The sequence below is a fragment of the Haematobia irritans genome, chromosome 5 (genome assembly GCF_050003625.1).
Source record: "Haematobia irritans isolate KBUSLIRL chromosome 5, ASM5000362v1, whole genome shotgun sequence".
Classification (NCBI taxonomy): Eukaryota; Metazoa; Arthropoda; class Insecta; order Diptera; family Muscidae; genus Haematobia; species Haematobia irritans.
In genome coordinates this window covers 82,395,206-82,467,294 of record NC_134401.1, presented here as the reverse complement: position 1 = coordinate 82,467,294, position 72,089 = coordinate 82,395,206, and the positions used below count along the sequence as shown (strand labels likewise).

Genomic DNA, 72,089 nt, shown 5'->3' with positions numbered 1-72,089 from the left:
TTCCAAACATATTATATGTTCATATAATAACATATTGTTTTTTGGAAGACAACATTATTGAATTTGGATGCAAAAATACAAAATGTTTGGAACTTAGACTACCCAAACATATATTGTTTAGACCAATATGCTTTCAAACATATTATATATTGGAAGAGATCAAACATATAAATGTTTGGGCAATACCCGAAAATATATATGCTTGAAGCAAAATATGTTTGGGAGTATATGTTACAGAAGCGATTTTTTGTGAGCGTGTAAGTCCCCGGTCTAACAAAGAAAAACACATTTTTTTTGTCAAAATTCGTTTTTATTATTCAACATAGTTCCCTTCAAGAGCGATACAACGATTATAACGACCTTCCAATTTTTTGATACCATTTTGGTAGAACTCCTTCGGTTTTGCCTCAAAATAGGCCTCAGTTTCGGCGGTAACCTTTTCATTGCAGCCAAATTTTTTCCCTGCGAGCATCCTTTTGAGGTCTGAGAACAAGAAAAAGGCGCTGGGGGGCAGATATGGAGAATACGGTGGGTGGGGAAGCAATTCGAAGCCCAATTCATGAATTTTTGCCATCGTCAATGACTTGTGGCACGGTGCGTTGTCTTGGTGGAACAACACTTTTTTCTTCTTCATATGGGGACGATTTGCCGTGATTTCGACCTTCAAGCGCTCCAATAACGCCATATAATAGTCACTGTTGATTGTTTTTCCCTTCTCAAGATAGTCGATAAAAATTATTCCATGCGCATCCCAAAAAAAAGAGGCAATTACTTTGCCAGCGGACTTTTGAGTCTTTCCACGCTTCGGAGACGGTTCACCGGTCGCTGTCCACTCAGCCGACTGTCGATTGGACTCAGGTGTGTAGTGATGGATCCATGTTTCATCCGTTGTCATATATCGACGGAAAAACGCGGGTGTATTACGAGTTAACAGCTGCAAACACCGCTCAGAATCATCAACACGTTGTTGTTTTTGGTCAAATGTGAGCTTGCGCGGCACCCATTTTGCACAGAGCTTCCGCATATCCAAATATTGATGAATGATATGACGAACACGTTCCTTTGAATCTTTAAGGCCTCTGCTATCTCGATCAACTTCATTTTACGGTCATTCAAAATCATTTTGTGGATTTTTTTAATGTTTTCGTCGGTAACCACCTCTTTCGGGCGTCCACTGCGTTCACCGTCCTCCGTGCTCATTTCACCACGCTTGAATTTTGCATACCAATCAATTATTGTTGATTTCCCTGGGCCAGAGTCCGAAAACTCACTATCAAGCCAAGTTTTTGCTTCCGCCGTTTGTTTCCCTTCAGAAAACAGTATCTTTTCAAAACACGAAATTCCTTTTTTCCATTTTTTTCACAATAACAAAAGTTGCTTCACAAAACACGCTCTATCTCACAAACTAATTGACTTACAGACGTCAAATTTTGACACGAATCATTTGAAGGTTCGTACTATATAAAAATAATATGCATTTAATACTAGCGACGCCATCTATGCGTCAGACCGGGGACTTATCAGCCAACCTGTTACGTTCTATGTAAATGAAAATTGAGTTGAAATTGGTACTATAAATGCCTATAAATTTTGAACAAATGAAAGCTACTACATACACCCAGAAAAAAGTGTATTCGAAACTAAAGGAAAAAATGTTCATCAATTTAGTTTAGCCATTTTATTTCCATTAACATAAGTTAAATTTTTGTGTGAATATAAATTTATTTATAAATTTATAAATTTTCTTCGAAATTTTCCTTAGCCGAAATATGTCTCAGAGATTTTATGAAACAATAGTGGGTCTGCAAAGTAAATACTGCATAATGTTATAATTTTCAATAAGCAAATTTTTATACAGAGGTGGCTGCATGTTATTCGATATGGACCAACATAATCTACAACGGCATCGTCTCGCCGACTTCATTTCCAGACCAGTGATTATGAATATGTGATGATAAATCTCCTAGTGCGCACATTATCGACAGATTGGTCATGTTAATATTTTCAAGAACTTTTTCCCACAAAGTGTTAAATAAATTTATGTATCTAAAACATTTCCATAACAGTACATTATGCGGTCACAAGCAAGGCATATCCGTATATCGCCCCAGACAACCAGCCTTTAATGGATTCTGAGTTTCGTATGGGTGCGCAGGGTCAGTGAGCTGACTGTGTTCTATACTGTAGAGGGATCGAGAGCAGGTTCAATTCCATCAACACTCTATTAAACGAGGTTGCCAGTTAATCAAAGCATCCAACCCAATATCGATTGCTTAAACCTAAACATGCATTTAATTAAAATAAATTGTTAAACATTAAGCAGCGAGTGTAAATATTGTGATATGGGAAATATTACTATGCAGTGCTGGTGAATTTTTGATTTATTGCTGCAATTATTGTTGGTCATTAGTATGGACGGTAAAGTAGACGACTGCATGAGAGATAAGTAAAGCAAAATTGCTTGCAAACGAAATCTGAAAAAAAAAAACAATCAATGAGAATGACCGGCCTTACGATCGGGTGGCTATTGGTACTGGCACAGCAGTGCAAAATGCACGAAAGACAAAATAGAAACGACAACGTGTAATTTAATGCATTTTTGTTGTCCACAACGCCTTTCATGGAAGAAATATAGCCAAGAAGTTGTTTGGTTTCTTCGTACCTTTGTCATGCATTTGCTCAAATACAAACACACACGCACACGTTGTTAGACTCTCATCAGCAATGTTCTCAAAATTAAATTGCACGCTTGCGCAAAAGAATTACAGACCCCCCCACTCTACTACATCTCTACGCTCCAATCATCAGTGTGGCTGCCTACCATACTCGTGTATAATTTAAATTAAATCTCTTTAACAAAAGTGTTGTTACTTTAATTATGCGTAAATATTGGCTTCATTGTGTTAAATACAGGAACGACCACTGCATGTGTCCGTCCTTTGTCAGTCAGACGTCATTCAATTCAAAATTCACTGCTCGATTTGCTTATGTGTGATTGTCTGCTTGTTAGCTGAGAGTTTGTTTGGAAATTCAAGTAGCGCGATTAAATTTTCGTTGTGTTTCGACGAGCTTAAATGAATGTTGTTGGCAACATGTTGACAGGCCTGTCTGAATGTATGTGCATGGGCTTATGGTGCAATGCAATTTGACTTAAGCATACTAATGCATGAAAAAGTCATATTTTCGTCTTAAGAAGCCTATGTAAAACTTATGGGTTCATTTGAATGGAGAGATTTAGAAAACTGAAAGAAAACAAGTTATACGGCCGTAAGTTCGGCCAGGCCGAAGCTTATGTACCCCCTTCATGGATTGCGTAGAAACTTCATCTAAACACTGCCATCCACAATCTAATTACTTAAGTTGCGGTAACGCTTGCCGATGGCAAGGTATCTTAAAACCTCCTAACACCATCTTCTAAATTGTATGTAAGTCCATACGTGAAATATATTAAATCAAAAAAGACAAAATTTTCTATAGAAATAAAATTTTGACAAAATTTTCTATAGAAATAAAATTTTGGTAGATTATTTTTGGCTCTAGTGGCAACCATGATTATGAACCGATGTGGACCAATTTTTGTGTGATTGGACCAATTTTGGTATGGTTGTTAGCGACCATATACTAACACCACGTTCCTAATTTGAACCGGATCGGATGAATTTTGCTCCTCCAAGAGGCTCCGGAGGTCAAATGTGGAGAATGTTTTATATGGGGGCTATATAATTATGGACCGATATGGACCAATTCTGGCACGGTTGTTAAAGATCATATACTAACACCATGTTCCAAATTACAACCGGATTGGATGAAATATGCTTCTCTTAGAGGCTCCACAAGCCAAATCTGGGGATCGGTTTATATGGGGGCTATATATAATTATGGACCGATGTGAACCAATTTTTGCATGGTTGTTAGAGATCATATACCAACATCATGTACCAAATTTCAGCCGGATCGTATGCAATTTGCTCCTCTTTGAGGCTTCGCAAGCCAAATCTGGAGATCGGTTTATATGGGGTCTATATATAATTATGGACCGATGTGGACCAATTTTTGCATGGTTGTTAGAGACCATATACCAACATCATGTACCAAATTTCAGCCGAATCGGATGAAATTTGCTTCTCTTTGAGGCTCCTCAAACCAAATCTGGGGATCGGTTTATATGGGGGCTATATATAATTATGGACCGATGTGGACCAATTTTTGCATGATTGTTAGAGACCATATACCAATACCATGTACCAAATTTCAGCCGGATTGGATGAAATATGCTTCTCTTAGAGGCTCCACAAGCCAAATCTGGGTATCAGTTTATATGGGGGCTATATATAATTATGGACCGATGTGAACCAATTTTTGCATGGTTGTTAGAGACCATATACCAACAATATATACCAAATTTCAGCCGTATCTGATGAAATATGCTTCTGTTAGAGGCTCCACAAGCCAAATCTGAGGGTCCCTTTATATGGGGGCTATACGTAAAAGTGGACCGATATGGCCCATTTTCAATACCATCCGACCTACATCAATGACAACTATTTTTGCCAAGTTTCAAGTCGATAGCTTGTTTCGTTCGGAAGATAGCGTGATTTCAACGGACGGACGGACATGCTTAGATCGACTCAAAATTTCACCACGACCCAGAATATATATACTTTATGGGGTCTTAGAGCAATATTTCGATGTGTTACAAACGGAATGACAAAGTTAATATACCCCCATCCTATGATGGAGGGTATAAAAATTCAGCAATTTTACTTTTATGTTCATTAATCTTTTTTATACCCTCCACCATAGAATGTGGGATACTAACTTCAAAATATTGGTCTCAGACCCCATAAAGTATATATTCTGGGTAGTGGTGAAATTCGGAGTCGATCTAACGATGTCCGCCCCTCTGATGAAATGACGCTAGCTTTTTGGCACAAATAGTTAACATTGATGTAGGTCGGATTTGGGGTTTTCTATTTTTGAAAGTTCGATTCGTTTGTATGAGAATGCATCGATTATTAAAAATGAGTATTTTTAAATTTTTGGCCTGAGAATTCATTGAAATGTTAACAATGCTTTTACTTTTTTCTTGACACTTATTGTATATGTTCGTTTATTAATTGACAACAAAATATGAAGTGACTTGCCTTTCGAAATAAAAGAACAAAAATCAATTTTCTTTCGTTTGGAATACGAAAGAAAGCTTTCGTTCGATATACAGGAACAGGCCATAAGTCTATCAATGGTCGTGTATAAAGAAAGAAAACACCAACAGCCCTTTCATTCGTCTTCATTTTGGAATCTTCAGTTATCAGGTAACATTTAGTGATGCTAACCTTTTTGAAAAAAAAGGTTTATGATTTTTTACATTTGTAGGTATTGAAATTGTAAAAGGAGGATAAAATCGTTAGGCAGCAAACTGGAAGGTAGAAGTTTCAAAAAATGACGTTTTTAAGTTGATAACAATACATGGAAATTGGAAATAGTGGAATAATAAACTAATCTTTCAAGGCCAGTCGATGCTGTTGATTCTTAATAAATATATTTAATATATTAATGAAACATGCCTTTTATTGAAGAAAAGTGCACCTATATGAATAAATAAAATTGTATTTAAAAACGTAAGTAGGCAGTTTCAATTTTGAAATCAAAGGTTTACTACAAATATATAAGATTTGTTCAAATGGGTGGAAATTTTTAATAAAATAATTCCATATATGAATTCATTTCAATTCATTTTTTTATTCTGTAGTATAGTGGTACATAAATATAGGAAAATATTATCTAAAATATTGAATGCGTTCTTCCTAATTTCTACGAAAATGTCTTTGGCGCTATGCGAAGTTCAACTTTCTTCAAAATTAGTTCATTTTAACTTAAAGAAGAGGTAACTTTTTTCTGGGTGCAGACTCCATATTTTATCATATATAATTTCACCATCCAAAAATAACATTTAGCTTTCGAAACCTGTTTAGGTGATCATTGATTCCAGGATTGAGATGCCACTTCTTTAAAACAAAGTCACTTTTGGGAAGCTATCTACATTTAAATCAAGGCTCTATAACATTTAAAGAAAGGATACAGACCTCATATATCGTTTTTTCGTTATCTTTTTGTGATATATATGAATAAGGATATTTACATACAAATCAATACCAGTTTAAAAATCCAAATTATAGCAGATACTTTCAATTATAATATGATGTTGGTTGGGATAACAAAGTTATTGCATAGCTTAGTTTAACCCTTTCACTGCCGAAGTAAAAGTAGCGATTGAAAATTTTTTTTTTTCTTCAAAACTAGTTTATTCTAGTGTTAAATAGTACAAAACGACAATTTTTGGGTGTGTACTTACGTTAGTGTGTGTGTAGTAAGATGTCCACCTAAGTGGACATTGGTAGTCAACGGAGTCAATTCACTTGTAATTAAATTTATTAATGTAATTAATTTTATTTAATATGTATCTTTCTACTAAGTTTAAAAATAATCTATTCTTTCTTATTTTTAGTAGGTTTATAGTATGAAATTAGTCGTTAAGTAAGAAAAATATTCACATTTTCATTTTATGCTATTAAATTAACTATATTCATTTCATTATTCCTATTCAAAAGATAATGTTATTCATTTTTCTATTCATTTCGAAAACATAAAAAATTTGTTTTGCTACCACTAGATATATCTTATTTATATAGTATATACATGTATTAGAATGTAGTATTATTTCATATGATAGGTGTAAAACATGGATTTCGAAATTTTGGGTATCTCTCCCAAAAAAATCTGTCCACCGTGCTTACAAGGGTAATGCATAGACAATAGATTTTACATAGATGAGCCATGGGTGTCAAACTATGTTTGCCAGTTCGGAAGATTAAGAATAAACGAAAAAATAAGAGCACGCTTACATTCTCTTTCGTTTCCTTTTTTCAAATTTTACACAAAATTAGAACGTTTATGATGCACCAGTGGATTTATAAATAAATTAATATATTAAAAGTTCATATTTGAGCAAAGAATTGTGACCAAAACCGCGAAAATACAAAATTTAATTTTGATCAGCATTTCTGTTTACGACCAACACAAAAGCAAATGCTGGAAAATTAATGTTTGGAACTGACTCTTAACGAAAAAATCAAAACGAAATGTCAGAAAATTAATTTTTGGAACTGGCACATTTTTTTAAAGAGAATAGTGGATCATCTATGTAAAATCTATTGTCTATGTGCAGTAGACCATCTCAAAGTCGTGCACATTACTCTTATAAGATTTGTTGGAGTATGTTAACGGTATTGTTTTATTTTTACACTACAAATATTATATAAAATGTTTTTTGTTCTGCGACCATGAAACTGAGATTTTTGAGTGCTTGATGCTTACTTCCTTAAATTGGGTCGAATTCTATGAAATCTCAAACTCGTCGAAATAGTTTTACAATACACATGGAATTTGAAGTACCCTATATAAACTCTGTTTTACAATAAATTCGAATTTTGCCATTTCATGTTACATATTTTTGTCTAATACTATTTAAATGGCTGTATGAACTTTGCAACCTTTGACTACCGATGTCCACTATAGAGGACATGACTTAATCGACTTACCCTGTATATACCGTACACCCAATTTTCAATTTTTTATGTCCTTTTTTGTTAAACAACACTTCCTATCATACAGAAAAAATCAACAATTGTATACTATAAATAGGTCACCATAACTGCTCAAGGGCAATATCAGAAATTACAAAAAATTGGGATTTCACGTTTTTCATAGAAAAAAACTTGCATAAAATTGACGAAACACATATTCGACTATATATAAAACTGGCAAGTTAATATTAGAAGGACCCCCTTAACATACTCCAACAAAAATGTTTAATAAAACTTACAAGGATAACGAATAATCAACGCTCAAAGTCATGTCCTTCCAGGTGGACATCAGTAGTGAAAGGGTTAAGCAACGTACTAAAAAATTAAAAACACAAAGATAGCATTTTTATACCCTCCATCATAGGATGGGGGTATATTAACTTTGTCATTCCGTTTGTAACACATCGAAATATTGCTCTAAGACCCCATAAAGTATATATATTCTGGGTCGTGGTGAAATTCTGAGTCGATCTAAGCATGTCCGTCCGTCCGTCCGTCCGTCTGTTGAAATCACGCTAACTTCCGAACGAAACAAGCTATCGACTTGAAACTTGGCACAAGTAGTTCTTATCGATGTAGGCCGGATGGTATTGAAAATGGGCCATATCGGTCCACTTTTACGTATAGCCCCCATATAAAGGACCCTCAGATTTGGCTTGTGGAGCCTCTAACAGAAGCATATTTCATCCGATCCGGCTGAAATTTGGTACATGGTGTTGGTATATGGTCTCTAACAACCATGCAAAAATTGGTCCATATCGGTCCATAATTATACATAGCCCCCATATAAACCTATCCCCAGATTTGGCTTGTGGAGCCTCTAAGAGAAGCATATTTAATCCGATCCGGCTGAAATTTGGTACATGGTGTTAGTATATGGTCTCTAACATTCGTGCAAAAATTGGTCCACATCGGTCCATAATTATATATAGCCCCCATATAAACCGATCCCCAGATTTGGTTTGTGAAGCCTCTAAGAGAAGCATATTTCATCCGATCCTGCTGAAATTTGGTACATGGTGTTGGTATATGGTCTCTAACAATCGTGCAAAAATTGGTCCACATCGGTCCATAATTATATATAGCCCCCATATAAACCGATCTCCAGATTTGGCTTGCGAAGCCTCAAAGATAAGCAAATTGCATCCGATCCGGCTGAAATTTGGTACATGGTATTGGTATATGGTCTCTAGCAACCGTGCAAAAATTGGTCCACATCGGTCCATACTTATATATAGCGCACATATAAACCGATCCCCAGATTTGGGTTGCGGAGCCTCTAAGAGAAGCAAATTTCATCCGATCCGGCTGAAATTTGGTACATGGTATTGGTATATGGTCTTTAGCAACCGTGCAAAAATTGGTCCATATCGGTCCATAATTATATATAGCCCCCATATAAAACGTTCTTCAGATTTGACCTCCGGAGCCTCTTGGAGGAGCAAAATTCATCCGATCCGGTTCAAATTAGGAACGTGGTGTTAGTATATGGTCGCTAACAACCATACCAAAATTAGTCCAATCACACAAAAATTGGTCCATATTGGTTCATAATCATGGTTGCCACTAGAGCCAAAAATAATCTACCAAAATTTTATTTCTATAGAAAATTTTGTCAAAATTTTATTTCTATATAAAATTTTGTTAAAATTTTATTCGGTTCATAATAAAATTTTCATCATTGTCAAAATTTTATTTCTATAGAAAATTTTGTTCAAATTTTATTCGGTTCATAATCATGGTTGCCACTCGAGCCAAAAATAATCTACCAAGATTTTATTTCTATAGAAAATTTTGTCAAAAGTTTATTTCTATAGAAAATTTTGTTAAAATTTTATTTCTGTAGACATTTTTGTCAAAATTTTCTTTCTGTAGAAAATTTTGTGAAAATTTTTATTTCTATAGAAAATTTTGTTAAAATTTTATTTCTGTAGAAAATTTTGTCAAAATGTTATGTCTACTTTGTCAAACTGTATTATATACGTATTGGATCGATCTTTTTTGATTTAGTATATACCACGTATGGACTTACATATAATTTAGAGGATGGTGTTAGGAGGTTTTAAGATACCTTGCCATCGGCAAGCGTTACCGCAACTTAAGTAATTCGATTGTGGGTGGCAGTGATTAGAAGAAGTTTCTACGCAATCCATGATGGAGGGTACATAAGCTTCGGCCTGGCCGAACTTACGGCCGTATATACTTGTTATTATGTTCACTAAGGCAATCGGTAATAAATTTAGTGTCAACATTCCCAGCTTTTATTGTCGAACCAATTAAACAAAGTTTTTTCAATATTTTTGAAAACACTTGGGTGAATATTTTGCACCGAAAAAAAGGAAGAATAAACTAACTCGTACGAAAATTGAAATAATTTTACTCCACATTTTGAGATTTCCACAAAGCGTTGTTAAAACCAGGAAAATGTAATGCCCCGTTGTACTCTTTAACTGCAGTTCTCGAAATTACACCCTCTCATAGAAGAAGAAATTAACTAAAATTAAAGAAGAAAATCATTGGCGCCAAATCATGACCATTTTAACTATACAGTAGTTCATTCTTACTATTTTTGGGAATCGTACGAAAATTTTCTTTTGCTTTAGTTCATTTTGAATTTATGTGTACGATCATTGATCTTTATACTCACGTTTAGTTCTTAAAATGTTTGAGACATACTTAAAAAAAACGAAGTTTTCATTGGGCTGTGGAAAATTACGCAAAAAATAATAAAATTCAACTACAAACAAATATTTTTTTGCAATAAAAATAAGTTTAATTTAGCGTTAGTTTAACTACGGAAATTTTTTTCTTTGTGATTATTCTCAGTTATTCCTCATGGCTTTTTATCAGTGGCTCGAATTGTAAATGAACATAATAATCAAGAGAAACAAAACAATTACGAAAGACGTTACATTTAATGAACAGATTAAAATTAATTATATATTTGTTTTAAGATACCTTATTATCTTTGATTATACTAAATATGAAACTTCAAGCAACATCATTAATAACATTTAATATTTTTATGCATTTATGAAATCTTAATTAAAAGAAGAGAATATGTAATAGCAGATTTTTATATCCTAATCTACTGTTCGAACAACTTACAATAAATGGGGATGCCAAATTTAGTGCTTTTTGAATTCCAAATAGCACCAAATTGCCTTTTTAGTGTCTTTTCGAAAAAAAGCACTAACTTGGTGCTTTCTGGCGTTTACATTTAGTGCTTTTGGTGCTTTTTTCAATTTGAACCGTACTGACTGAAACAAGTATATACGGCCGTAATTTCGGTCAGGCCGAATCTTATGTACCCTCCACCATGCATTGCGTAGAAACTTCCACTAAAGACTGTCGCCAACAATTGAATTACTTGGGTTGTGGTAATACTTGCCGATAGCAAGGGTTAGTCCATACGTGGTATATATTAGACAAAAAAAGCAGATTCAATACCTATATAATTCAATTCTTGACCGGTATATATAGGGAAGTCTACAAATAATTACAATCCGATATGAACTTTTGCACGGTACACAAAAAAAAAGCATGCCCAGTTCCAAAGATTTTGTCTTTACTTTAAAAAATTTGGTATTGATTCCGAGCCAAAGAAGCGGAGAATACAAGTAAGGATACTTTTAAGACACATTCCTCTTTTAAATTTGGGTTTTGTGTACTTGCTTATAGGAAGCAAATTTTAATTTTTCGCTTTTTCAGCTTTTTTTCTTCATATGCTATCAAAGTCCTTTTAAAACGAGTTAACGACAACTTTATTTTCCAAATTCATTTTTTGCTTTGTAGTCAAGATGCAAAAAGGCAACATATTTAAAGACAATTTCATTAAATTTAAAGAATTTTTCTGAATTATTAAAGTCAAGTTGACCTTAGCCCAAAAATTTTTTCTTTCGTGTTAGATACCCATTTTTAAGTCAAATCAAATGCAAATTTTGCTTAGCATAGAAGACGCATTTCTCTAATATAAAGTTTTTTTCCTTGTCCAAAAGTCGATAAACTTTTCAATGAAGTCGTATTGTCCTTATAATTAAGTGATTTTACTTAGAAATGGGTATCATAACACGAAAGAAAATTTTTTTGCGGTGAGGTCAACTTGACTTTAATAATTCAGAAAAAATCTTTAAAATTAATGAAATCGAACTTGACTTTAATAATTAAGAAAAAATCTTTAAAATTAATGAAATTGTCTTTAAATTTGTTTTCCTTTTGCATCATGATTACAAAGCTAATAATCGTTCACATATACCCAGAAAAAATTTCCGTAGTTAAACTAACGCTAAATGTAACTTATTTTTATTGGAAAAAAATTATTTGCTTGTAGTTAAATTTTATTATTTTTATCGAAATGTTCAACAGCTTAATGAAATCTTACTTTTTTAAGTATGTCTCAAAAATTTTATGAACTAAACGTGAGTATAAAGTTCAATGACCGTACACATAAGTTCAATATGAACTAAAGCAAAAGAAGATTTTCGTACGATTCCCCAAAAATAGTAAGAATGAACTACTGTATAGTTAAAATGGTCATGATTTGGCGCCAATGATTTTTTTCTTTACTTTTTTCTTCTATGAGATGATGATGTAATTTCGTGAACTGCAGTTAAAAAGTACAACAGGACATTAAAATTTCCTGGTTTTAACAACGCTTTGTGGAAATCTCAAAATGTGGAGTAAAATTTAGTTCAATTTTCTTGCGTGGTAGTTTATTCTTTCTATAAAACAGTTCACTTTTTTTCGGTGTAGGACATGTTTTTAAACACTTTATTTTAAAAACGTTTTTTTACTTGATACATAGCATAATTTCTACTGGAAGTCAAGTCTTAATTTGGAAAATAAAGTTGTCGTCAACTCGTTTTTAAAGGACTTTGATAGCATATCAAGAAAAAAAGCTGAAAAAACGAAAAATTAAAATTTGCTTCCTAGAAACAAGTACACAAAAACCCAATTTAAAAGAGAATTGTGTCTTAAAAGTATCCTTACTTGTATTCTCCGCTTCTTTGGCTAGGACTCAATACCAATTTTAATTTTAAATTTTAATTTTAAAGAAAGACCAAATTTTTGATTTTTTTCAGTGCGCTAAATTAAAATCTGTTTTAATTCCTTGGCAGAAAATGGTATTGTGTTGCCATCAAATATCTCAACGAAAAACAAGCTATTGAAAAATCATGCTATATTAAAAAAAATAAGAAAAGAGTATTTTTTTCGAGAAGTTTATTGTATTTGTCGGCGTAAATGTTTCGCCTACCGCCTCTCGCTATGGTTATATTTACACTTATATTTGTTTTTTTCTGCTATTTTCCTCATATATTCGTATATTCCAAATGCAAACTTGAATCTAAGTAGAAATTATACTATGTTTCAAGTAAAAACGTCTTAAAAATAAAGTATTCGAAGACACCTTTGTTGAATGTTTTTTAGCTTTGTAGAGATACAACAGGTCAACAAATCTAAAAAGATTTTAATAATGAAAATTTTCAGAATTGACCTTAGGAAAAAATAATATCTTAGGAATGCGTCTTCTACACTCAAAAAAAAAAATACTTAAGGATTTTGATATTGATTCCGAAACAAAGATGCTGTTTCTTTAAAATAAAGACATTTTAGAGACCTATTTGGCTTTAAATCTAGGATCACTAAAACTAAAATTAGGATACATATTTCATTTATCGAATTTTCATTATCTATCGGTATATCAATAAATCTATTCACGTACAATTTCCAGTTTAAAAATTCAAATTATAACAGATACTTCAATGTAAAAAATATACTTAATCCCAAAAATAAGCTTTAAACCAAAGATGGTAAATCCTCAATATAAGTCATAGCCTATATTAAGGACGATTTCTTTTAATAAAAAAATGTGTTTCTTTACTTTAAGGAAATTTTGCTTTATGTCAAAGACATGCGTCTTTAACGTAGGAACACAAATTTCCAAGAATTTGTGTCCTAAATTTAATGAAAAAAACTTTTGATGCAATGATTATAAACATTATTTTTATTATTATTTTAATTAAAATTTCATTATTTTAAAGAAATTTGACCTTAATATTGTGTAAATTACGCATACTAAAATTTAGGTTGCGTAATCTTCAATATCACTTAAAATATTCTTTCAGTGTATATTAAGCAAAATTCGGGTGGTGGGAATGGTAGAATTATGGAAGAGTAATTCTCGTATTAGTCATCTCCCCCCATCCAGATCTATACTGATGGCTTTGAAGTTTAGCTCTACACTAAAAAAATCAAAACGTTCATGATGTGAAAACGTAATGGTTACGAATTTATAAACAAAATTAAAAAAGATTACAGCTGCCGTGTCTTGAACCTGTGTTGTCTGCACCATACGGGTTAACAGTCGCCTTAGCACATTGCACCACCGGCGGAGTTTCCATAACAACGTCTAAGGATTATTTTAAGACTTTTCATGGCCAAATCGTGAACGCCCGTAGACGAAATCGTGAACATTCCGTTTTTATTTTATTATTTTCGACATATGTTTTTATGTATTTTTTTTTCATTAAAAATCAACAAAAAATTAAAAATTATCGTAACCAAGCAAAAAAAAACGTCGCCAAATAAGTAGTGAAAATGTTCTTTTTGGATCCGGAAGTGGTGCAAAATTGTCGCAGAAGCGATGATTTTAACATGGGCTTGTCATAGGACGGATATCCACTATTTCAATCTCCATTGCACTGAATTTGCATTACTTCTTAAGGTGTGTTGCGAATCCAGTGATTTTGATGTGAATAAAGAAATTTTGTGATATTTTGACAAATAAATAATTTGTAAAATTTTTTATGATTTTTAATGCATTATAACGCTTGCCTGGAACGTTTGACATCAAATATTTTCAAAAATTTGCAATTTTTCTAGAAAGGATTTAGTATTTTTTTCGGCAACACTTAAATAATTTGAACTATATTATTATTTTTTATACACAGAAAAAAAGGTGTCTTGTTAATTTTAGGACCAGTTTAACTTCCACATAGTTCAAAAAATTTACTGTAATATAGTTCATTTTTCGTAACCACTGCGAAAATTAACTTAGCTAAAGGAAAACTTATAAAAATTCAGTAAATGTTTTTTAGTTCACTAACTACGAAATGGGACGGATTTTTCCTTAAATAAATTTCCAATATAATAGTAAATGCATCGTTGATTGTATTATAAAAAGACATAGGCAATATAAAAATCTTACTACGAAATGTGGACAATTTACTAAGAAAAATTTTTGTATGGAAAAAAATTTTTGTAGTAAAAATTAACTTAACCACAGTACCGATTCGTATGGCGGCTTCCTACAGCTTATTTCGGTTTTTACTATAAGTTGGAGTATATTTCCTCACATTGAAAATTTTAGATAAAGTAGAATAAAAAGTAGTTAATTTAATCCTTGACGGGTGTATATATTTTTTTATGGATTCCTCGTAAATTTTGAATATATTTTACCTTATCCTATAGATACACACAAAAAAAAAATTTTTGATTTCAATCACGAAAATCGCGGATTCAATAATTTTTTTAATTGAAATGTCTTCAATCACGAAAATGATAGTATCAATCACCCATTATGATTGAAAACCAACACGATTTTCAATTAAAAATTTAATTGACTTTTGTCACGGAATCAATTAATTGTGTGATTGAATCAATTAAAAACGTGATTGATTTTTAACATAAAATTCAATCACAGTTTTAATTGAATCAATTAAAATTTTAATTAATTTCGCGACAAAAATCAATCAACTATTTGATTCATTCAATTAAATAATTAATTGAAATTGGCTATAAATTTCTGTTAAAAAATTTATATATTGCGACCCCAAAATCGTATTTAGTTTTTTTCTTTTGAAATAAAAGAAAATATGTGTTTCTTATAAAACATATTTAATATTTTATTATTTTTTGAATTATGCAATAGACAAATAAATTTGGTTCTTGTCATTTGTGTTTTGTTCTAACATAACTTACAAATACAACTACTATCAATAACAACTATAGGGTGAAAAAATAAATTATATAAATCATTATCTTCCTTATAATAATAACCATGTTAGTATGTTGCTTCTAATATGTAGATGCGCCTAGATTTCCAATAAATCAGCAGCCTGTAAACTAAATTAGTTTGTCTGAAAGTAAACAGAATAATTCGAATTTAATTTTGTTCAATTAAAAGTTAATTTTGTTAAACATTACCTGCATAGAATATCAAGTTCAATTCTTAGTTCCAGATTTATGATCTTCTTTTGCAGTTGTAGTCTTTTAGCATAAAAAGGTGTATTAAGGAGCTCGGTAATTTATTTTTAGTAACAATTCCTTTCCAAAATTTCCCCATATTGAAATCGTCTATTAAGATTTGAACCAATCAAAGACAAAAATAATGGGAAAGCAATGTAAATGTAATTTGGTATTATATTGATGATACTTTGCAAATTCTGGAAATAGAAAAAAATATAAATGAAAAATACCTATTTTTATTATTTTCGGATATTTTTCATATTTTTAAATCCAAAAGAAAGAACTTTTTTACCATTACATAATTCAGCTCATTAGTTTATATACCAGATATACTGCTCTCTACTTGGGTTCAAACTGAAAAAGGCAGGTAAAACAAAAATGCAATTAAATGCCAACGCTACTTCGCAACTTCAAGGTGAATCTTCCAACAAACCCATACCGCTCTTGGTTTTAAGAAAACTAGGAGTGAAAAAAATTTATAATTTTAAAAGATCAATACGGTACCCACTTTTTTATTGCAAACATATTATTATATATTTGATAAAATGATGGAGTTGATGGGATTGATTGGTCAATTTCACGAAATAAAATTGGTCACTAAAAGAAATGAATAAAAAATATATTATTCTAGTCCGTTTAAGGTAAACAGGCTTCAATGGAAAACGCTATTCACATTTCACAATTCCTTACCTTCAATAAGCGTAGATTGTTTTCCATTTTTACAATACCACAAAACACAAACACAGGTAATTTCAAATGCGTTCTCTCATATATTTTTTCAAACCTTTACCACGTGGCCATTTGTTGTTGCACACTTTATTTATTTCAACCCTTTGCTATGATTTGTTGTTGCGTTCAAAATATTTATGCACACATTTTGAATGCAGCAGACAGAATGTCGCCAATCATGTTTTTCAATTTACGCGAAAAACAAAAACCCAACCGTTCGTTACGAGTTACTTCCACAGACTGATCTCTCCATCATACATTGAATAAATACCCATTCTCTTGTTCTCTTTTCGCTCTTTCCATTGCTCAAAATTATTCAGTTTCAATCACAAAGGTGATTGAATCAATCACATGTGTAATTGGAAACGGAAAAAATTTCAATCACGTTTGTAATTGAAAATTATTTCCGAATTGATTAACAAATTGATTGAATCAATTAATATTTTAATTGGAAACGTAACAAATATCAATCATTTTTTTGATTGGTTTTTATTCGGATTTGATTAAATAATTAATTGAATCAATTAACATAATAATTGAATCCGTTTCCAAATTCAATTAAGTGTTTAATTGAAAAAATGTTGGTGATAATTTTTTGTGTGTAGAATACCAACTAATCAATAAACGCGATACTGGAAATTGAAGTGAGAAGAAATTATGAAATTATTGCATCATCTTTTTTTTTGTTTGTGTTTGTTATTGCGATGATGTTATGGAATGTGTGTTGTTGGTATCTTTTGTGGTGATAGTTGTTTTGTTGCAATAGCGAGATCAGAAAGGGATCATGTGTGTGTGGAGTTGTTTTTCTTTACATATGTGTCCTTTATGACTATTTGTGTCTTTGAGTTTTATTGGTGCATTCAGTTCTGTTGATGCATTTATGAAGCGCACACGTGGTGCGCTTGCGTGCGGTATTTGTGTTTATTAATAAAAATACATTTATTTCGTAACATTTTAGAAACTGATAAGTGAATGCTGTGATGTTAGAGAAAACAAAAACACTTTATATTGATAAAAAATAAATAACTCTAAAATAAATCACATATTAAGAAACTGTATATTTCTATTTATAATTTAAAATTAGTGCGGTTTTAAATTGGTTTACATAAAAATATTCATAATGAGTGGTAATAAAATGATCTATATTTACTCTACATCTGGATCACAGTACAATTTTTTGAGTCTATATTTTTATGTTATAGCGAGTCCTTAAGGTGTGTACTAAGTTCGAGTTTAGGTGCTAAAATCAGAAATAAATCAGTAAGAAAAGTATAAAATTATACGCCTTCGATGCAAATTTAAATATAACTTGATGGAGAATAGCTCAAAACAAGTTTTTTATAAAGTTTATATTCTTTAAATGGATTACACGATTAAGAACAGAAAATCGTTTTTAACCCTGGACAGTCATCCTTCGTCAAAATGACGACGCGTAATTTCATTTTCGATGTAAAATGCATTTTGGTCGATTAGGAAATGATAAATTTAAGTTATACTAATTCAACCGTTTTATGAATTTTTGTCTTATACTAATTAAAAACAAATTGAATAAGGAAATAAACTCAATTTTGGTTCTTATTTTTGCTCACGATGCAAATTATAGCGTCGTGAAATAAGCCGTAGTCAAAATGACGAAGGATGACGTTAGTGTACAAAAAATAAGGATGACTTTCCAGGGTTAAGCTTATGTAGAACGCTGTTTTTTAATTTAATATGATGAATTGTTTTCAAGTTATTCCAATATATATAGCGGAAGTGCCTTAATTTTGAACATAACCGTATATCTCAAAAAGTCGAGCTCTTAAAAAAACAAGTGTAAATTTGGATTCAGCAACCTCAAATTACTAAAAATTTGATATAAATTTTAAATGAACACAAAAACGGTTCAATTTTGTTCCCATGTATTTCTAAAGAAAACTAATCATGAAAAATTGGGATTTTAGCCACTAAACTCGAACTTAATATCCACCATAAATACTAAATGCTATATTGACAAGTGGAAATTATATCTAATTTTATAATATTTTTATTTCATTTATATTCTGAGAAGGATTTCAAAAATGTCCCATTTGTGCATGGATATGATTCCACTAATGTAGTAATTGGATGATTTTTTTCAATGTGGTAAGTTTTTCGTCCATTTTTAATAAAGCCAAAATTTCTATTTATTAAAAATAATTTTCATTTGCAGGATGACAGCAAATCTAATGGTATTTTTTGGAATCTTCTTACTGTTTAATGCTAACTAAGCTGATATCCCTATTTTTGTAAGTTAAAGATCAAAATACCATAGAATTTGATAATATTTTTATATTTTATATAACTTTTTAACTTCAGAGGCTTATGACGCAAATCCACACAACAAAAACTAGCGAAATCGGTGAAATTGGACAAAAATGAAATGAAAATAGCAACTTATGGCATATATCTTTCATATGGATAAAAAATGGAAATTGATATTAATTAGTTTCATTCTACTAACATAGAATATTACTCTTTTGAAGAACCAATTACTAACTACCGAAAAGTAACAGCATACAGCGTACGAATAAAAACATTTCTTTTATTGTATATCATAAGCCATAGTTTTATGTAATATAATAATAATTTTTTGAAATAAAATACTGGTAGTTATGAAAAATTGTCTTATATTGTACTAAAAATTTCTTAGTTGTATACAGGCTTGTTGTACCTTTAATTCCTCAATTTATTTACTTCTTTGAAAATTATACTGATAAACAGTTTATTTGAAACCAATTTCTAAATATAGGATTCCCAAAAACTTGTTCATTTTTCCGGATAGCAGGAATATTTTGAATGAGTGTAAGTACATTCTTCCCACAGCGTAGTAAGAATGAACTAAAATACGATGCAATACATAAACTTATTTATAAGAAAATCATGAACTTATCTAGATGAAAAAAATCTTTGGCGCCAAATCATGGTCATTCTTACTATGGGTTAGTTCATTTTTCGTAAACAATAGTAAACTTTTTTTTCGGTGTACCCACCACCATAGAATGGTGACGGGGGTATAATAAGTTTGTCATTCCGTTTGTAACACATCGAAATATCGATTTCCGACTATATAAAGTATATATATTCTTGATCAGGGATAAATTCTAAGACGATATAACGATGTCCGTCTGTCTGTCTGTCTGTCTGTCTGTCTGTCTGTCTGTCTGTTGTAATCACGCTACAGTCTTCAATAATGAAGCAATCGAGCTGAAATTTGCACAAACTCGTCCTTTGTCTGCAGGCAGGTCAAGTTCGAAGATGGGCTTTATCGGTCCAGGTTTTGATATAGTCCCCATATAGACCGATCTCCCGATTTTACTTCTTGGGCTTATAGAAACCGCAGTTTTTATTCAATTTACCTGAAATTTGAAATCTAGAGGTATTTTATGACCATAAAGAGGTGTGCCAAAAATGGTGAGTATCGGTCCATGTTTTCGTATAGGCCCCATATAGACCGATCTCCCGATTTTACTTCTTGGGCTTATAGAAACCGCAGTTTTTATGCAATTTACCTGAAATTGGGAATCTAGAGGTATTGTAGGACCACAAATATGTGTGCCAAAAATTGTGAGTATCGGTCCATATTTTGGTATAGCCCCCATATAGACCGATCTCCATATTTTACTTCTTGGGCTTCTAGAAACCGCAGTTTTTAACCAATTTACCTGAAATTGGAAATCGAGAGGTACTTTAGAACCGTAAAGAGGTGTGCCAAAAATGGTGAGCATCGGTCCATGTTTTGGTATGGTCCCCATATAAACCGACCTCCCGATTTAACTCCTTGGGTTTCTAGAAACCGTAGTTTTTATCTGATTTGCCTGAAATTGTAAATATTCTGGTATTTTAGGCTCACAAAAACGTGTATCGGATTAAGTTTTTATCGGTCCATTTGTTAATGCCTCCATATGGACCGACTTCCTAATATTTGGTTCATGGTGGTGGGTATTTAAGAGTCGGCCCGGCCGAACTTAGTGCTGTATATACTTGTTTGATATGTTTTTAACCCATTTGAAACAATAAAATTTTAAATTTCCCATTAAAAATATGAAAAAAACGAGTTATAAAAAATTGACCCAAATGAACTTCCTGTGCAGTTAAAATAAAGAACATATTTGGGAGGACATTTTTGGAAGTGCTTTTAAAGTTGTGCTTTAAGAAGAACTTCCAAGTTTTTTTGCTGGGAATTTGCAAAACTTTCTCAAAAGAAAAAGTCAAACGGCACAGGTTCAAATCCTAGCAGGGAGAATTTTTTTTTTTTTTTTGAATATTATTTTTATACCCTAAACCACATAGTGATCAGGGTAAAATAACTTTGATCTGCCAAAAAATTTGTCTACCAGAAATATTGATTTTAGACCCCATAAAATATATACCGATCAACTCAGAATCGCGTCCTGAGTCGATCTAGCGCTTGATGTTCGTCTGTCCATGTATATGTTGTTCGCAGGATTCCGGTCGCAATTATTAACCGATTTTGATGAAGTTTGGTACATGGTTTTTTCGGGTACAAGGACGAACGCTATTGAATTTGGAAGAAATCGGATCAAATTTAGATATAGCTCCCATATATATGTATCGTCCGATTTCGACAAATGGGGTTACGTTGCGGTTGTTTACTAACCGATTATCGTCAAATTTGGCACAAAGTAATCTTTTTTATCACCCTTCAAGTGTGCAAAATTTCATAGAAATCGGTTCAGATTTAGATATAGCTTCCATATATATGTATCGCGCGATTTTCCCAAATTTGGCCACAAAGCCCTTATTTATTACCCGATCTTACAAAAATTTAGCAAAAGGTAACCTTCCGTAGTATCAACCAAACCTGCCAAATATCATCCAAATCGGTTCAGATTTATATATAGCTCCCATATATATGTATGGCGCGATTTTAAAAAATTTGCCCTAATAACCTTATTTTTTACCAAAATAGCCTTATTTATTACCCGATCTTTATAAAATTTAGCACAAGATAACCTTCTATTGCATCAACAAAACCTGCCAAATATCATCCAAATCGGCTCAGATTTATATATAGCTCCCATATATATGTATGACGCGATTTTAAAAAATTTTCCCTAATAACCTTATTTTTTACCAAAATAGCCTTATTTATTGGCCGATATTACTAAAATTTGCACAAGATAACCTTCTATTGCATCAATCAAACCTGCCAAATATTACGAAAATCGGTTCAGATTTAGATATAGCTCCCACATATATGTATACACGATTTTGAAAAGTTTGCTTTGTGGAACAACTTCCAATTTTTTTGCTGGGTATTAACGGATAATTAAATTTTGTAGATGCTATAGCTACTAAGCTAAAATATACGAAGCTAAAATATTCAAAATGTGATTTTGTGATTTGAAAGTGTCTCGCTTTACTTTTCCCCGCAAAGTGATTTCCATGGAAAATCAATTGCAATTATCTTCATGTATAACTGCATCATAGTGTAAACCTTGTGATCAAAATCGATTTCTGGTTTCTACGTTATTTTATTTTTGGGACTAATTGTAAGATCAACCCAAATTACCCTCATCGTGTTCGCGTCAAATTATTTCAGACGGAAATCAGCGATGTATGTAAAGGAAATATATCTTCATGGGGTCCCTTTGATTGCCTGCCACATGCAAATGTCTTCGGCTCGATTACAATTTTAATTGAAAAATTTTCCAGCATCTTTTGAACATTTTCCCCCTTTACCACAACAGACCAAACATGAAAATATCTCAATCACATGGCCGACGACGATAATTGCATCGACGGACTGCAGCAGCATTGTTTACTTCATTCAATTGATTTTGAATAAAGAGTTCAATGTTTACAGAAACACACATGTGCATAAGTATGTACCATTGTTGTTTTCATAAAAAAATATATCCAATAAATCCCTACATCGAAGTGGAAGGAGGCATACCTTCAAGCACTGATGAGTATGTAGTATGAATTCATGTGCATACAGCAGAATTGCCAGTTTGTTCAAGAAACCCCGCTAAGTTTTATTGCCTGCCATAAAATTCAGTACTTGTCCGTCTGGCTATCCTTCCGCCCTTTATATGCGTTCACATGTGCAAGCATCAGCATAGATGTAGGAGCGATGCATAGAGCATTATATTTTCATAGCTTTTTCAAGTAGCCATCTTCAACTTTTTTATTATTCGATTTACAATGCGATTTTAAACTATCTCGGTTGGTGTTAACATATTTATATGTAACGAATATTTTTTTTTGATCTGAGTCTGAGGAGATGTAAACTAAATCGTCTAGCACTTCGTATAAGCCGTGGTAAAACATATTAATCTTTATACCAGGTGTGGTATTGTGCATTTTTTATTTCAGAGGTGGTAATTACGCATACACATAAAAGTCATGGGTTCATCATATATTTAAATATTTCCCTCTAGTTTAGTGTATTTTACTTGTCGTGAAAACTAACCAATCAAACAGACGGACGGATGTGTTCTATTCGACCCAGAGAGTCATGAAACGAATTACATACAAACATACTCGTATTTATATTGTGAATATTATTTATCCAAGTAAGGAATGCGCTAAGATCATATATCATTAGTGGCGTAGCTCCACGGAAAAAAATATTTACGTGATATTAAAGATTGCGCAACCTTAATTTTAGGAAGCGAACTTTACAAAATATTAAGGACAAATTTCTTTAAAATAATGAAATTTTAATTAAATTAAAAGTTTATAATCTTTGCTTCAAAAATTTTTTTCATTAAATTTAGGACACAAATTTTGTAAATTTGCGTCCCTCCGTCAAAGTCGTATGTCTTTGAACTGAGGTTAATTTTCCTTAAAATAAAGAAATAAAATATATAGGCTTAGGCTTATTTTGAGGATTTAGCGTCTTTGGTTGAAAGTTTTTTTTTTTTATACCCTCCACCATAGGATGGGGGGTATATTAAATTTGTCATTCCATTTATAACATATCGAAATATTGCTCTAAGACCCATAAAGTAAATATATTCTGGGTCTTGGTGAAATTCTGAGTCGATCTAAGCATGTCCGTCCGTCTGTTGAAATCACGCTAACTTCCGAACGAAACAAGCTATCGACTTGAAACTTGGTACAAGTAGTTGTTATTTACGTATAGCCCCCATATAAACGGACCCCCAGATTTGGCTTGCGGAGCCTCTAAGTGTAGCATATTTCATCCAATCAGGCTAAAATTAGGCGCATGGTGTTGGTCTCTAATAACCATGAAAAAATTGGTCCACATCGGTCCATAATTATATATAGCCCCCATATAAACCGATCCCCAGATTTAGCCTGCGGAGCCTCTAAGAGAACCAGTTTCATCCGATCCGGCTGGAATTTGGTACATGGTGGTAGTATATGGTCCCTAACAACCATGCAAAAATTTGTCCACATCGGTCTATAATTATGTATAGCCCCCATATGAACCGATCCCCAGATTTCTATTCTAATTCTAAGAGAAGCAAATTTCATCCGATCCGGCTGAAATTTGGTATATGATGTTGGTATAGGGTCTCTAACAACCAAGCAAAGAGTTGTCCATATCGGTCCATTATTATATATAGTCCTCATATAAATCGATCCCCAGATTTGACCGGAGCCCCTTGGAGGAGCAAAATTCATCCGATCCGGTTGAAACTTGGTACGTGGTGTAAGTAACAACCATGCAAAAATTTATCCATATCGGTCCATAATTATATATAGTCCCATATAAACTGATCCCCAGATTTAGCTTGCGGAGCCTCTAACAAAAGCAAATTTTATCCGATCTGGCTGGAATTTGGCACATAGTGGTAGTTTATGGTCTCTAGGTTAGGTTAGGTTAAAGTGGCAGCCCGATTAAATTTCAGGCTCACTTAGACTATTCAGTCCATTGTGATACCACATTTAACTAAAAGTACCTTTTACATATGGGCACTTCTAGTCTTAACCACTGAACCTTCTCTATTATTTACTTTTGTGGAACCAACCAGATTGCTCCAAAAACATTAACAAACTGCTTAAGTTAACGTTTTCCAGGTCAGCCAGTAATCTAAAGCTATATGCTCCTAAAATTCGCTTACGCCTTACACAAAAAGCAGGACACTCACACAAGAGGTGTTTAATTGATTCCTTTTCCTCCACATCATGACAGCTTATACAATAGTCATTATATTTCGCACCTATAGTTTTTGCAAATTCGCCTATCAGGCAGCGACCCGTTATGGCAGATCAGGAGTGCTATCTGACGCCTTGAGAACACTAGTATATCTAGTGTGCGGCTTAAGTTTAAATGGGGCCATATTTGCTTGGTGTCGTTACAACCCTTCCAATTTTCCCATCGAATATTGGCCATCATAACAGCCTTCTCACGCAGTAAGAGCTTGCAGGTGGCCAGAGGCATACCAACAGATTCTAGTTCCCTGGAATATGTAAGGTAGTTCCTAGCCTTGCTAACACATCTGCTTCGCAGTTCTCCGGTATGTTCCTATGGCCAGGCACCCATATTAGGTGAATATTGTACTGCTCAGCCATCTCGTTGAGAGATTTGCGGCAGTAAAAATATTTTAAAACTAGATTTAATGTTCTTTCCAAAATCGCACTTTTATAAAACCAATTCCTATAAGAAAGAATTTTCTTATGCTCAAACAAGAATTTTTCTTATAAACAATAATTCCCCATAAGAGTAAAGGTGTGTTTTTTTAACTTTCGCTATATATCGCAGAATTGAAGAGATCTAACCTTTGAAAGTTGTGATATCAGTCTCGTCTCGTGTGATGATAACGAATTTACGTCATGGGAAATAAAATTAGGCGGGGGAATACCGATAATTTCTCTTTGAACAATAATGAATAGTTATCACTTCGGGGCTAACATAATTCCAATAAATGGGATTTCCCATGCACATAAACGATTTCATTATTTAAGAGAAGCACAAATGATTAAAGAAATCAAGAACCCTATACAAAGCCCAGTATTTTCATGACAATAAAAAAAGAGAATCCAGAGAACTAAAAACACACGAGTGCGACAATCTCAAGTGACGTTTGTAAATTTTAATAAAATCTTAATATTGAATGAATACTGAATCAGTAGAGGTTTAAAGCTACAACTGCAATCAGGTTTAGGTCACGCTTCCATACGAAATCCAATCAAAAAGAGAATAGCAAAAAAGAATAACAAATAAACAAACAAATAAAATACCCCGGCATGAAAACGATGTGGACAATTTGTAAGGAAATACAAAAAAAAAAAAAAAAGAATTATGGCTCATTACCAAGACTGTTTAGTAATAATAATAATAAAAAAACACAATAATAATTATGGTGTGAATTTCTGTGTCATTTCTTTTTTAGTTATAATCACAATCACATGGACTCATTTAGTTTGCGGACAGTGCTGTGGTCCCAGACCATTTCCATCGACGATAGTCCACGAACAACCAGAGATTAGAGCATCGACGTCAGAGGAGAACCCTATACCCATTACCGAAGAAACACGGAGCAGACCAATTCAAAATTTCGGAGGAAAATCACATCAGACCCGCATATATTTTCCAGATGATCAATACCAACGAACAATTCCATCGGAATTGTTTGATGCCAAACTATTCCAGTTAATATCGGCAGCTATGCCAAATCGAAATTTTTGCATATCTCCTATTTCTCTACAAATACTCCTCACATTCATATCAACCTTATCTGAGGGCAAACTACTCGATGAACTATCAAATCTTTTGAGTTTACCCCACAACAATACACAGGTAGTCCATGTCTATCAAATGCTCACGAAAATTCCACAAAATGCTGACCATGTGAACAATACTCTCATCTTGGCCAATAAACTGTATTACGATCAACGTTATGGACCAACTAAAGATAATCTAAATAATTATGCTCGTAGTGTATTTGCCACAGAAGTGGATCCAATAGACTTTCTTCAGTCCCAATCTGCAGTAAACACCATCAATTCGTGGGTTGCCGAAAAGACCCGTCAACTAATCCAAAATGCTGTCCTTCCCAATTCTTTGAATGCCTATACCAATGCGCTTCTCATAAATTCACTCTACTTCAAAAGTGAATGGAAAATTAAATTTGCCTCTTATGATACCGTCAAGAGTTCCTTCCACCTAAATAGTCAACAGTCGGTGAAGGTAGACATGATGCATAATGAGGATGTTTTTCGTTATGGCGAATTTGAGAATTTAGAAGCAAGAGTTCTTGAATTGCCATATCAATTGGATGATTTTACTATGATGATCATATTACCCAATGAGATCGAGGGTCTGGCATCAGTGGAGAGACAATTATCGCAAGTTACTTTGAAATTAATATCCCATCGATTGCAGCGAAGGGAGGTTATTGTAAAACTACCAAAGTTCGACATTGAATTCGATATTGACATGGTTAGCCCATTACAAAAGGTGAGTACGAGTATAGATAATTGAACCACATAATACCGCCTGTTTTTGGTTTACAAATTCGCAAAACGAAAACTATTCATCTCTCCATACAATTGAAACTAGAAAGAGATATAAACGGAAAAAGTATGCTACACATGTGAAGAGGAAGATATCCAATTTGAAAAAAAAATACAGGTTTGAGTCTACTTATAAATTCATAAACCAGAACATGGGGAATAAAAGCTCCTCTAAAGGGTAATACGGTCAAAATTTGGTCAATATAAACTTGACGTATTTCTTTCAATTTTGCATTTAAAAAACCTGAACACCCCTCATTTTGAAGGTGTGTGTGTGTAGAATGTTGCTCCTATTTGATTTTGGAATTCACTCTTCAGTTGTCAAAATGCCGTCCAAGCAAGAAGAGCAGCTTATCAAAATTTTGCTCGCGCATCGCGAAAATCCGAGCTACGCGCACGCAAATCTTGCATTATCGCTAAAAGTTGTCAAATCAATCGTTAATTAATTAAAGTGTTTGGGAACGTTTGTCGGGGGGAAATCGAAAACCGGAAGCCGCTGAGACGACAAAGAGAGTTGCCGGTAGTTTCAAGCGAAACCCTAACCTCTCTCTCCAAGATGCCGCAAATAAGCTGGGTGTATCGTCTACAACCGTGTATCGAGCCGGACTATCGATTTACAAGAAGGTAGTGACTCCAAATCGCGATGATAAACAAAATACGACGGCCAAAGCGCGATCCCGGAGGCTGTACACGACGATGCTGACGAAGTTTGACTGCGTGGTAATGGACGACGAAACCTACGTCAAAGCCGGCTACAAGCAGCTTCCGGAACAGGAGTTTTATACGGCAAAAGGAAGGGGAAATGTAGCAGATATTTTCAAGCACATGAAACTGTCAAAGTTCGCAAAGAAATATCTGGTTTGGCAAGCCATCTGTACCTGTGGCTTGAAAAGTAGCATTTTAATAGCTTCCGGGACTGTCAACCAAGAAATTTACGTGAAAGAGTGTTTGAATAAACGTCTGCTGCCTTTCCTGAAGAAACATGGTTGTTCCGTACTGTTTTGGCCATGGAGTGGTACGCCGCCAGCAACGTGCAGGTGGTTCCCAAGGACAAGAACCCTCCAACACGCTAGAGCTCCGCCCAATTGAGAAATACTGGGCTATTGTCAAGCGGAACGTAAAGAATAGCAAAAAAACTGCTAAGGACGAGCAGCAGATCAAGGCAAACTGGCTTTCTGCGGCGAAGAAGGTGGACAAGGTGGCTGTACAAAATCTGATGGCAGGTGTCAAGCGTGAGGCCCGGCAATTCGGATTTGGAAAAGCGAAAGCCTAACTGAATATTTTTCCTGAATTTTATACTAATTGAACTTGAAAAAGAAATTTAATTTGATTTTTTAAATAAACGATTTCACCGATTTACACGCGTTTTCCCTTTTGACCGTATCACCCTTTATTTTGCGTATGGTTGACTCTAAAGAAATGTCCGGTTAAATTTTTTTTTTGAAAGATTTCCCTACTGATTCCCCATTCAGAATTTGTATTAACATAAGTCAGGTGTAGCTAGGTTGGGTCTACCGGAGTGTCTCAGTCTTAATATAGGACATGAAGCCATGATATGGTATACATCTTCGTCTTGATCTATATTGCACATTGACCATTTTTGGTTAGATACCGGTTGGAAGATGTTCGATTTTTTTGGTCATGTAAGTCTTGAATGTTTGTTACCCAACGAGCTTCGCAATTACCTAAATTTAAATTTAAAATTTTTTGAAAAGCATTTCTGTAAAGAAAATATTCCGAGAATTCCTGAAATCTCGTGCCAGAGAAAAATCCTAGGTTGACATAATATAAATAATGGATAACCCCATATCTTGCAAATTGTAATTCAGTTTTCTTTAATTATAATTCAAATTGTCTGCCTTTTTCAGATGGGCCTTCATTCTTTATTTAACGAAGACTCACGCATAAATATTTTCAAAAATCAGGGAAAACCTTTGGTTGTAGATTCGATAAGACACAAAACTTATGTGAATGTTAATGAAGTTGGCACCGAAGCTGCAGCAATAACCGGTAAGCATTTCATTATTCATTTATATCTAAGGAGAGATTGTTGTAAGGATAATTAACATAACTAAATTATATTGAATTACTTTTTCAGTTGCCAAAATTGTGCCTTTGTCTCTGCCTATTGAAATCAAACATTTCGTTGCCGATCATCCATTTATCTTTGTGATACGTAACTCTAAGGCTGTATATTTTATAGGTCATGTAGTAAACTTTTAAAAAAATACAAACAAAAATAAAAAAATATTTAATTTATTTACGCGATAAAACAATAAAAAATTAACTTTTTTTGTATTGGTTTGGTAGAATTTTATATATTTTTTTTTAATTTTTCCCAGTCCAATTAAATTTTGTTTATCACGAGTATGTCTCTAAGGGCGTTTTCGTTTCGCAAAAAAATATGTTGCCCTGGTGTTACACTACTTTTTCCCTCATTGTATTTTCGCTCAAATAATAGTGTCATTCCAAAGTTATTGTTAATTCATAATATTGTGGGGGATACAGGATCCAAAATCTATGACAGTGTCCTTTATATTTGGCAATCAATTTCGAGAATGTTGCACCTTTTTTCCCAATCGAAATCGCCATAAGATTCATATACATACACCCTTAAAAAGATCGCTTCTGTAACATATACCCCAAACACATTTTGCTTCAAGCCTAACATATATATTTTCAGGATTGGTCCATACAAAATATTGTTTGTATTGTTCAAACATATTATGTTTCACCTTAGGCATACACTGGTAGAAAAAAATTTAATGAAATTTTCTTTGTGTGGATATATTTTTAAGGCGCCAATTGGTTACTTCCATTATTTTACTTGCAGCATACTCTCTAGGTCTCTCTTTCTAAACACATATGTGTTTATAGGCTATTTACAAATTAATATATGTTTGCATTTAAGCAAACATAATATGTTATAAAATATTAACATATATGTCCCAAACATTTTATGCTAGTTTATGAACATTATATGCTTGCACTTAAAAAATATCATGTTAAAAATTTTGATTTCCCAACATATAATTTTTACACCCAAATATATGGAAAACAGTATTTTTCGTCCGTGTATAATAGTAGGTATAAATAGAAGTTGAATAAAACAAAAAGAACACAAATGTCATAGAGGCACGGAATTCGGTTATTGATAACTTCACGTAATGTATGTGAGGCGTAGAATGCATGTGAGTCTCCAAACACGACATTTCTGTGCGTTAAAGCCTGAGTGAATAAAACTGTTCCACTTGTGAGTGTAGTATCTATTTCAATGATTTTTATTTTAAATTGACGATGGGGATAGAATAAGTTTGACATTCTGTTTGAAACACACCGATCATCCATTTATCTTTGTGATACGTAACTCTAAGGCTGTATATTTTATAGGTCATGTAGTAAACTTTTAAAAAAATACAAACAAAAATAAAAAAAATATTTAATTTATTTACGCGATAAAACAATAAAAAATTAACTTTTTTTGTATTGGTTTGGTAGAATTTTATATATTTTTTTTTAATTTTTCCCAGTCCAATTAAATTTTGTTTATCACGAGTATGTCTCTAAGGGCGTTTTCGTTTCGCAAAAAAATATGTTGCCCTGGTGTTACACTACTTTTTCCCTCATTGTATTTTCGCTCAAATAATAGTGTCATTCCAAAGTTATTGTTAATTCATAATATTGTGGGGGATACAGGATCCAAAATCTATGACAGTGTCCTTTATATTTGGCAATCAATTTCGAGAATGTTGCACCTTTTTTCCCAATCGAAATCGCCATAAGATTCATATACATACACCCTTAAAAAGATCGCTTCTGTAACATATACCCCAAACACATTTTGCTTCAAGCCTAACATATATATTTTCAGGATTGGTCCATACAAAATATTGTTTGTATTGTTCAAACATATTATGTTTCACCTTAGGCATACACTGGTAGAAAAAAATTTAATGAAATTTTCTTTGTGTGGATATATTTTTAAGGCGCCAATTGGTTACTTCCATTATTTTACTTGCAGCATACTCTCTAGGTCTCTCTTTCTAAACACATATGTGTTTATAGGCTATTTACAAATTAATATATGTTTGCATTTAAGCAAACATAATATGTTATAAAATATTAACATATATGTCCCAAACATTTTATGCTAGTTTATGAACATTATATGCTTGCACTTAAAAAATATCATGTTAAAAATTTTGATTTCCCAACATATAATTTTTACACCCAAATATATGGAAAACAGTATTTTTCGTCCGTGTATAATAGTAGGTATAAATAGAAGTTGAATAAAACAAAAAGAACACAAATGTCATAGAGGCACGGAATTCGGTTATTGATAACTTCACGTAATGTATGTGAGGCGTAGAATGCATGTGAGTCTCCAAACACGACATTTCTGTGCGTTAAAGCCTGAGTGAATAAAACTGTTCCACTTGTGAGTGTAGTATCTATTTCAATGATTTTTATTTTAAATTGACGATGGGGATAGAATAAGTTTGACATTCTGTTTGTAACACACCGATCATCCATTTATCTTTGTGATACGTAACTCTAAGGCTGTATATTTTATAGGTCATGTAGTAAACTTTTAAAAAAATACAAACAAAAATAAAAAAATATTTAATTTATTTACGCGATAAAACAATAAAAAATTAACTTTTTTTGTATTGGTTTGGTAGAATTTTATATATTTTTTTTTAATTTTTCCCAGTCCAATTAAATTTTGTTTATCACGAGTATGTCTCTAAGGGCGTTTTCGTTTCGCAAAAAAATATGTTGCCCTGGTGTTACACTACTTTTTCCCTCATTGTATTTTCGCTCAAATAATAGTGTCATTCCAAAGTTATTGTTAATTCATAATATTGTGGGGGATACAGGATCCAAAATCTATGACAGTGTCCTTTATATTTGGCAATCAATTTCGAGAATGTTGCACCTTTTTTCCCAATCGAAATCGCCATAAGATTCATATACATACACCCTTAAAAAGATCGCTTCTGTAACATATACCCCAAACACATTTTGCTTCAAGCCTAACATATATATTTTCAGGATTGGTCCATACAAAATATTGTTTGTATTGTTCAAACATATTATGTTTCACCTTAGGCATACACTGGTAGAAAAAAATTTAATGAAATTTTCTTTGTGTGGATATATTTTTAAGGCGCCAATTGGTTACTTCCATTATTTTACTTGCAGCATACTCTCTAGGTCTCTCTTTCTAAACACATATGTGTTTATAGGCTATTTACAAATTAATATATGTTTGCATTTAAGCAAACATAATATGTTATAAAATATTAACATATATGTCCCAAACATTTTATGCTAGTTTATGAACATTATATGCTTGCACTTAAAAAATATCATGTTAAAAATTTTGATTTCCCAACATATAATTTTTACACCCAAATATATGGAAAACAGTATTTTTCGTCCGTGTATAATAGTAGGTATAAATAGAAGTTGAATAAAACAAAAAGAACACAAATGTCATAGAGGCACGGAATTCGGTTATTGATAACTTCACGTAATGTATGTGAGGCGTAGAATGCATGTGAGTCTCCAAACACGACATTTCTGTGCGTTAAAGCCTGAGTGAATAAAACTGTTCCACTTGTGAGTGTAGTATCTATTTCAATGATTTTTATTTTAAATTGACGATGGGGATAGAATAAGTTTGACATTCTGTTTGTAACACACCGATCATCCATTTATCTTTGTGATACGTAACTCTAAGGCTGTATATTTTATAGGTCATGTAGTAAACTTTTAAAAAAATACAAACAAAAATAAAAAAATATTTAATTTATTTACGCGATAAAACAATAAAAAATTAACTTTTTTTGTATTGGTTTGGTAGAATTTTATATATTTTTTTTTAATTTTTCCCAGTCCAATTAAATTTTGTTTATCACGAGTATGTCTCTAAGGGCGTTTTCGTTTCGCAAAAAAATATGTTGCCCTGGTGTTACACTACTTTTTCCCTCATTGTATTTTCGCTCAAATAATAGTGTCATTCCAAAGTTATTGTTAATTCATAATATTGTGGGGGATACAGGATCCAAAATCTATGACAGTGTCCTTTATATTTGGCAATCAATTTCGAGAATGTTGCACCTTTCTTCCCAATCGAAATCGCCATAAGATTCATATACATACACCCTTAAAAAGATCGCTTCTGTAACATATACCCCAAACACATTTTGCTTCAAGCCTAACATATATATTTTCAGGATTGGTCCATACAAAATATTGTTTGTATTGTTCAAACATATTATGTTTCACCTTAGGCATACACTGGTAGAAAAAAATTTAATGAAATTTTCTTTGTGTGGATATATTTTTAAGGCGCCAATTGGTTACTTCCATTATTTTACTTGCAGCATACTCTCTAGGTCTCTCTTTCTAAACACATATGTGTTTATAGGCTATTTACAAATTAATATATGTTTGCATTTAAGCAAACATAATATGTTATAAAATATTAACATATATGTCCCAAACATTTTATGCTAGTTTATGAACATTATATGCTTGCACTTAAAAAATATCATGTTAAAAATTTTGATTTCCCAACATATAATTTTTACACCCAAATATATGGAAAACAGTATTTTTCGTCCGTGTATAATAGTAGGTATAAATAGAAGTTGAATAAAACAAAAAGAACACAAATGTCATAGAGGCACGGAATTCGGTTATTGATAACTTCACGTAATGTATGTGAGGCGTAGAATGCATGTGAGTCTCCAAACACGACATTTCTGTGCGTTAAAGCCTGAGTGAATAAAACTGTTCCACTTGTGAGTGTAGTATCTATTTCAATGATTTTTATTTTAAATTGACGATGGGATAGAATAAGTTTGACATTCTGTTTGTAACACATCGAAATATCGATTTCCACTATATACAGGGTATATATTTTTGATCATTTAAGACCATATAAGCATGTCCGTCTGTCTGCTGCTGTAAGCCAACACACTATCCACTGGGCTACGTAGCTGTTATTGACATCAACAGTCAAACAGTTCTATTTATATAGCATCGTTTTCAGCGCCTACGAGCAGATTAAACGAACTTTATTTAACAGAAACATGCATTTAGATGAGCACCGTGGAGCAGATTTTACTTTTCGTTCCTAATTCGAATAATGAAGGGTCCGGTTTACTTTTCGTACCTCATTCGAATTATGAGAGGTCAGGTTAAAGTTGCAGCCGGATTTTATTCAGGCTCACTCAGACTATTCAGTCCATTGTGATATCACATACATCAGGAGTGATATTTGTCGTCTTGAGAACACTAGCCCTGCCAGCATTTCAAAGTTCCATTTCATCCTCATCGCTACCACAGACTCGTAAGTGACACTGCAACAATCGCCAACTGTGATAGTATTTGCCATAACTATTCACATGAAAGTATTTTGCCATCACTATTGTTACAAGAGCCATTTTATATTTTGTGAAACACCAAGCACAGCTAGCTTCTTATAATTTATTTAAATAAAAATGATAATGAAGTTATTTCGCTTAAAATTGTGAAAGGTACATTTCGCTTAAAATTGTGAAAGGTACATTGGTGAACAATTTTTGACTTTCCTAATGGAATAAAGTGATAGTTTTTCAAATATTTTTCCAGACACGCTGCCTCCATTGGGAATAAAAGCACTGGCTGATAGACAACATGTAACTTGCAACTTGTAACTCAACATCAATCTTTTATTAATGCATGAAAATATATTAAATGTGATGTGATAAGGCCGGTACTCTGTTCGGTTTTCGCGTTGAAACTCCATACAAAATTAAAAAATGCGAAAAACTAGCGAAATTTTTCCATTTGTGGTACTTTGTTTTTATCGAGTTGAAAAACTGACGTTTATAGCATGGCGCCATTTGCAATGTGAATTAAGAAATAATTTATTTATTAAAACTATTTGTGTGGGTTTATAACACAAACACGGATTATATTTTTGTTCCGAAACTATACAAAGGATCAAAGGAGCAGCAGATCAATTGCCCAAGGAAAATAAAATGTTAATTTTGTAATAACAAACAGCAACCACCAACTTAATTCAATATCGCTCCCTGTAAAAGAGCGCTCCAAGTTACCTAAATAAACACCGCTTTCTTTGTGCGAAATAATGGTTTCTATAAAAATTTTTCGCAAGAATGAACATAGTACCGGCCTATCGTATACATGTTATATTTATGAAATTTTATGAATGTTTAATAAAATTAATAAACATCTAAACAATCGTGTATTACTTGACCACAATGATTCTTTTACAACTATCTTAAAATGCACTTTGTCTGATTGTTTGAAGGGGCTCTTATTGGCGTCCTTCTAAATGTACCCAGAAGGGCACCTAATAATTGCACACATGCGATACTTTTTTATAGTAACTTGGCGTGGTACAACCTCTCAATAGTGACGGCGCTTTTCCGAAGAGTTTTTGATATCGTATACGACTGTTTTCGACGTAGCGGGGATTCTCAGAAGCGCCCCCAAATTCAAGAAATGTTGGCAGGGAGCATATCTAATGTGCGGTTTAAGTTTAAATGGGGCCATATTTGCTTGGTGTCGTTACAATTTGCCATCATAACAGCCTTCTCAAGCAGTAAGATCTTGTATGTAGCCAGAGGCGTGTCTGTGTCCAGGCAACCATATTAGGTGAATATTGTACAGCCATCGCGTTGAGAGTGTTGCGGTAGTCGGTGGCCGTTTTCGAGTCATGGAACACAGAGTCCAAGGATTTTATTGCAGGTTGACTATCTGAGTATGTATTAATGCCAACATCTGTTGGAACATTAGGCAATCTTTTCGCTATTCGAAGTTCCAGATCTTTAGAATATACTCCGAACCCCACTTGTTCATCAAATTTGGGGCCATCGGTATAGAAATAATACCCAACGCCTCTTTGTTGGGTATTATTTATGTCGGAAAGCGGTTTCACTACAGTGTAATCCACTACGTTTGGCAGATCTGGCATTATTTTGAGGACCGAACTGTGACCCAGCCTTTTATCCCACCACAGAGATAGCTCACGCAACCGTACAGCCGTTGTTGCTGCTGACTGTTTGGCTAATATGTCTAAAGGTAATAAATGCAGCATGAAATTAAGGAGATCTTGTCTTACTGAATGTGCCCGAGATACACAAGCACGCCATACGCTGAACTTTGCCTAAACTTGTCGGCTGCTGAAGTTCCGGCCTCTATAACACCATATAGCATTACAGGTCTAACCACTGCCGTGTATAGCCAATGCACAATTTTCGGCCAATGCACAAAGTTACCGTGGTTTTTCTCGCCCTTTCATCATATTAAGCTTAAAGTTCACCTTCCTGCCCAAAATAACGCCAAAGTATTTTGCACACTCACCAAAGGGAATTTCAATGCCCCTAAGGATATGGGCTTAACCGTGGGAGTTTTGCGATCTTTGCGGTACATGACTAGTTCTGTCTTTGCAGGATTTAACCCAAGACCAATCTCTTTCGCCCATTTCTCAGTCATTCGGAGGGGTCTCGGTATAATAACTCTGATTGTGGATGGGAATTTTCCCCTGACTGCTAGAGCCACATCATCTGCGTATGCCACTACTCTATCCTTTCTTTTTCTAGGGAAACCAGAAGGTTGTTTATAGCAACATTCCAAAGCACAGGTGATAGAACTCCTCCTTGGGAAGTGTCTCTGTTCACATACCTTTGTATGTTTGCTTGTCCTAGTGTGGCTGAAATACGTCGCTTAGTCAGAAGTTCGTATAACACCCTAAATATACCTGGATCAACATTCAGAGATGTCAGTCTATTTAATACCGAGCTCGGATGGACTTTATTGCATGCCCCTTCGATGTCTAGAAACGCCACGATTCTGTATTCATTGACAGATAGTGAGCTTTCAATAAAGCTGACTAGTTCATGTTTCGAGAGCAAACTTGAATCGACGCTAGTTCTACGACAAATACCTATCATCCTCTCCAGAGTCTTAAGTAGGAATGAGGATAAGCTGATTGATCGGAAATCCTTAGCACTCGAGTGAGAGACTTTTCCCACATTAGGTATGAAAACGATTTTTGTTTCCCTTTACTTTCCTGGAATATATGGTAAGTTGATACATCCTGTATACATCGCCGACGACCAGGGGATAATTCTGCCAGTCACCGCTTTTTTCTCCGCCGGAGTAATTCCATCGGGTCCCGGGGATTTGAAAGGTCCAAAACTTTTTAAAGCCCATTTTATTCTAGATTCCGATACAGTTTCCTCGACAGGAAATGACCGCACATAATTATACCCTGCGCCACACTGTGGAACAGGGTATTATAAGTTAGTGCATATATTTGCAACACCCAAAAGGAGACGAGATAGACACATGGTGTCTTTGGCAAAAATGCTCAGGGTGGGCTCCTAAGTCGATATAGCCATGCCCGTCTGCCCGTGAACACATTTTTGTAATCAGAGTCTGGGTCGCAGTTTTAGTCCAAGTATGTGCTTTGGCTCAGAATAGAACCCTATTGATTTTGGAAGAAATCGGTTCAGATTTAGATAAAGCTCCCATATATAGCTTTCGCCCGATTTACACTCATATTACAACGCTCATATTACTCCGATTTAGTTGAAATTTCCCACAGGGAGTAGAATTAGCATTGTAGCTATGCGTGCCAAATTTTGTTGAAATCGGTCCAGATTTAGATATAGCTCCCATATATAAAGGGTGATTCTTTTGAGGTTAGGATTTTCATGCATTAGTATTTGACAGATCACGTGGGATTTCAGACATGGTGTCAAAGAGAAAGATGCTCAGTATGCTTTGACATTTCATCATGAATAGACTTACTAACGAGCAACGCTTGCAAATCATTGAATTTTATTACCAAAATCAGTGGCAGAAAATCCGCTTTTTTATCGACAAATTTTGTTCAGCGATGAGGCTCATTTCTGGTTGAATGGCTACGTAAATAAGCAAAATTGCCGCATTTGGAGTGAAGAGCAACCAGAAGCCGTTCAAGAACTGCCCATGCATCCCGAAAAATGCACTGTTTGGTGTGGTTTGTACGCTGGTGGAATCATTGGACCGTATTTTTTCAAAGATGCTGTTGGACGCAACGTTACGGTGAATGGCGATCGCTATCGTTCGATGCTAACAAACTTTTTGTTGCCAAAAATGGAAGAACTGAACTTGGTTGACATGTGGTTTCAACAAGATGGCGCTACATGCCACACAGCTCGCGATTCTATGGCCATTTTGAGGGAAAACTTCGGAGAACAATTCATCTCAAGAAATGGACCGGTAAGTTGGTCACCAAGATCATGCGATTTGACGCCTTTAGACTATTTTTTGTGGGGCTACGTCAAGTCTAAAGTCTACAGAAATAAGCCAGCAACTATTCCAGCTTTGGAAGACAACATTTCCGAAGAAATTCGGGCTATTCCGGCCGAAATGCTCGAAAAAGTTGCCCAAAATTGGACTTTCCGAATGGACCACCTAAGACGCAGCCGCGGTCAACATTTAAATGAAATTATCTTCAAAAAGTAAATGTCATGGACCAATCTAACGTTTCAAATAAAGAACCGATGAGATTTTGCAAATTTTATGCGTTTTTTTTTTTAAAAAGTTATCAAGCTCTTAACAAATCACCCTTTATGTATTTCTTATTTCGGCAAAAATGGCCAAAATACCCAAATTTTCCTTGTAAAATCGCCGCAAACAAATTTTGTCCAATTTAAATGCATGTATAGGTGAAGAGAAATCTTTAATCTTTATTTTTATATATAGCACCCAACACAATTCACGAATTTGATATGGCGAAAATGTGGATCTGCAAAGTGGTGCAGGGTATAATATGAATAGTCGGCACCGCCCTACTTTAGACTTTCCATACTTGTTAAATTAAAATTATCTTTTATAGAAAAACTCACTGGTTCGTGTTTGGACCTGTCTTCATCTAAATTCAATATTAACTCATTACCATCCCCATTACATGTCCCCATACACAGAAAAAAATCCGTAGTTAAACTAATGCATCTGATCGATAAACAAAGACACGTGGTCGCGTTTGATCAACAAGTGCGTTCTACTCTTGCTATTTATTCGGATAACATTCGTAAGATACTTTCAATAGTTTCATTTGTACCAAGTGATCGAAAATCTATAATTCTTCGCATATAATATCTGGATTGCGTGTAGATAAAACTTTTAAGTTTATTTTAATAAAAAATAAGCTGCTTTGCAGAATTTTATGCTTAATCTGTCCAATGTCCCCGTATGAGGACACCCATTTTTTCTAAAAAGTGAACAATAAATATTCAGTGTTTTTTTTTTTTTAAATCATTTTAAAGCATTATTGAATTAATAAAAACCCATAAAATCAATTTTTGTGCGGCAGTTTCATTTTGGGCGTTAACGTTCGTTTTTTATTTGGAGGACCCCACAGCGATTAATTGTTATCACACTTAAAACCCAAACAACATATTCACAATAGCCATGCGATTATTTTAGTTTGTCCAATTCTGTTAATGAGTGAAACGAAATTGACAAAGTAAAAAAATATATTTTGGAATACTATTTAAATTCGAGTTAAACTTTTTGAGTGAAAAACAATACTCAATACCAAAGCTCCAATACGTCTGGCACTCATGGGTGATATCATAGACCAAGGAATGTATAGACATCTCAAGTGAATTCACCATGGTTTTGTTTATTTGCAGAGCGCAGTCACTCCACTCAATTGCGCAGTCAAGTGACTCAATTTCTTTTTGGAAAACAAGAATTACCGTACAAATCAGTCAATTTGCATTACAAAAAAGGTGTGGATGTATAGAATTTTATATGCTTTTACAATATTTGGTGTTTCATCAAGAAAACAAAGGAAAGAAAACAAATTAAAGCCAAATTAAAAAATCACTCAATTGCAGACGTAAAAGAGCACTCTACGGTGTGCAGACAAACTACAGCGCTGTGCATTCATTTGAGATGTCTATACATTCCTTGGTCTATGGTGATATTGATAAACAGATTGACATATTCATTGATGCTGTCATCTCCCAATTATTTAGATGATTTTGATAGGCACATTTTGCCCAGTTTTTGTATGGTTTGACACCTTAAACGACAAATCATTTGGTTGATGGGGTTGTTTGCAACAGCTTCCCCCTTTGTGTTTGATCTTTTCAATAGAGGCTGTAGTAAATGGGAGTATCAAATTTTCATAGGGTGAATTCAGTTCGATAAGATCATCGGTTGTGTCTTTGATATTGAATACACCATTCCAATTTGTTTACATTTGAGTGGCACTGGCACAATGTGATAACAAAATGATTTGCATGTGAATGACATAAATAAATCAAAAAAATATATAATGTACATTGCGAGAAATTATTGTGGCTATCAAAATTGTTGAATGTAAATTAATAATAGATGTTCTCATAATTATTTCGATTGTTTAGTTGACGGGGGTTAAATAGAAAAAATTGTATGAACTCAACCACTAAGCCGGCACCGCCCATGGCAAAAATTGAGTGTCATCCGGCGCCGGAAAAAATGGGTCGGTTTTTTTCTCTAATCAAAGAGCATTTTATTCATAGGGATGGTATTGAGCATAATAAAGACAACTTTTCGACCTTTTCAAAATTGGTAAAAGTCGGCTTTTCGTTCTTTTAAACATTTTTAAAGCTCTCTCTGTCTCTTGGGCTTTTGAAAACGTTGACTTGCCAACATTTTCTTTATTCTCAAAAGACGAATTTGAGACTTTTGAGATTATTGAAAAGTCGACTTTTGAAATCGTAACTTTCCACTTTCTGATCAATTTTCTACGAGCAAAACCCTTTTTAAAGAAAATTTGAGTTCGACATTTCGGATCTGGCTTAAATTTTCTTGCAATTTTTGGTCCGATTTCTTTTATTACTCGATGCAAATTAAAATATTCACACCAGTAAATATTTGTTAGTATTTGTGCATTTTATACATCAAACATGTAAGATTTCACATTGTTTCTGTGATTATTTTTAAACATCTGATACAAGTATTGCGCGTTTTTGGACATACTCAGAAAAGAAATGTGATCACCTTCCACATCAAAATGTTATTTTTGGGTGGGAAAAAACAAAATTTTTGCCGGCAAGATATTGTTTTCTCGCCAAGCATAGAATGGTTATCAAAATCAGATACATAATTTGCAAGAAAATAGTATGGTTACCAAAAAACATGTTACATGTTCACCATCCAAAAACAACAGCTTGCTCTAGGAGGTGGGTGTAATTGACTACTCTGTCCGTCACGGCTTGGGTATGCAGTACTAAAAGAAAACAAGCCTATTGTAGGATTAAGGGTGGTACTATTTTTGACTAAATTTCTTGGCCTTCTGAAACTCCGCCGAGAAATTAAGCTACGTGCAGGATATATATTCCAATTCCATTTCATGAAGTTTTTAAATACAGAAATTAAATAAATAGAATACACGAATGCATTGACGAATATGGTTTTTCAATTGAGTTGCACAGCATGCATCGGAACACCAATAGATTTGCTGATTTCATTTCACGCCTCTGCACTTTTTATTATCCCAGCAAAAAAGCGTCGCAAAAAAGTAGTGAAAATGTTTTTTTTTTAAGTGGTGCAACATTGGCGCAGAAGCGATGCATTTAACTTGTCATAGGACGGATGTCCACCATTTCAACGAATTTGCATCCCTTTTTAAGGTGTGATCCGAATTCAGATGTGAATTAACAAATTTTGTAATTAGTTGTTTATGATTTTTAATGGATACTAACGCTATCCTGAAATGTTCGACCTTAATTATTTTCAAAAATTCGAAATTTTTCTAAAATGAATTTAGCATTTTTTCAACAAAATATAAATAATTTGTACCATTTTATAAATTCTTACTCTTTTTTTAACCTTTTTGAACCTTAAAAAAGTTAAAAAGTTAAAATTACCCATTAAAAATGTGAAGAAAACGAGTTAAAAAAATTTAAGTAAAAGAACTTCCTGTGTAGTAAAAATAAATAACATCATTGAAAGGACATTTTGGGAAGTGCTTTTAAAGTTGTGCCTTTAGAAGAAGTTCATATTTTTTTGCTGGGATATGTTTATATTCTACGCACTTTTTAAAGTAGACGCCTTTATGTTTTTAACTTCCTGAATTACTCCTCGTCCATATTTTACCTTGTTTTCCGTTTGCTGATTTTTATACCCTTCACCACTACTGTGGTATAATAAGTTTGTGCATTTGTATGCATTTTTCCAAGAAGGAAAAGTCTGAGACCCATCGTTTAGTATACCGATCGTCTTAGAATTAAATTCTGAGTCGATTTAGCGATGTCCGTCTGTCTGTCTGTCCGTCTGTCTGTCTGTTGATGTATTTTTGTGTGCAAAGTACAGCTCGCAGTTTTAGTCCGATTGTCCTAAAATTTGGTATAGGGTCCTGTTTCGGCTCAAAGACGATCCCTATTGATTTTGGAAAAAATCGGTTCAGATTTACATATGGCTGCCATATATATTTTTCACCGATCTGGTCATAATTGGCGTGTATATCAACCGATCTACCTCAAATTCTGTACATCCGAATATTTTATGAGTCTCGAAAAACTTGCAAAATATCAGCCAAATCGGTTGAGATTTAGATATAGCTCCCATATATAGCTTTCGCCCGATTTACACTCATTTGCCCACAGCGGCCAATTTTTTGCTCCGATTTAGTTGAAATTTTGCACAGGGAGTAGAATTAGCATTGTAGCTATACGTGCCAAAGTTGGTTGAAATCGGTTCAGATTTAGATATATCTCCCATATATAGCTTTCGCCCGATTTACACTCATATGACCGTAGAGGCCAATTTTTTGCTCCGATTTAGTTGAAATTTTGCACAGGGAGTAGAATTAGCATTGTAGCTATGCGTGCCAAATTTGATTGAAATCGGTTCAGAGTTAGATATAGCTCCCATATATATGTTTTTCTGATTTCGACAAAAATGGTCAAAATACCAACATTTTCCTTGTAAAATCGCCACTGCTTAGTCGAAAAGTTGTAAAAATGACTCTAATTTTCCTAAACTATTAATACATATATATCGAGCGATAAATCATAAATAAACTTTTGCGAAGTTTTCTTAAAATTGCTCCAGATTTAAATGTTTTCCATATTTTTTTACTAACATTGTGTTCCACCCTAGTGCATTAGCCGACTTAAATTTTGAGTCTATAGATTTTGTAGAAGTCTATCAAATTCTGTCCAGATCGAGTGATATTTAAATGTATGTATTTGGGACAAACCTTTATATATAGCACCCAACACATTTGGCGGGTGTGATATGGTATCGAAAATTTAGATCTACAAAGTGGTGCAGGGTATAATATAGTCGGCCCCGCCCGACTTTAGACTTTCCTTACTTGGTTTTACATGTTTTCGACGCACTCGGCGCATTGAAAAGTTAAAAGTTCATCAACTTCATGCGTCCGTTACGTTGGCGTGTAACTCAAACAATGGTATTTCTACAAATGTAAGTTTTTTTGACAATACCGTACGCACGCATGACCAGATGGTATGTAATTCCACCTTAAGTCTTTCGATCATTTTCTCTCTGTGTCTTCTCTAAACGTCCACTCACACTTTCCACGAAAACAAAATAATAACAACAACACACCACAACAAACGAGCATCTTTTCCGAACAAAATAACACAGAGATCGTTTACTAAAAATTTAGTTCTAATTCGGACGTGGAAGAGTAACCTTAAAAAGCGCTTTTATAAAATCCCCAACAATCAAGCCAACGAAACAAACGCACGCATTATCAACAAAATGAAGTGGCATTTGTGTAAGCGTTATCATCACTCTATAGGCTCAAGGTGATAATTATATAATCAAATTTAATTTTTACCCCCAAAAACCAGCTATTTTGGCCACTATAGCCATTGTAGGTGTGGTCAATGCTGCTACCGTGACCAGTAATGCGGCCCAGGCAATAGATCGCAATATTTTTGCTACAGATTTGTACACGGCTGTGGCTAGTGAGAAATTGAATGACAATGTCGTCATGTCCCCGGCAGCAGTACAAATCTCCATGGCTTTGGCTTTCTATGGGGCCAAGGGCAAGACGGCCACTGAAATGCAAACTGGCCTACGTTTAGGTTCAGGCAATGCCGATGAGATTGTACGACGTTTCAGTGAATTCCAACAGACCTTTGGCCGGGACAATAACATCCGTTTGGCCAATAACATTTACATCAATGAGAATCTGGAGTTTAAGCAAAACTTCAAAGATGTAGCCCAACGTAGTTTCGACTCGAATATTGAAAAGGCCGATTTCCATCCACCCTATAACAAGAGGACTGCCGATCGTGTTAACAAGGCCATGGAAACAAAGACCGGTGGTAAAATTGACAACATTTTGGATCCCAACCTTTTGCAGGACCTCACCGAGGGTGTTATTGTCAATGGCATTAGTTTCAGTGCTCCCTGGCAAAAGGCCTTCCGTGCCGATAAAACCTCAAAGCGTTCTTTCTCCACCGGCGGTCGCCAATCATTCCAAGTGGACACCATGTGGACTGTGAATAACTTCAAGTATGGCGAATTGAGGAATTTGGATGCCACAGCCGTGGAAATGCCCTACCAGAACAATGACTTCTCAATGGTTGTCCTATTGCCCAATCGCAAAGATGGTTTGCGTGACTTGTTGCAATCTTTGAAGGGTAAGAATTTAGTTGCCCTACTCGACGAGAGTCTCAGCTCACAAAAGGTGGAAATTTATTTGCCCAAATTCAGTGCGGCATTCAATACCAATCTGGAGGAACCATTCAAAAAGGTAAGCATGAGTCTTGGGCTCATTCATAAACCAAACGTATTTTTGGGGAAGCAATAAATTTTGTCCCTTCTCACAGTTGGGTGTCAGTACCATGTTTACACGCCAGGGCGACTTTGGCAATATGTACCGCATGTTTGTTAGCCACTACATCAACAGTGCCAATCACAAGGCTCATGTAGAGGTAGCTGAAGCTGGGGCAGAGCAACCGGTGGAATCTGGTGGTGAGTACGAACATTGACCTGCTGGTGCCAGGCTCATTTGCAATTTTTGCAACGATTTGTTAAACTAAAAAAATTCTTTGGGTTTTTTGTTTTGTGTTCTTTTTTAGGTCTCAAGAATCTTTTTTCACGTACTAAGAAATTCGAAGCCGATCATCCATTTGTCTTTTGCATCAAACACAAGGATTCGATCATATTTATGGGTCACATTGCAAATTATGCCTATGTTTGAATTGATTGTGGTTTAGAAGAAGCAAAAAAAAAACACAATTGAACACACAAAGAGAATCGTTATAATCTCAATTGATCTATTATTGCAATAAAAAAACAAAACCAAGATGATTACTCAACGTACGAGTCTTATGAGATTATTTTTGGTTTGGGCCTGATTGCTTCAACACATGGGTTGAGGATCAAATGGTATGTTCGAAATGGCTTATCAGCAGTAGCGGCAGAACCCATGAAAGCTCAAATATTCAATTGTGCACCGCAAATACGATTGGAGATGAAATATTTCGAGAATAATATTTTATCAATGTTTGTTCTCGGAAAAAACACAAATTTATGTGTCAACCGTGGAATTCCAAACAAGATTAGATTAGATGCACTCAGATTTTGCCAATAGAAATTCGTGGTGAAATTGGACAGTGTTAGTTAGGTCTGTGTGTTGAAATGAATTTATTTTGGCGTGCCAGTTTCAGAGCATTAAGTGATATTTGGTCCACAATGGTCCCGCTCGAGTTTCGATGCCTGACTGCACTGAGTATTTACCAAACAAGATTTGTTGTCATATACCCGAGGAATACTTTACCAATAACGCCCCAACGAACTTTTTTCATTGACATAACGAAAAAACCTTTTGTTGGGGCAATAAAATGTTTCGTTTCCCAACAAAAAAGCGTAAGCTCAAAAACAATGAAAATGTTCTTTTAGGATCCGAAAGTGGTGTAGAATTGGCTGAGAAGCAATGAATTTTACATGGGCTTTTCTTCAAGTGTGATGATATTTCAGTATTTCGGATTTCCATTAAAAAAGAAATAAGGAACAAAATAAAATATATATTTTTTTCTATATTTTTCTACATGTATCTCTACGTAGAATCGTTTTGAATAATGCTAGCGAATTTTTGATCGTAAATTCAACGTGTGTCTAGAAATGGATCAGTACACTCTTCAAATACTTTTTGGAAATTTTTATTATTTTGTTTGCCTTTGCTGTGTTTTATAGCTGGTAAAATTCAGATAATTTAAATTTATTACGAAAACTTAGTAAAACATAAATGTTTCAATATTTATCAGAAAAATGTCCGTTCGTCTGTTAAAATCCAGATTTGACTTCCGGAACCTATTGGAGGTGTAAATTTCATCCGATCTGGAACGTGATCTTCGTCTACATCCTCCAACAAACATGCCAAAATTGGTCGATATCGCTCGATAATTAAATTTAGCCCACTTATAATCCGATCCCTTCAGTGGCCTATTGGTTCAAAATTATATATAACCACCATATTACACAGAAAAAATATCACCAAAATATTACCAATTAAAGAGTTGATTGAAATTTTTAAATTTTCAATTAAAAAATTAATTGATACAATTAACTTTTTAATAAAACTAGGAAGAATATGACAGTTAAAAAATTATGGATATATTTTTTTGAATTCTTAATTTTTGAATCAAACTAAAAAGGATTAAAAAAAGTTATAGAAAGTGATTGAAATATACTATAGCGATTACAAATAGTTTCCTTTTTAATTAAAAAATTGATTGAATTTTGCAATCAACATCAATTAAAAATTTAATTGATTCAATTAAAAAATTAACTGAAATTTGCTAATGAAATCAATTAATTTCTTAATCAAGTATTTTTTTGATGCTCAATTGAAACTGTGATTGATACTATCATTTTCGTGATTGAAGACATCTCAATTAAAAAATCAAATGGATCCATTAATTTTGTGATTGAATCAGAAAAAAAAACAAGTATATACGGCCGTAAGTTCGGCCAGGCCGAATCTTATGTACCCTCCACCATGGATTGCGTAGAAACTTCTACGAAAGACTGTCATCCACAATCCAATTACACACAAAAAAATATTTTTCTGATTCAATCACGAAATTAATTGATCAAATTAATTTTTTAATTGAAATGTCTTCAATCACAGAAATGATAGTATCAATTAAAAAATTAATTGACTGTCAATTAAAAAATTAATTGATCCAATTAAAAACTTAATTGATACTATTAATGTGGGGTCGCTTAAATACAATTTTTATACCCTCCACCATAGGATGGGGGTATATTAACTTTGTCATGTCCGTCCGTCTGTTGAAATCACGCTAACTTCCGAACGAAACAAGCTATCGACTTGAAACTTGGCACGAGTAGTTGTTATTGATGTAGGTCGAATGGTATTGCAAATGGGCCATATCGGTCCACTTTTATGTATAGCCCCCATATAAACGGAACCCCACATTTGGTACATGGTGTTAGTATATGGTCTCTAACAACCATGCAAAAATTGGTTCACATCGGTCCATAATTCTATATAGCCCCCATATAAACCGATCCCCAGATTTGGTTTGCGGAGCCTCTAAGAGAAGCAAATTTCATCCTATCCGGCTGATATTTAGTACATTGTGTTAGTGTATGGTCTCTAACAACCGTGCAAAAATTGGTCCACATCGGTTCATAATTATATATAGCCCCCATATAAACCGATCCCTCGATTTGGCTTGCGGAGCCTCTAAGAGAAGCAAATTTCATCCGATCCGGCTGAAATATGGTAAATGGTGTAAGTACATGGTTTCTAATGACCATGCAAAAATTGGTCAACATCGGTCCATAATTATATATAGCCGCCATATAAACCGATCACCAGATTTGACCTCCGGAGCCTCTTGGAAGACCAAAATGCATCTGATTCAGTTCATGCAGAAATTGGTCCAAATTTGTCCATAACTATATATAGGCCCCATATAAACCGATCCCCAGATTTGACCTCCGGAGCCCCTTGGAAGAACAAAATTCATCCGATTCGGTTGGAATTTGGTACGTGATGTTAGTATGTTGTATCCAACAACAATGCAGGAATTGGTTCATATCAGTCCGTAATTATATATAGCCCCCATATAAACCGATCCCCAGATTTGACCTCCGGTGCCTTATGGAGAAGCAAAATTCATCCGATCTGGTTGAAATTTGGTACGTGGTGGTAGTATATGATATTTAACAACCATGCCAGAAGTGGTCCATATCAGTCCATAATCATATATAGCCCCCATATAAACCGATCCAGAGATTTGGTTTTGGAGCCTCTTGGAGGAGCAAATTTCATCGGAGTCAGTTGAAATTTGGTTCATTGTACTTACCTATACATAACTTTTTTGTCTAATATATACCACGTATGGACTAACTCACAATTTAGAAAACGATGTTAAGAAGTTTTAAGATACCACAACCCAAGTAATTCGATTGTGGATGACATTCTTTCGTAGAAGTTTCTACGCAATCCATGGTGGAGGGTACATAAGATTCGGCCTGGCCGAACTTACGGCCATATATACTTGTTTCTGTTTCAGTTGCTTAAAGATCGATGTCCGTTTTTACATTCTTCCCAAAAAGGTGAGATAAAGATGATTTAAATCATTGTTTATTTTGATATAGACGGATTCCGGAATTTGTTTCTATTCTTATATTTTTGATTTAGCCAAGGATTTATATTATCCCGTCGGTGTGGGCGTCCACATCATACTTATCCTACCGAATTTTAAGTAGTCAATGATAATCCTCATTGATTGACTTCACCATTAGCTCTGAGCCATTCCCTACATTACATTGTTGCCCGGACTCCCGATTACGGTACTGTGTAGTCATTTGACAGGATGGCATTGTTTGGGTGTCCACCAATGTCCGTTAGCAACATTGTTTGCTATCAATTGCATTAAATATTGAAATATTTTAATTGTAAAGTGATCCGTGTCTCACGATTGTTTTTTTTAACATTTACGCCATTAAAAGTCCACAATACGGCCCCCCATAGAATCTGAGGAATGTCACCATGAAGCAAATTACGTTTCACTTTGCAGACAGAGTCAAACCAGTTTCTCAATTCAATTCAATAAATAAATAAAAAATTGTAACCTGTGACTGTTTGCAATCAACGCTTTTCATTCACTTAATTTATACAAAATCTAATAAATTTTATTATACATTTGTGACCATAAAACAAATTGGGAGCGAACTTGTGTAGGTCGAATTCGAGTTGTTAATGAGATAAAGTAACGACTTAAAGAACAAAAAAAAGCTGTTACATTTAATTGAAATTATGTACTGTATAGCTAACATCATTATTGATAATATCTGCACAATATCAATTTATCCGTCGCTTGTCAACGTATTTTGTTAAATACGCAAAAATTATGCAAAATGTCAACCATATAGGAACATTGGTTACTATAAAATTTAAGAAATGTTTCGGATCTATTAAAATTACGAATTAGCAAGTATAAGATCGACCATCGATTGCGTAGAAAGTTCTACTGAACAAGGTCATCCAAAATATTTTTTTTTTATTTTTATTTTGTTTGAATATGCTCCACACCCAGAAAAAGAGTATGACCACCCCAAACATGTTTCAAGAACAAAATGTTATCTTTGGACGGTGAACATGGAACATGTTTGTTGCAACCAGTGCTGTGGAGTCGGAGTCTTGGAGTCGAAGTCTGAAGATTTTGCTGGAGTCGTAGAAATTTTGCTCGACTCTGACTCCGGCGAAATAAACTTTGAAAAACACTTCCTATTCTATCCTATCCTATCCTATCGAAAAACGAAGTAATGGATTTCAGGCCATTCAAAGTGTATTAATATGGGTGAAATTTCACGGTCATGATAGCAAATGTTCGATGGGAGAATTGCAAGGGTTGTAACGACACCAAGCAAATATGGCCCCATTTAAACTTGAACCGCACACTAGATATGCTAGTATTCTCAAGACGTCAGATATCACTTCTGATATCTGCTATAACGGGTCGCTGCCTGATAGGCGATTTTGCAAAAACTATTGGTGCGAAGTATATTGACTATTGTATGAGCTGTCATGATGCGGTGGAAAAGGAATCAACTACACACAAAAAAATTTCACGAAAATTTTTCCAATTAAAATTTTAATTGAGTTTTAAAAAATTTTCAATTAAAAATTTAATTGATTCCACAAATTTTTTTAATTGAAACAAAAATCAATCACAAAAATAATAGTATCAATTAACTTTTTAATTGGATCAATTAACTGTTTAATTGACCTTCAATTAATTTTTAAATTGATACTATCATTTCTGTGATTGAAGACATTTCAATTAAAAATTAATTGGATCAACTAATTTCGTGATTGAATCAGAAAAAAACTTTTTTGTGTGTAAACACCTCTTGTGTGAGTGTAAGGCGTAAGCAAATTTTAGGGGCATATAGCTTTAGATTACTGGAGGACCTGGAAAACGTTAACTTAAGCAGGCTGTTAATGTTTTTGGAACAATCTGATTGGTTCAACAAAAGAAAATAATAGAGAAGGTTCAGTGGTTAAAATTAGAAGTGCCCACATGTAGTAGGTACTTTTAGTTAAATGTGGTATCACAATGGACTGAATAGTCTAAGTGAGCCTGAAACTAAATCGGTCTGCCACTTTAACCTAACCTAACATACCGGACATATAAACCCATCATCCGATTTGTTTTAAGAAGTTTTTCCCAGTCTAACATTTTCATAATATTTGTCAAAATTTTGAATTTAGAGTTATTTGAGATCCTTAAATAAATGCGGAAATTTACCTTCGGTTCAGATTTTGTATATGGAGCTAATTACTTGAGAAATCTCCATATACACCCGATGTCCTTGGAAGCTGTAATTTTAAATTGAACCTCTGTCAACGTGCCATCTGAGCCGGTTTTTTGGGAGAATGTTTGTATCGTCAAAGCCACTCGAAATTCTTTACATTAAATTAATGGCCTCTAATGTCCATAACTAATAGACCATTTATAAATCGATGTTTCACCATTTTATTTCTATAGAAACAATATTCGTAACTGTCCAGCTATTCCCCATAGTGAAATTTTACTCACACTCATGCACATTCACGAAGCAAAACGTTTATTCACGCACGCTCACCCACGATATGTGTGGTAGCCACTCACATTCACAAAATGAAAAGTAGTATTCACGCACGAACTACTTTTTAAGATTCACGCTCATGCACGATTCACGTGACTCATGACAATTTCACGAGAATCTCGACGTGTAAGCAAAAGTAACTAAATTCAAAATAGAATATAGTTCGACAGCTAAATTAATTTTAGTTATTTAAATATTAGACGTGGTTTACATACACACAAAAAAATTTTTTTCTGATTCAATCACGAAATTAATTGATCCAATTCATTTTTTAAATGAAATGTCTTCAATCACAGAAATGATAGTATCTATTAAAAAATTAATTGACGGTCAATTAAAAATTAATTGATCCAATTAAAAAATTAATTGATACTACTAATTTGTGTGATTGATTTTTATTTCAATAACAAAAATTGTTGAATCAATTAAATTTTTAATTGAATATTTTTCAAAACTCAATTAAGATTTTAATTGGAAAATTTTCGTGAATTTTTTTTTCTGTATAATGTTAAGAAGTAAAGCTAGATTTTTGCCGTGAGCGTGATCTTGCAGAATTTTTATTGACGCACACACACGAACTGATTTCATTTCACATTCTCGCTCCCGCACGAACATATTTGGTTCACGCACATTCACGAGAGTTGCTTTAGAATTTGTTCACGACTCACGTGATTCACGAGTCTCACGACAATTTCGTGTCACGCGCACACCTCTAGTGAATAGCTTATTTTGTACGGAAGTTAGCGTGATTTTCGTGATGGACGGACGGACATCACTAGATTACTGATTCATGGACATCAATAGATTACTGATTCACGAGTATCACAACAATTTCGTGTCACGCGCACACCTCTAATGAATAGCTTATTTTGTACGGAAGTTAGCGTGATTTTAATAGATGGACGGACGGACATCACTAGATTACTGATGCCAAATATACTATTTTGGTCAATTTCAAAATTGCGTAGTCGATTTTGGCCCAATATAAAGAGTACCCCAGCAACAAACAATGAAACTTTTTTTTTTTTGGATCAGGAAGTAGTACCAATTTGGATCAGAAATAATGCAATACATGTCGCATTGTTCTTCAAATGCGATGCTTTTCTAGTATTTTGGATTTCATTCCAAAAAATTAAAAATACAAATTTAAAAAATTCTTATCTTTTCATTTTCTATGCAGGCATATTTCACAAAAAAAAATTACATTATTGCCTTTAAAAAGAAAACTATTTGTCATAAATTTGCATTAAAAACATAACATGCCGATAAATCTTACCTTTCTAATTCCGGTGCTTTGGGATTGTGAAAATTATCCATGTTGGCCGGCATTTAGGATGAGATGTTAATGTTGAAAGATTATTATTCTGAATATTGCGTAGATGCAGACTACTTTCGTTGAATATAATTACACAGAATGCAATAAATTTTGCATAAATTTGCTTATTTTATTTCTAGCACACATTCACTGATTCAGGAAGCACTTAAATATTTTATAGGATTTTTTTCATATGAATTGGAATCCACTTTTCTTTTGTATCATAGAAATTATCATAAATTTTTCTCCATCTTCATTTAACATAAAGACAATTAATATTAAATTGGTATATTTTTATGGATTTTTATTTTCTTCTATGGGAGTATAGCTTACATAAGCTGTATTTTTATAGAGGATTAAAATTTATTGCATTGGAGTTGAGATTTTATATTTGTATAAGATTTTTTTGTTAAATTCTTTTGCTATTTTTATTTCATTACTTTAGTATTATATACGTTATGATTTATTTATCATATTTCTCTACATATGGTATTTTAATTTATTTCGGGGTTTTGTTTCAATTTTTATGATTTCCGATTTGGACACAATTTTCTACAAATACGGAAGACTTTGTTGTTGTTTTTGTCATTTTATGATGTATTGTTGTTTCAGTTAATATTTTGTTGATCGATCTTTCCCCCTCGGTTCGAGGTGACTTGGGCAATTTGTTTTTGATCTTATTTATGAACAAAAGATTTTATCTGTTGATATTTTATGACTGTCGTGTTTAAGGACCGTTTAATATTTGACCCATTAGATTGGGAATTCGAATATTTAATTTGGGCTCTTTTTTAAACTCTTGATTGCACATTCACGGTCTGCTTTTATTGCCACTACATTTTTGGGTTTTATCCCGTACAGCAAGCAGGCGGTTTTTGTTTGTTAATGAGCCAAATATTTCTTCACGATTTTTTTTGCATTTGGTTTTGCACTGACCATTTGGCCAAGAAGTTGGGAGGGAATCACAAACACATAAAACTCTTTTTTTTTCAGGAATAAAATGAAACTAACGACAATGGCATCATCATCACCATCATCGTCATCGCCAACAACGTGGGACACATTCACTCTCGAATTGGAGGGAAAATGGCCAACTAGCAAAGTACGTTGATACTTCGGGGGCTTAAATCGCATAAAAAAGCCATGCCAAAGTCACCATTGCCTCAAGAACAGCAACTAGATAACAGCCAACAACAACAATAACAAGAACTACATTGGCGGCGGCAACAACGACAACCACCAGTGTGATGGTTGGTGGACAGAAACGAGTATCTCAACAACAACAAAAAGAACCTTCAAAGTATTCGGTATGAGATGCCGCGCTCAATTGCCACTGTTGTTGGCCGGTTTAGTTGATTTCTGGGCTTTTTTGTTGAAATAAACGGCAAACGACGACGGCTGTTGGACGAACCGACAGACGTAGTTGCAGCAGTTGGTTAGTCGTCGGTCAGTTGCACTTTTTCACGTATTTCACTATAAGTGAATATTTTTTGTTGTGTCGACTTTTTATTTAAGTTCGAGTAGTAAGTACTCGCTCTCGCGTACTTGTGTTGCAAGACACTTTAATGAAGCTCGGCTGCTGCTTATTAAGCAGCCTAGAAGGACTTTGGTTATCTTAACTACGTTGTGTCGGTTAGCTTGTCGTTTGCAACAACATTCGCACAAAAACACTATCACTAGCACACACACACGGACACGCAGAAAATCAATGCACATGGAAAGGCTGCATAGCAATGCCAAGACCTGGTCAAACATCGATCTATATTTTTAGAGCGTCACGCAAGCGCTTGGAAGGTTTTCCGAAAACAAAATAATCTTCTATTATAGCAGAAGGATAATCACTTAACAAACCGAACCACTGTACTCACTCATGGATACTTCGTCGACAACAAGATAGACGAGGTACCATTAAGGCTCCTAAGAATTTCGTTTTATTATAATGGCCAAATAAATTGCATGGTAACGGTGTTTAGTATTTTTTTTTTAATATTTTTGCTAATTTTTCACATTTTCATTTTTTTTTCATTTTTTTAATCTTCTTTTGCGATAACTTTTTTCAGGTTCTAAGATTGCTTTAATGTGATCTTCTTGATCCCCAAACACAAACAAATTCGAAAATATAAACGCTGTAAATAACGATATCGATTTTTATAAACAAAAAGTAAAACCCGCACGCACTCTCTCACCGGCCGTTGTTATCCGTTGTCTTTGTTTTGATATCTCAAACAGTGAACCAAAGACTGACAATACAAACTCGGAAAACAACAAATGCTGCTGTGCCTGTTGCTATTGCAGATCTGTTAAGCAAGCACAAGTAGAACCGCAACACACAACATAAACAAAACGCTTGAAAACTCTCCTCAGCAACATCCATCAACCCAGCGATCTCTATTCACTTATTTATTCTCTTCAATGGAGAGTTGGAAATTACGCGATTGCCTAAGGTTGGATATTGCTCTTAAAATATCTTTCTCTCTCTTTGCATCTTTAAGATAACATAGTAATAAAAAAAAACTTGTACTCAAAATACTGGTTCTTATTGTTTGTATGTAATTTTATTGTAAATATAGGGTTACCGCTATATTGATATATGGTGGCTCGTGTTTTTTATAAAAAATCGTTTCAGCATTGTGGGATTTTTGTTTGGCTTGCGGTCATAAACTAACTAATGTGATTTTTCATTATTTTATAATGAAATCAATACAAAACACGTCAGTGTTTCCAAATCTCACTTTCATAAAGTGACGTTTGCTTCATTCACAGTAGCAATTTATTGTGATTAATTTATAACATGAAATTAAAAGTTGTAAAGTGTCATAATTAGGCCAAGGAATCTCATGCAAATGCATGTTTTTACTGGTCATCTTAAAACAGACACGGTTAAGTTATCTTTGCGAATCGTAGAATTTGCTATTAAATGACATTCATTTGTTTTTGCATATTTTGCATATTTTGCTAAAAATATCCGTTTTTGCATATTTTTGCGCATATTTTAACACATTTTACAATAAATGCATGTTTTTTGCATATTTTGGTTTTTTGTGCATTATCTATTTGAAAACGCAAAACCCACTAATATTTAGTGCGACATCTTTTTGGTTAGAGTTGGAAAAAGATCGTTACAAATTGATCGGTCAATTTTCATATGTATTCATACAACATTCTTACTGAGTTCGTTGAAAGATTGCAAGTTTTGGCAAGAAAACAAGATTGAATTGAAATGTAAGTCGGTTTTAATATTATTTACTGCAAAAATTGTTGAAGTTGACATTTGATAATACTTTCAGAGTTCAATGCCGAAAATCAAAGCAACTTTATCGTCAAAACATAATAAATACGTGTCTGAACATCCAAGTGTATTTCAAACGGATGGAGTCGTCCTTTTTTGTAAAATTTGCAATAAGGCAGTGGCCTGTGAAAGAAAATTTCAAGTCGACCAGCATTTGAAAAGCATGAAAAATAAGGAACTGCATGATCGACGCTCCGAAAAAATATAGCCTTTGATAACTAGCACTGTAGCAGCGGGGCTAAGCAAATTCTCCATGGACTTATGCGAAGCTTTCATATCAGCAGATATCCCATTGTATAAGCTCAACAACCCAAAACTAAGAACATTTTTGAAAACATATACCAACGAGCTATTCCACATGAAACATCAGTGCGCAAAACGTATATCGACGAAATGTATGTTCTCTCATTAAACAAAATCAAAAATGCTTTAACTGGCCATTTCCTATGAATTTCCATACATGAAACCACCGATATCCAAGGGAGGTATGTTGCAAATGTTATTGTGGGAATTTTACATGAAAATTAAGATGTGTGCGACACAAAATTTTTACTCAATGTCGTGGAAATGGATAAAACTAATCACGCGACAATAGCTCGTGCTTTCAATGACTCCATTGCCTTGCTCGGTGACGATTTTGACAAAAATAAAGTTCTTCTCTTTTTAACCGATGCTGCGCCATACATGGTAAAAGCGGCAAAGGGGTTGCAAATATTTTATCCGAAGCTATTGCATGTTACTTGTATCGCTCATGCTGCCCATCGAATAGCTGAAGAAATTCGAAGTTATTTTAGTGAGCTGAATTCTTTTATATCATATGGAAAAAATATTTATAAAAACACCTTCGCGTGTACAAATTTTTAATGAAAAATTTCCTGGCATTCCGCTCCCTCCAGAGCCAATTATAACAAGATGGGGAACGTGGCTAAATGCTGTCAATTATTACAGCCAGCACGAAAAATTTGCCGAAGTAGTACAGGAGCTTGACGATTCCGACTCAATATCGATTAAGCGCGAAAAGAACTACTACAATTGCCATCTCTCAAATCTCAATTGATTTTTGTGCACAGCAATTAGTTTTATTTAATTATAATTTAACACATTTTTTTAATTTATTGTTTTTCTTTTTATGTACCTTTTGTATTAGTAAACATATTAAACTATGTATATTAAATGAATTGTTTTTTTATGTTAAATGAAAAAAGGCTGATAGCCTTTTTGTCAAATAACTTGCAATATTTATTTTTAAAATAAAGTATTTGTAAAATATTTTTATTTGCATATTTGCTGTTTTTTTTTGCATATTTTCTTATTTTAAGTGCATGTTTTATGCGCATATTTCCTACTTTTTAGTGCATGAGATTCCTTGCCCTAGTCATAATTAATCACACAGTGAATACTTATTACTAATTCAGAACTTCATATATTAAATGTGTGAGATTTCACTTGTTTTGTGAGATTTTTTAACTCCTGATATCAGTGTTGTACGTTTTTAGACATGTCCTGGATAAACGAGTACTCCGTTTTCTATTAGCATAGACCAATTAAAATAGAGACATACCTTGATAATTCACCATGGTTTTGTTTATTTGCAGTGCGCAATCATTCCACTCAATTGCGCAGTCAAGTGACTCAATTTCTTTTTTGAAAACGAGAATTACCGTACAAATCAGTCAATTTGCATTACAAAAAAGGTGTGGATGTATAGAATTTTATATACTTTTACAATATTTGGTGTTTCATCAAGAAATCAAAGGAAAGAAAACAAATTAAAGCCAAATTAAAAAGGAGCCCTCTTCGGTGTGCAGACAAACTACAGCGCTGTGAATTCAATTTCGTTGTCTATACCTTCCTTGGTCTATGCTATTAGTCTGTCACAGCTTATGTATCTAGTACTAAAAGAAAACAAGCCTATTGTACGTTATGAGCTTGTTCATTCTGCTGCCCTTCTATGTAGATTGAGTATCTCTCAACCACGTGGATATCAGAGATAAGAGAATAATATAAATATAAAAAATGTTGAAAAGTTTTCTTTTCTCAGGAACAACATTTTAGAAAAATAGTGTTCTTCGGTATTTAAAAGGGTTTCCTTGTCAGCAAACAAAATAGATTTAAAGCAGTCGTTGCTACGATCATCATAGCCATACGGGATTGATAACGATGTCCTGGTTTACCGCATTTTTTTAAGTTTTGATATTTAATTTTTTTTCTATTTCCTCTTGGTATTCAAAGATTTTTGGATTTACACATTTACTGAAATAAAATAATTACAATAATCCATTTTTCAATATACAGTGCCCTCGCGGTAACGAGCACGCATACCGTGATAACGATTTTTCTTACACTAACTACTCCGTAACGTGAACAAACTTTAAAGCTCTATAATAGAGCTGTTTTCTTTTTGAACTGGTTGCACCATTTGTATGGGATTCGTTGCACTGGTGTTCTATCCAGAACATCTATCAGTGCAAGTCGCACCAGAGTCACCATGATATGCGAATTTTGTAGTTGTCAAAATATGAATTGGCAACTAAAGTAATGATGGGAAAGGAACACATCTCAAGTGAATGTCACATACAGAAAAAAAGAAGAAACGAATGAAAAAGTAAATAAACAAATACAAAATATTTCTTTGGATTTTGTGATATTATCGTGCCGCTACAAAAATTGGTGTATTCTTCCCAAGCTCCCAAAATTGATAAAAATATATGCAGTTAATTATGCTATAGTTTTAAATGTCGTTTTAAAACATTAGTGCTAGTGGACGCAAGAGTATGACCAATATTTGTGGTACCATCTCTGATCCATCACATTTATTAGGAGCTGTATAAAGGTCTAATTGGGAATATAAATGCATCCTCAAACAAGTAAGGAAAGTCTAAAGTCGGGCGGGGCCGACTATATTATACCCTGCACCACTTTGTAGATCTAAATTTTCGATACCATATCACATCCGTCAAATTTGTTGGGGGCTATATATAAAGGTTTGTCCCAAATACATACATTTAAATATCACTCGATTTGGACCGAATTTGATAGACTTTTACAAAATCTATAGACTCAAAATTTAAGTCGGCTAATGCACTAGGGTGGAACACAATCTTAGTAACGCAATATGGGAAACATTTAAATATAAAGCAATTTTAAGGAAACTTTGCAAAAGTTTATTTATGATTTATCGCTCGATATATATGTATTAGAAGTTTAGGAAAATTAGAGTAATTTTTACAACTTTTCGACTAAACAGTGGCGATTTTACAAGGAAAATGTTGGTATTTTGACCATTTTTGTCGAAATCAGAAAAACATATATATGGGAGTTATATCTAAATCTGAACCGATTTCAACCAAATTTGGAAAGCATAGCCCCAATGCTAATTCTACTCCCTGTGCAAAATTTCAACTGAATCGGGGTAAAAAATTGGCCTCTGTAGTCTGAGTGTAAATCGGGCGAAAGCCATAAAAATGAAAAATAATTTTAGCGACAAAATTTACTGTCCGCTTTTATGTTTGAAAGTGTCCGTCAGCTCCTCTGTTTTTATACATCTTACTGAATAATTTCCCACTGTTTCCCCCGTTTTTCATTTTTCTGTCCCAACTCTAAAAAGAGTAGAGTGCCCTTTCGTTATTTTTTACGGAGACTCTTTGTAGTTTTTATATATTTTCCACTGTTTTTTTTTTTCTAATTTGCTTTGGCTGAATGTTTTAACTTAATCGTCGTACGTTCCGATTTGTTTTGAGGAACCAAAAAAAAAATGTTTTTAGGGACAAAAAAAAAAATGGCAAAATGATAAACAAAACATAAAATGCTGCTCTCAAAGCAAAACACATGCTGTTTTTTATATGTCTATTCTCTTTACTCCGAATACTCTTTTTAATATCCAAATTAAAGAATATTTAGACTAATATTTAATATTTAGATTTAATATTTTGGTGAAGCCCTATTAACATGCCTAGCACATAACCAAAACAATTTAATGCTAGTTTAGGAATATTACATTTTTGCACTTAAATATATTGTGTTTAAAAAAAATTCTGCCCGAAACACATTTTGTTTCCATCGGAACATTTGTATGAAAAAGCTATTTTTCTAACAGTGTGTATTTAAATCTGAACCGATTTACGAAATTTTTTACACTTCTATAAATTCCCTACAATTAAAATTTAAATCGGCTGGGACGAAACACAGTGGTACTAAAAAAAGGCGACATTTACTACTATAACACACAGACACAGAATTTTGTGTAAAATTTGGATATTTTGGTCATATTTGCCTAAACCGTAAGAAAAAATGTATGGAGGCGTTATCTAAACCGATTGGCAAGTTTTATGGGGCTCGCAAAACATTCAATTGTGATCAAATCGGTTATCAACATATATGACAGCTATATCTAAATCTGAACCAATTTTTTTTTCAAAATATCAAAAGGATCGTCTCTGAATCGAAGAAACCTCCTATACGAAATTTGTGGACGATCGAACTTAAATTGCGTGCTGAACTTTGCAAACAAAAAATACATCTACTGCCAGAAGGACATCGCTAATTCGACTCTGAGTTTAATTCTAAGACGATCAGTATACTAAACGATCAGATTGCGACTTCTTGACCTTAAAAACAAATGCACAAACTTCTTCCCTGTACCACAGTAATGGCGAAGAGTGAAATTAATTAGTTTGCAGCCTAAAGGTGGGTTTACCTTTGGCGTTGACATTTTAGCGGTTTCTTTATTAAATTTTTATTATACGATTGAAAGCAGATAGCTTAACTCGATTGATGCGTATTTTCCTTTTCCTCAAAATTTAACAGCATGATGTTTGTTTTCATAGAAAACATCATCCTGTATCAAGTCACTTTCACACACTGTAATACATAACTCAATTATCCGAAAAGCTGAGATTTTGATTTTGGCATCCCTATCTCTCGACAGTCAATCCATGAAAACCCAGTATTTTGTTAGTGGTGTTATTTAATTTTTGTTTGGGTTTTTGTTTATACTGCCCCATGCACCCCTTCTTTTAAACAAGTTCCCAATGCCAAAGTATTAGTCGATCTCATTGCACTCAGTAATGCAGCGAATGTCTTTTGGGACTTGATAGATCGTTGCAAAACAAAACGGATGAATTTATATCAGTCAAATCACTTCTCTTTTGATCTTAATGATTTGATTTGCACAGTGGTTCATTCATCTATTCTGGGACTATCGAAGTAATACAATGTGTGTGTGTGTGGATTCATTTCGAACGGAAGTTATCTTTCACGAAGTATTACCAAGTTCACACTGTCAAACTAGAAATTATTGAGGCTAGGTCATTAGGTTAAAACTACAAATTTATATGTAATACTTTTTGGGAATTTTATATAAACTAGTTAAACCATATAGCGAAAGCATATTTTCATTAACTTAGTCAACCATATCTGTCGATCTGAAAACAAATTCGAAAAGATTTGAACTCTTTTAAAGAGTAGGGTCGGGGAAGTCTGTCAGAAAAACTGAAGTACTGATTAATCACTCCATGCTTTCCACACACGTGTCACGTACATTTCAAAAAAATCGGACTACTTGCTTTTTCGTTTATATACAGAAATAGGGCGATTATGCAGATGTAAATCGGACCGGCTTAACAAACGTCGGGTAGGGGGTATTCCCTTTCAACCAATTTTTTTGTTTTTTACTTGTTCTGTATTCAAATCGTTGGACAATCTTCTACATTTCCTGTGAATTTCAAGCGTGGTTTGTCAAGGGGAGGTATACTTCTCCTTAACATACCGTCCAATAAATCGAAAAAAGTACTTAAAAATTGACCATATTAACATTTGTTAAAATGTTGGACACGGAGAACATGCCTTTTCCAAACATATACCGGGAAGCACCCTCAACGTTGCCTGTCAACTTCATGTAAATTTAATTTTTAATAGAATTATGTACCGAGTTCCCATTTATCGACTATTCTCTACTTTCTATTTTCAAAAAATCGGGCAAAAGAGAACCCCCGTACTTCGCTCCTTCCCGACCAGATATAGTAAATTCACGTACCCTATATTAATTGCACAAACTACCCAACTTCAGGTCTCCCTCCCCGTCCCAATATCGAAAAATGATATCGCGTATATTGTGTAGACGTCCCAGAAAATCTGAAGCAAATTATAAGCCCAATTTTTAAACAGCAGGGCAAGGGGAGGCCCCTCTTCCCTTCCGAATATCACAAAATCAGATATCCATTATAATAATATAACCTATCCCTCATCCTCTGTAAATTTCATGTAAATTGGAAAAGTTTAATTATTTTACGGTATATAAAGGGTGATTCTTTTGAGGTTAGGATTTTCATGCATTAGTATTTGACAGATCACGTGGGATTTCAGACATGGTGTCAAAGAGAAAGATGCTCAGTATGCTTTGACATTTCATCATGAATAGCCGAACGATCTGCCACAACGTCGAATTTTCAGTGAATGGGCCCTAGAAAAGTTGGCAGAAAATCCGCTTTTTTATCGACAAATTTTGTTCAGCGATGAGGCTCATTTCTGGTTGAATGGCTACGTAAATAAGCAAAATTGCCGCATTTGGAGTGAAGAGCAACCAGAAGCCGTTCAAGAACTGCCCATGCATCCCGAAAAATGCACTGTTTGGTGTGGTTTGTACGCTGGTGGAATCATTGGACCGTATTTTTTCAAAGATGCTGTTGGACGCAACGTTACGGTGAATGGCGATCGCTATCGTTCGATGCTAACAAACTTTTTGTTGCCAAAAATGGAAGAACTGAACTTAGTTGACATGTGGTTTCAACAAGATGGCGCTACATGCCACACAGCTCGCGATTCTATGGCCATTTTGAGGGAAAACTTCGGAGAACAATTCATCTCAAGAAATGGACCGGTAAGTTGGCCACCAAGATCATGCGATTTGACGCCTTTAGACTATTTTTTGTGGGGCTACGTCAAGTCTAAAGTCTACAGAAATAAGCCAGCAACTATTCCAGCTTTGGAAGACAACATTTCCGAAGAAATTCGGGCTATTCCGGCCGAAATGCTCGAAAAAGTTGCCCAAAATTGGACTTTCCGAATGGACCACCTAAGACGCAGCCGCGGTCAACATTTAAATGAAATTATCTTCAAAAAGTAAATGTCATGGACCAATCTAACGTTTCAAATAAAGAACCGATGAGATTTTGCAAATTTTATGCGTTTTTTTTTTTTTAAAGTTATCAAGCTCTTAACAATCACCCTTTACTTGAGCAGAAATGAGGTTTCCCGGTGCCCTTTTATTTCCCCGACCAAATATTAAAAAATCATATACCTCATATAAATTTCATAATCTCTCCCAAGTTCTCCGTAACATTTCAGTGAGTTGAAAACTTTTAGTGTTTTCACTGTACTTAAAAACAAGTAAGTACACGCTCACAAAAAATCGCTTCTGTAACATATACTCCCAAACATATTTTGCTTCAAGCATATATATTTTTGGGTATTGCCCAAACATTTATATGTTTGATCTCTTCCAATATATAATATGTTTGAAAGCATATTAGTCTAAACAATATATGTTTGGGTAGTCTAAGTTCCAAACATTTTGTATTTTTGCATCCAAATTCAATAATGTTGTCTTCCAAAAAACAATATGTTATTATGTGAACATATAATATGTTTGGAAGCATTTTGCACCCAAAAATATTATATGCTTAAAAAAATTCTCCCAAACAATATTATGCTCAAAATTAAAATGTGGATATTTTGGTCATATTTGCCTAAACCGTAAGAACAAATGTATGGAGGCGTTATCTAAACCGATTGGCAAGTTTTATGGGGCTCGCAAAACATTCAATTGTGATAAAATCGGTGATCAACATATATGACAGCTATATCTAAATCTGAACCGATTTTTTTTTCAAAATATCAAAAGGATCATCTCTGAATCGAAGAAACCTCCTATACGAAATTTATGGACGATCGAACTTAAATTGCGTGCTGAACTTTGCAAACAAAAAATACATCTACTGCCAGACATACTTATTTATTTATATATTTACAATCATAATGAATTATGAAAATAAACAGGTAATATAGGTGCTAACAACATAGGTTTTCGACCTGAATGCTCAAAATTTTGTTTCTGCCCAATTATATATTCCCCAACATCTTTCTCACTTCCACGAGATTTTTTAGTTCTTAGCACCTTTTTCTGTAAAGGCCGGTATGCACCTCTAGCGAAAAATTTCATTCCCATAAGAAATGCATAGCTATTTATGCTAACGAAATTTTCGGTAGCGTTCAATTTCGTAAGCTGGTACGCACCTCTAATGAAAATAACAGGGTTGTCAAAAGCATATTTTGTCAGCAAACATTTAATTTATTACAATCATTGTGTGCGTAAAAGTTTTAAAAGGTCTGTAAATAATAAACAATTTATTTGAGGAATATTTGGAACATATATTAACAATTTTTAAAAGCGATTATCTGGTTTAACATTTGTGTACACAGCCCTGTTTTTTTTGTTGTAGACTTAAATAAATTTTTGCTACCAAAAATTTCGCTAGAGGTGCATACCGGCCTTAATACAAACATTGTAGAATAAATTATTCAATTTTATGATTTTTTTTATTTTAATTTTACCTTTTGCCGGACGGGGATTCGAACAGCGGACCACACAGTTTGTAAGGATCAAAGAAGTAGCCGATCAATTGCCCAAGGAAAAATAAAATGTTAATTTTGTAATAACAAGCAACAACCACCAACTTAATTCAATATCGCTCCCTGTTAAATAACGCTCCAAGCTACTAAACACATATATGTTTATAGGCTATTTCTAAATTAATATATGTTTGCATTCAAGCATATTATATTTACAAACATTTTATGTCCCAAACATAATATGTTCTAACATATTAACATATATGTCCCAACCATGTTATGCTAGTTTATGAACATTATATGCTTGCACTCAAAAATATTGTGTTTAAAAATTTGTGTTCCAAACATATAATGTTTATAGCCAAACATATGAAAAACAGTCTTTTTCAACCGTGTAAAGTCTAAAGTCGGGCGGGGCCGACTATATTATACCCTTCACCACTATGTAGACCAACATTTGTGTTACCATCTCAACTACTTTGCTGGGAGCTATATAAAGGTTTGCATTTCCAGATACAAATAACATACTTATAATGGAGAAAATGTTTTGTACTTCTACAAAATCTCTAGAATTATAATTGAAATCGGCTAACGCACTGGAATGAAACACAATGTTAGTAAACAAATATAGGAAATATGAAACGAGAGAAATATTAATGCAATTACACAAAAAACATTTATGATTTATCAGGCAATACTTATGTATTCGAGATATATAATGCAATTATACAAATTATAATGCAATTATACAAAAAACATTTATGATTTATCAGGCAATACTTATTTATTCGAGATATAGGACAATTTGAGTAACATTTACAATTTTTGTTATTCCGCAGTGACGATTTTACAAGGATATTGGTTAGATCTTGCCAAGATATGTGGTCAAGTGTGGGTTGTGATATATTATGTTATTTGGTCAAGTCGGGCGACTTGGAGCCTTATTTAAAAATCAACCGTTCTGTGGAAAGTCTGGCATTAGTACGGTGTGTAGGATATGACTAAGATATGGGGAAATCATCACAGAATTTTGTGTAAAGTGTGGGAATTCGACCATATTTGTATAAACCGGAAGAACGAATATATGGAGGTTTTATCTAAATCTGAACCAAATTAGATCAAACTTGACACACTTAAATATCATATTAAATATATTCTCTGTGGAAACTATCCCGTCAATTGGAGGAAAATCCCATTGACAATGGGTCCAAAATATGAAATAGTCTACCATATTTTCCCATATATGGGAGCTATATCTAAATCGGAACCGATTTTATCCAGATTTGGCACACATAACCATATCATTAAACTAACCTCTCGGTCAAAATTTTAAGGAAATCACTGCAAAACTCTGGCTTTTGAGGCCATATAAGTGCAAATTGGACAAAAGATGTATATGGGAGCTATATCTAAATCTGAACCGATTTTAACCAAATTTGGTACACTTACCGATACTATTAAACGTATTCCTTGTGCAAAATTTGAAGCATGTCAGGGCAAAACTCAGGCTTTTGAGGCCATATAAATTCAAATCGGACGAAAGATATATATGGGAGCTATATCTAAATCTGAACCGATTTAAATCAAATTTACCAAGCATTTGTAGAATACCAATACTGCTCTCTACGCAAAATTTCACGAAGATCGGTAGTAAACTTTGGCCTCTGTGGTCATATGAGTCTAAATCGGACGAAAGATATATATGGGAGCTATATCTAAATCTGAACCGATTTGGCTGATATTTTGGAAGTTTTTCGAGATTCATAAAATATTCGGATATACGGAATTTGAAAAACTTCGGTTGATAAACACGCCAATTATAACCAGATCGGGTATAAATATATATGGCAGCTATATCTAAATCTGAACCGATTTTTTCCAAAATCAATAGCGATTGTCTCTGTCCCAATAAACGACCCTATGCCAAATTTGATGACGATCGGACTTAAACTGCGACCTGTACTTTGCGCACAAAAATACATGAACAGACAGACAGACAGACGGACGGACAGACAGACAGACAGACGGACATCAGAATTTATTTCTAAGACGATCGGTATACTAAACGATGGGTCTCAGACTTTTCCTTCTTGGCGTTACATACAAATGCACAAACTTATTATACCCTGTACCACAGTAGTGGTGAAGGGTATAAAAAAAGTCGGACAAAGGGGAGGCCGCCACCTCGACCAAATATGGAGGGGGCGGCTTAAACGCCTCCTTCAACCTTCCCCGAAAATTTCAAGCAAATCGCATAATTTTTTTCCAATTTTCAAAAAGTCGTGAAAGGAGGAGTTCCCCCTCCCCGTCCAAATATTATAAAATCAGATACCCCATAATTAATTCAAAACCTCACGGCGTGTTCTCTGTAAATCTCAAGTTAATCAGAGAATTTTTGTTTTACTGTACTTTAAACAAAAATCGTATGAAGGGGTGGTCCACCTCCGCGACCAAATATCGAAAAATAAAGTAGCGGGTCTTTGTACATAGACATCACCCCTAACCTTCCTCGGAAATTTCGCCCAAATCGGAGAACTTTGAGCCAATTTTGAAAAAGTCGGGCAAGGGGGATGTCCCCCTCCCCCACCAGATAACGTTCTCCGAACAATTTTCATGCAACTGCGATGAATTCAAATTATAATTTTTTGTAATGTGCGCTGTGTGTAAAAAAAGATTTTCCGATGAAACTTTTCTTTGCTTTGAATTTGAATTTTCTTAGCTATAAACCTCGCAGAGCCCGATACCTTTCCGAATGCAAAACTGTGGAAATCGGTTCATGCGTTCTGGAGTTCCATCAGAAATGGCACAGTATATAAAAAAAGATTTTCCCCTTCCGTTAAAACTTTTCTTGATTTTTCTTTGCTATAAACCTCGCAGAGCCCGAGACCTTTCCAACGAATGCAAAACTGTGGAAATCGGTTCGTGCGTTCTGGAGTTATTGCGTCCGTTGCCATAGCCAAACCAGCAAACATGTTTAGCTCATATTGGATATATAACATCAAGGCAGGGTTATTTTCCAAAAACCGTATCCAGATGTTTGGATAATTGTTCTGGAAAAACGTTTGACACTCATTTTGGTCAAATATTTGCCTAGTGTGACCATAGCCTTACTTTTATGGCGTTAGTAGCAAATTTACTACTTTTCCGACTGTTTTACACTTTTGTCCCCCAGACTTTTTAGAGGTTAGCGCCACTTTGTTTACCATGTTTTGCTACTTTTAATTAATTCCATTATTATTCTTTATTTGAACTACAGAGGATGTTCGTTTAATTCAATTTTTTATAAATTTTTATGTTTCAAATAGTAAATTAATAAAAAGGTACAAATTATTTAAATTTTGTCGAAATAAATGCTAATTAATTGATTAATTCATTTTAAAGAAAATAACGATTTTGAATTGACGATTTGAATTATTCTCCTTCTACAACCTCAAAAAAAAAAATCGCTTCTTTAACATATACCCAAAACACATTTTGCTTCAAGCATATATATATTCAAGATTGGTCCAAACAAAATATTGTTTGTATTGTTCAAACATATTATGTTTCACCTTAGGCATACGAGTACACTGGTAGAAAAAAAAATTAATGAAATTTTCTTTGTGTATATATATTTTTAAGGTGCCAATTTGTTACTTCCATTCCTTTACTTGCAGCGTACTCTCTAGGTCTCTTTTTCTAAACACATATATGTTTATAGGCTATTTCTAAATTAATATATATTTGCATCCAAGCATATTATATTTACAAACATTTTATGCCCCAAACATAATATATTGTAACATATTAACATATATGTGCCAAACATTTTATGTTAGTTTATGAACATTGTATGCTTGCACTTAAAAATATTGTGGTTTTAAAAATTTGAGTTCCAAACATATAATTTTTACACCCGAACATATGAAAAACAGTCTTTTTCGTCCGTGTAGTTGTAATAAGACTTACCACAAAAGGTTATAACTCTATCCTGCCTTTACGGATCAGCAGCTAAATTAAACTTAAACATAGAAGCACTCTTTAACATAACATAAAATCCAATAATATAATTTTGATCATTTTTTCCTTCTCATACCATAGCGTTATCAAGTGGACAATTATTAATCCTGAAATTATGCAAATCAAATTGTCGGTAGGGCTCTCCCCCAAAACTGGCAATATGAAGAGTTTTCGATGAAGTGGAGATAAAATGATAGTTGGGTTTATTTCAATCTAATTTGAAAAACGGTGCCTCAACTTTTCATAGAAAAAATGTATAAAATCCACTTAATTCGTATTTTTATAAGCTGCATCATAGTATCATTTGTCACATCAAAATATTAGGCTTATTATAAAATTCTGAGCCGTTCTACACACTAAAAAAAACATGCCCGGTTCCAAAGATTTTGTCTTTACTTTAAAAATTTTGGTGTTGATTCCCAGCCAAAGAAGCGGAGAATAAAAGTAAGGACATTTTTAAGACACAATTCTTTTTATACCCTGCGCCACACTGTGGTTTAATTTTGGGTTTTGTGTACTTGGTTCTAGGAAGTAAATTTTAATTTTTCGCTTTTTCAATTTGTTTTCTTCATATGCTATCAAAGTCCTCTAAAAACGAGTTAACGACAACTTTATTTTCCAAATTAAGACTCGACTTCCAGTAGAAATTATGCTATATTTCAAGTAAAAAACGTCTTTAAAACAAAGTGTTGAAAAACATGTCCTATATTTGAACGATTTTTTGCTTTGTAGTCAAGATGCAAAAAGACAACAAATTTAAAGACAATTTCATTTCATTTAAAGAATTTTTCATTTTTTTCTTCTCTTAGAGGCTCCGAAAGTCAAATCTGGGGATCGGTTTATATAGGAGCTATATATACCCAGCAAAAAAAGCGTCGGCAAAAAAGTAATGAAAATGTTCTTTTTGGATCCGGAAGTGGTGCAAAATTGACGCAGAAGCGATGCATTTAACATGGGCTTGTCATAGGGTGGAAGTCCTCCATTTCAACAGCCGATACACTGAATTTGCATCACTTCTTTAGGTGTGGTCCGAATTCACTGTTTTAGATGTAAATTAAAAAATTCTGTGATATTTTGTCAAATAAATAATTTTTATAATTTTTTATGGATTCTAACGCTTGTCGGAAACTTTAGACCTCAAATATTTTCAAAAATTCAAAATTTTTTCAGATTGGATTTAGCATTTTTTTCGACAAAATTTAAATGATTTTACCATTTTATGAATTTTTATTCTGTTTTTAACATATTTGAAGCAAAAAAAAGTTAAAATTACCCATTAAAAGTATGAAAAAACAAGTTATAAAAAAATGTATTAAAAAAAACTTCCTGGGTAGTTAAAATAAAGAATACATTGGGAGTGCATCTTCTGGAAGTGCTTTTAAAGTTGTGCCTTTGGAAGAACTTCCAAATTTTTTTGCTGGCTAATTATTAACCGATGTGGACCAATTTTTGCACGTTTGTTAAAGACCATATACTAACACCATGACTACGGAAGGTACTAGCATCCACTAACACCGCTCCAGGTTTCATTAAAACATCGGAGGGAAATTGGACAACGTCCAGTGAGGAGACGTTGGAGGTACTTTTGGACACATACTTCCCTGGAAATCAGACGGTTGAACCATGTTCTGGCGGTGTAACAGAGGCTCAGCGGTCATTTCCTATCGAGGAAATTGTGTCGGAATCTAGAATAAAATGGGCTTTAAATAGCTTTGGACCATTCAAATCCCCCGGACCTGATGGAATTACTCCGGCGGAATTACAAGCAGTGGCTGAAAGAATTGTCCCCTGGTTGACGGTGATATATAAACGATGTGTAGGGAGCCACCGTGGTGCAATGGTTAGCATGCCCGCCTTGCATACACAAGGTCGTGGGTTCGATTCCTGCTACGACCGAACACCAAAAAGTTTTTCAGCGGTGGATTATCCAACCTCAATAATGCTGGTGACATTTCTGAGGGTTTCAAAGCTTCTCTAAGTGGTTTCACTGGAATGTGGAACGCCGTTCGGACTCGGCTATAAAAAGGAGGTCCCTTGTCATTGAGCTTAACATGGAATCGGGCAGCACTCAGTGATAAGAGAGAAGTTCACCACTGTGGTATCACAATGGACTGAATAGTCTAAGTGAGCCTGATACATCGGGCTGCCACATAACCTAACCTAACCTAAACGATGTGTAAACTTAGCATATATTCCAGAAAAGTGTCGTCTTCATACCTAAAGCGGGAAAAGCCTCTCACTCGAGTGCGAAGGATTTCCGACCAATCAGCTTATCCTCATTCCTACTTAAGACCCTGGAGAGGATGATAGACATGTATCTTAGAACTAGCGTGGATTCAAGTTTGCTCTCGAAACGACAACATGTGTACTCGAAGGGCAGGTATACTGGGACCGCATTGCATGCGCTAGTCAGCTTTATTGAAGGCTCACTATCTGTCAAAGAATGCACAATCGTGACGTTTCTAGACATCGAAGGGGCGTTCAATAATGTCCTAAATGGACTAACAACTCTGAATGTTGATCCAGGTATACTTAGACTGTTAGACGAACTTCTAATAAAGAGACGTATTTCAGCCACACTAGGACAAGCAAACATACAAAGGTATGTGAACAGAAGCACTCCCCAAGGAGGAGTTCTATCACCCCTTCTTTGGAATGTTGCTATAAACAACCTTCTGGTTTCCCTAAAAAAAGAAAGGATAAAGGTGGTGGCATACGCAGATGATGCGGCGCTAGCAGTCAGGGGAAAATTCCCATCCACAATCAGAGATATTATACAGAGAGCTCTCCGGATGACTGAGAAATGGGCGAAAGATAATGGTCTTGGGGTAAATCCAACAAAGACAGAACTAGCCATGTACTGCAAAGATCGCAAAACTCCCACGGTTAGGCCCATTTCCTTAGGGGGTATTGAAATTCCCTTTGGTGAGTGTGCAAAATACCTTGGCGTTATTTTGGACAGGAAGCTGAATAGGCTTAATATTGAAGAAAGGGCGAGAAAAGCCACGGTAGCTTTGTACTCGTGCAAAAAGGCAATAGGGAAAAAGTGGGGACTAAACCAAAAAATGTACATTGGCTATACACGACAGTGGTTAGACCTATAATGCTATATAGTGTTGTAGTCTGGTGGCCGGCACTTCAGCAACCGACAGGTTTAGATAAAGATCAGCGTATGGCGTGCTTGTGTATCTCAGGCGCATTCAGTAAGACAGGAACAGATTCCCTTAATGTCAGCTGCATCTATTGCCTTTAGACATTTTTACCAAACAGTCAGCTGCAACAACGGCTGTGCGGTTTCGCGAGCTATCGCTGTGGTCGGAAAAAATGTAAGGTCACAGTTCGGTACTCAAAATAATGCCAGATGTGCCTAACGTAGTGGATTACACTCTGGCGAAACCACTTTTCGACAAAAAGTTTGAAACTCTAATTCCCAACAGTGAAGCGTGGTGTACACAGACCCCGGGGAATACAAGATATATAGATTTCTAAACTGATGGCTCCAAATTGGATGTACAAGTGGGTTTCGGAGTATATTCTAAAGATCTGGAACTTCGAATAGCGAAAAGATTACCTAATCACTGTAGTG

The 72,089-nt window shown here is 34.1% G+C and overlaps 2 protein-coding genes and 1 long non-coding RNA gene across 3 annotated transcripts; all 3 read left to right on the top strand.

Annotated features, from left to right (window-relative positions):
- The first annotated feature begins 17,664 nt into the window (after positions 1-17,664).
- Positions 17,665-19,546, top strand: LOC142241315 (uncharacterized). The gene is made up of 4 exons (XR_012723572.1): positions 17,665-17,746; positions 18,670-18,743; positions 18,811-18,886; positions 18,957-19,546. It is a non-coding gene; the product is annotated as an uncharacterized LOC142241315 (long non-coding RNA).
- A 6,139-nt stretch (positions 19,547-25,685) lies between these two features.
- Positions 25,686-29,342, top strand: LOC142240503 (serine protease inhibitor 42Dd-like). The gene is made up of 4 exons (XM_075312200.1): positions 25,686-25,845; positions 25,970-27,036; positions 28,961-29,102; positions 29,191-29,342. The coding sequence occupies exons 1-4, from the start codon at positions 25,824-25,826 to the stop codon at positions 29,313-29,315; spliced, it is 1,356 nt and encodes a 451-aa protein (XP_075168315.1). The 5' UTR covers positions 25,686-25,823; the 3' UTR covers positions 29,316-29,342.
- A 14,407-nt stretch (positions 29,343-43,749) lies between these two features.
- Positions 43,750-45,460, top strand: Spn43Ab (Serpin 43Ab). Its single transcript, XM_075313456.1, has 4 exons — positions 43,750-43,905; positions 43,982-44,892; positions 44,969-45,113; positions 45,221-45,460. Exons 1-4 carry the CDS (start codon positions 43,890-43,892, stop codon positions 45,340-45,342), a joined length of 1,194 nt encoding a protein of 397 aa, XP_075169571.1. The 5' UTR covers positions 43,750-43,889; the 3' UTR covers positions 45,343-45,460.
- The last annotated feature ends 26,629 nt before the right edge of the window (positions 45,461-72,089 follow it).

Bases quoted from the DNA above. Each gene is read 5' to 3' on its own strand.
- Spn43Ab (XM_075313456.1), top strand. The intron at 44,893-44,968 runs GTAAGCATGAGT...CCCTTCTCACAG, and splicing joins TGGAGGAACCATTCAAAAAG to TTGGGTGTCAGTACCATGTT. The intron at 45,114-45,220 runs GTGAGTACGAAC...GTTCTTTTTTAG, and splicing joins GCAACCGGTGGAATCTGGTG to GTCTCAAGAATCTTTTTTCA.
- LOC142240503 (XM_075312200.1), top strand. From the start codon at position 25,824: ATGAAAACGATGTGGACAATTT. The intron at 25,846-25,969 runs GTAAGGAAATAC...TTTCTTTTTTAG, and splicing joins GAAAACGATGTGGACAATTT to TTATAATCACAATCACATGG. The intron at 27,037-28,960 runs GTGAGTACGAGT...TGCCTTTTTCAG, and splicing joins TGGTTAGCCCATTACAAAAG to ATGGGCCTTCATTCTTTATT.